Below are 72089 nucleotides of genomic sequence, written 5' to 3'. Positions count from 1 at the left end.
ACTCATTGATAATAATACATTAATAGTAGGGGACTTTAACATCCCACTTATAGCAATGGACAAATCATTTAAACAGAAAATCAACAGGGAAACAATGGTTTTGAATGACACACTGGACCAGCGGGACTTAACAGATATATTCAGAACATTTCATGCTAAAGCAGCAGAATACACATTCTTTTTTGAGTGCACATGGAACAGTCTCCAGAACAGACCACATACTACATCACAAACCAGGCCTCAACAAGTACAAAAAGATTGAGATCATACCATGCATATTTTCTGACCACACCACTATGAAACTTGAAGTCAATTACAAGAAAGAAGTTTGGAAAGACCACAAATACATGGAGGTTAAAAAACATCCTATTAAAGAATTAATGGGTTAACAAGGAAATTAAAGAAAAAATTAAAAAATACATGAAAGCAAATGAAAATGAAAACAGGACAATCCAAAACCTTTGGGATTCAACAAAAGCAGTCATAAGAAGGAAGTATAAGCAATACAGGTCTACCTCAAGAAGCAAAAAAGTCTCAAATATACAACATAATACCTACCACACATAAGGAGCTAGAAAAAGAACAGTAGATAAAGCCTAAAGCCAGTTGAAGGAGGGAAATGCAGATTCGAGCAGAAATAAATGAGAGAAACAAACAAAAACACAATAAAACAGATCAATTAAATTAGGAGTTGGTTTTTTGAAAAAATTCATAAAATTGATTAACCACTAGTCAGATTTATCAAAGACAAAAGAGAAAGGACCCAAATAAATAAAATCTCAAATGAAAGAGGAGAGATAACAAGCAATAACATAGATATATTATGAAAAATTATATGTAACAAATTGGGCAATCTGGAAGAAATGGATAACTTCTAGACACATACAAAGTACCAAAACTGAAACAGAGGAAAAAAAATAGAAAATTTGAACAGACCCATAAGCAGCAAATAAATAGAATCAGTAATTTAAAATCTCCCAACAAACAAGAGTACAGGGCCAGATGCCTTTCCAAGGGAATTCTACAAAATATTCAAAGAAGAGTTAATACCTATTATTTTGAAGCTGTTCCAAGAAATGGAAATGGAAGGAAAACTTCCAAACTCATTCTATTAAGCCAGCATTACTTTGATTCCCAAACCAGACAAAGACTCTACTAAAAAGAATTCCAAATTTCCCTGATGAACATAGTTGCAAAAATTCTCAACAATATACTAGTAAATTGAATCCAACAGTACATTAAAAGAATTATTCACCATGATCAAGTGGTTTCATTCTTGACCTTGGGGCTGGTTCAATATCCTGCAAATCAATCAACATGATACATCATATTAATCATACAAAGGATAAGAAACCATAAAATCCTGTCATTAGATGCAGAAAAAGCATGTGACAAAATACAGCATCATTTATTGAAAAAAACCTTTAAGGAAGTAGGGATAGAAGGAACAAACCTCAACATCATAAAGGCCATATATGAAAGACCCATGGCTAATATCCTCAACGGAGAAAAACTGGGAGCTTGCCCTTAAAGGGCAGGAACACAACAGGGATATCTCCTGTCTCCACTGTTGTTCTACATAGTATTGGAAGTTCTAGCCTCAGCAGACAACAAAAAGAAATAAAGGCATCAAATTAAGCAAGGAGGAAGTCAAACTTTCACTCTTTGTGAATGACATAATACTCTACATGGAAAATCCAAAAGTCTCCATCAAAAAACTACTAGAGCTGATCCACAAATTCAGCAAAGTCACAGGATATGAAATCAACATACAGAAATCAGTTGCATTTCTCTGCACCAATAATGAAGCAACAGAAAGAGAAATCAAGGAATTGATCCCATTTAAAATTGCACCAAAACCAAAAAAATACCTAGGATTACTGGAGGTGGAGTGGGTGGGAGGATCAGCTAAATAGGTGATGGGCATTAAGGAGTGAACTTGTGGATGAGCACTGGGTATTATATGCAAGTGAGGAGTTACTAAATTATACTCCTAATGACAATACATTACATGTTAACTAAGTTGAACTTAAATTAAAAAAAGAAAATAATTATAAATGACAAAGACTCAAAAATGGACATTGTTAAAGATCTGATATTAGAGTTCATTGTAATGCAATTGACTGGGAATTTTGGTTACTTCTGTGACACAGAACACTTTAATAATCAGAATACCAAGTGGTGACCTTATAGCAGAAGGTAGAATACCAAATAAACAAGCCAGTCAAATAGACTTCACTGAAGATTTAAATCTTAGCAAAATTTGTTAAAAATCTTAGAAAATTGGGGTGCCTGAGTGGCTCAGTCGGTTGAGCATATTGACTTCAGCTCAGGTCATTATCTCATGGTTCGTAGTTCAAGCCCTGTGTCAGTCTCTGTGCTGACAGCTCAGAGCCTGGAGCCTGCTTCAGATTCTGTGTTTCCCTCTCTCTGGCCCTCCCCTACTCATGCTCTGTCTCTCTGTCTCTCAAAAATGAAGAAATGACAAAAACGATAAAAAATTAAAAATCTTAGAAAAATTTAAAACACATGCTTAAATAGGATTACAGCTCATCCAAGACCTGATAAATGTAAAACATAGAAATATAATTTATATATTTATAATATAAATGCTTTTTTCTGGCCAAAGAAAAAACAACTTTGTTTACATTTTCTTATCAAGAGCAGACCAACAATTCAAGAACACTTTGCCTTTTTAACAGAGAGAAGGTAGAATTCCAGTCTTATACCAGTGTACTTTAAAATTCCATTCATTATACTAAGTCCATCTTGACCACACATAAAATTCATTTTCCAAAGGTTTTCCTTCACAATCCTTCTAAAAATTTCCTTTGCGTTTAGGTTTTGTCCCAAGACCTTTCTCTCCAAATAACCAGTCTAATTTAGGACAAAATTATCTTCTTTTTCCTTCAATAAAAATGTATTTCCATTACTTATATTTTTCTTACACATCCCCTACTCTTCATAATGTAATTTTTCAAAGTTTATTTATTTTGAGAAAGGGAAACACACAGTGAGTGTGGAGAGGGGCAGACAGAGGGAGAGAGAGAATTCCAATCAGGCTCTTCACTATCAGTGCAGATCCTGATGTGGGGCTCAAACTCACAAACCGTGAGATCATGACCTGAGCTGAAATCAAGAGTCTGGCACTTAACTGAGCCACCCAGGTGCCCCTCTCCTACTCTTCTACATATAGAGTTGGTTCCCTTATTTTCATCAGAAATTTTGCATTCTTAGAAACTTTAGTCTGCAGTGAAACTAAGTAGTAACCAATTATAAATTGTTACACCAGAGAACTCTTCAGATGGAAAATTTATGGATACAGTTAAGCACAAAGCATGTTTTTCAACAGATTCAAATATCTTTAGTTTCTCTACAATGAAAAGTCAAAAGCACAAATGTACATTCAGTAATAAATGATTTAGCATTACATCCTATTTGGAAAAGACCTAGATGTCCAATCAATTCAATCCCAATTTATCTTCCAAGAAAACTTTAAAGTTTCAGGTTACCAAAGGCTTTGAGAGCTACCTTAAAGGGGTGCCTGGGTTGCTCAGTCAGTTAAGCATCTGACTCTGGCTCAGGTCATGATCTCGCGGTTCGTGGGTTCAAGCTCTGCATTGGGATCTCTGACGTCAGCACAGAGCCCACTTTGGATTCTCTGTCCCCCTCCCCCCGCCTCTCCCCACTGGCTCTTCTCTCTCTCAAAAATAATAAATAAACTTAAAAAATTTACCCATGAAACCTTTGAGTGAAAATTAATCATTTTAAGGCATATTTTTGCTGACAAATAACATGAGTTCATCTGACCTTAATAAAATAAGAGTTTCATATTTAATGCTGAAAACTCTAAAGGCATGTTTATTTTAATTAAACCAATAAGCTTAAATTAGTTTAAATATAAAATTATGTTCCACCTGGGTCCACTTAAAATTGAACCAATTTATTCCCCATTGTCAATTTTTACCTGGGGCACCGGTGGGAAATCTGAAGTTGGGAGTCCAAGGTTGGGTGGTCTTGGCTCCTTGACAGCAAGGGTAGAAGGATAAGCCAATAGTGCCTGAGGCAGGAGGATGGTATAGAAACCAGTTATATGGTCCACACCCATGGTGGTGCAGAAAAATGAGCAGGGGGACGGGGAGGCAAAAGAGGCAAGATGCTACCAGAAAGCAGAGAAAGAGGGTTCCTGGTTCTAAACCTGTCAGCTCAGACAGATGAGTAGATGCCATGATTCCACTAAATTGGAAATATGCAGTCCATGTGTGGGAGAAGACAGGGAAATTCCCCCAAAACAAATGGAGTTTCGGCAGCTGCTTGAATGTTATTTAAAGTCCCTGTCCCAATGTAGACTAATCACAGTTTGCTTCAATTATAGCCATTAACCCAGGAAGTGAAGGAGGGAGAAGCCCTCACATCTACTAGGAGGATGAACAGTGAGAGAGAGGGTCAGCATCCCCTTCATTAGGGATGCCCTGTGTTTCCTCCACAACCTGAAGTCTAATTGGAGGAAGCCTATTTGGATAATTACCATCCAATATATCAGGAGGGAGCTTACTGGTCTAGTTACTGACCAAACACATTCTGCAACAGGCTTTTAGTCCAGATCCTAATTTAGACCACTGAAGTCCTGGACATAGGGTACCTCCATCCTGGACCTATGTTACCTGAATCAATTTGCCCTGTTTCCTGCAGAAGAGATCTAACTGATATATCCTATAGAGGCCATGAAGTGTTACAAGAGATCAGTCCTTTCTTAAATTTTGCAATCTGAATTGTTTTCAGTGGATTAAAAGGCATTCCAAGGATTAGTCCTTGGGAACTGAAGATCAGGTCCATTACAAAAAATCCTCCCCACCGACTTCGGGGTGGCATCCCTCACAGCATATGTCAGAGGTTTCGTGTGTCAAAAGTGACTGGAGGCATCTCTCCAGCAAAGTTTTGCTATTGATTATCGAATGAAAATTGCTATTGATCACCATCTGACTGAAAAGACCGCAGAGAAAGGATGCTAGCGACCCTCTCCTTCCCCACTGCATCCTGATGCATGCCTGGTTAATGGACCAAAATACCATGCCTACCGTGTCCAAGCCTTCCCGTGAAGGCCACCCTGTAACTTTGCTGTGAAGGTTATGCTGGGGTTTGTTTGTTTTGTTTTGTTTTCTAACCCATGGAAAACACTGGGAAAGTTTTACAAGGGGAAATTACCCAATTCTGTAGTTTAAGTAGTTAGTAGGGAAAACAGTGAAGATAGATATCCTTAATTATCTAAGTAACATTCCAATGCTTTTAGTTTTTATGGCCAACTTCCTAGGAAAAGGATCCCCATTCAGGTTTTAATTCAATCGGGTACTGGTTTTGACTGGCTCTGAGTGAAGGTCTCACAGCCAGAAGTGGCTAGACCAAGGATATGGAGAGGATCACATTAGACCAATGAGGAGGAAACTTCACACGGAGTGCTAAGACTGGCAGTCATCCTGGTAACTTAGGTGGCTGTCCCATGCCCAAGACAAACAACTTTGTACAAGGACAGAAACGAAGAGAGAGCAAGTTTCTGGGTCTTATTACCATTCCATTCAAGGTACTAACTTCCAGCCAAAAAGCAGTAGAGCAGCCACAGGCCAGAGGATTTCAGCCTGAGCAATCGACAAGGAAGTGGTCCAATAAGATCATACTTGCTGAAAAGCCACTGAAATGAAAGTAAAGCAAGAGCAGAGGAAGTACTACCATATTTGTAATGAAGCTCCGAATCCAGATCAGAAGGTTCAATCCCATGTTAGGATGCCAAATGACATAGCTCGATGTGTTGTTTGGAGCCAATGGCCAAGAAAGAATTCTTGAGCTGTCTTCAGTGTAAAATGGTGATTTAATTAAAGCACAGGGACAGGACCCTGAAAGAGATGCACTGGTGTTGTGATGGGTGACTGATTACCTTCAAACTGGGAGTGGGTTAGGGATAGATTAAGTCTCTAAGGTATTCTTGAAAAAGACTTCTAGGATCTTGAGGGACTGGCTGCTGTTAGGGACAGGCCATTTATTACTGTTTAGTAAAAACTCCAGGGGCGCCTGGGTGGCTCCGTCAGTTGAGCGTCCGACTTCGGCTCAGGTCACGATCTCACGGTCCGTGAGTTCGAGCCCCGCGTCGGGCTCTGGGCTGATGGCTCAGAGCCTGGAGCCTGCTTCCCATTCTGTGTCTCCCTCTCTCTCTGACCCTCCCCGTTCATGCTCTGTCTCTGTCTCAAAAATAAATAAACGTTAAAAAAAATTAAAAAAAAAAAAAACTCCATCATGAGACCCTTTAGATGTGTATCAGAGGGCCATAATCTTGAAGGATGTTTACCAAAATATATCTTGGGGATTAGAGATAAAGGAAATTTTCCAAAGGAATTTTTAATTTTAAAGTAGATTTCTAGGATCCTGGGAGGTCGGGATATTAAGCTAAGATTACCTTTTGCCCTCAGCACAGTGTCATTATGGAGACAGCTGGGCTCCCAGAGGAATGTCACTTTGCCTATATTTCAAGGACTTGTCAATGGTTTTAGGATGTAAAGAAATTTATTTTTTTCTTCTGCCTTTGTTTCCCACCACTTGACCCGGCCTGCTGACGTCAGGGGGACTTCATGAAATTCTATAAAGAATGACATTATGCAGTTCTTCTTTGGTCAACGACTTTGAGTTCTGGGGGTGCCAGTAACTAACCTATTTCCAGACCCCGTTGGCCTTCAGACTGTGGCCTTGTACCATGAGGAACACCTTTTCTCTCACCCCTGCTCTGATTCTCTTGGCAGAAATGATTTGCTAAGGAGACTGCCTTTTTTCCAATGGATAATCTTTCCTGCTTTGTCAAAGATTAGTTGGCCATACATTTGTGGGTCGTGTTCTGGGTTCTCTGTTCTATTCCACTGGTGTATGTGTCTATTTTTGTGCCAATACCATAGTGTCTTGATGATTAAAAATTTGCAGTAGCAGCTAAAGTCCAGGATTGTGATGCCTCCTGCTTAGATTTCCTTTTTCAACATTACTTTGGTTATTTGGGGTATTTTGTGGTTCCATACAAATTTTAGGATTGTTTGTTCTAGCTCTGAGACAAATTTTAATTAGGATTGCATTGAATGTGTAGATTGTTTTGGGTGGTATTGGCATTTTAACAATATGTGTTCGTCCAATTGATGAGCATAAAATGTTTTGCAATTTCTTTGTGTCTTCTTCAATTTTTTTTATGTTTTCTATAGATTTCAGCATACAAATGTTTTACATCTTTGGTTAGGCTTATTCCTAGGTATTTTATGGTTCCTGGTGCAGTTGTATATGGGATCGATTTCTTGATTTCGCATTCTGTTGCTTCATTATTGGTGTGTAGAAATGTAACCAATTTCTGTACACTGATTTTTGTATCCTGCGTCTTGGCTGAATTCATGTATGAATTCTAGCAGGTTTTGGTGAAGCATTTCAGGTTTCCCATGTAGAGTAATCATGTCATCTGTGAAAAGAGAAAGTTTGACTTCTTTGCCAATTTGGATGCATTTCATTTGATTTTGTTGTCTGATTGCTGATGCTAAAGACTTCCAACACTATGTTAAACAACAGTGGTGAAAGTGGACATCCTGCTGTGTTCCTGATCTCAGGGGGAAAACTTTTCCCCATTGAGGATGTTATTTGCTGTGGGATTTTCATATATGGCTTTTATGATGTTTAGGTGTGTTCCTTCTATCCCGACTTTTTTGAGGGTTTTTTTTATTAAGAATTGATGCTGTATTTTGTCAAATGCTTTTTCTGCATCCATTGACAGGATCATATGGTTCTTATCCTTTCTTTTATTAATGTGACATATCACATTGATTGATTTGTGAATATTGAACCAGCTCTGCAGCCCAGGATGAATCCCACTTTATAATGGTGAATAATTCTTTTTATATGCTGTTGAATTCGATTTGCTAGTATCTTGTTGAGAATTTTTGCATCCATATTCATCAGGGATATTGGCCTGTAATTTTCCTTTATAGTGGGGTCTCTGTCTGGTTTGGGAATCATGGTAATGCTGGCTTCATAGAATGAGTCCAGAAGTTTTCCGTTTCTATTTTTTGAAACAGCTTGAGAAAGATAGGTATTAACTCTGCTTTAAATGTCCTTTAGAAGTCCCCAGGAAAACTATTTGGCCCAGTATTCTTATTTGTTGGGAGAGTTTTGATAAATGATTCAATTCCTTTGCTGGTTACAATTCTGATCAAATTTTCTATTTCTTCCCGTTTGAATTTTGGTACTGTGAGGGTGTCTAGGAATTTCTCCATTTCTTGTAGATTGTCCAGGTTGTTGGCATATAATTTTTCATAGTATTCTCTAATAATTGTATTTCTGTGGTGTTGGTTGTGATGTCTCCTTTTTCATTCATGATTTTGTCTACTTGGTTTCTCTCTTCTATTTCAGAAGTCTGGCTCAGGGATTATCAATTTTATTTATTTTTTCAAAAAACAAGCTCTTATGTTCATTGATCTAGTCTACCATTTTTTTATTCTATATTTATTTCTGCTCTAATCTTTATTATGTCTCTTTTTCCTCTAGTTTTGGGGTTTCTTTGCTATTTTGCTTCTAGTTCCTTTAAGTGTGCATTTAGGTTTTGTATTTGGGAGTTTTGTTTCTTGAGATAAGCCTGGATTGCAATGTATTTTCCTTTTGTGACTGCCTGTGCTGCATCCCAAAGGGTTTGGACTGTCATATTTTCACTTTCATTTGCTTCCATATATGTTTTAATATCTTCTTCAATTGCCTGATGGACCCATTCTTTAGTAGGATGTTCTTTAACCTCCATACATTTGGAGGCTTTCTAAATTTTTTTTGAATGGTTGATTTCAAGTTGCATAGCATTGTGATCTGAAAATGTGCATGGTATGATCTCAGTCTTTTTATATTTATTGAGGGCTCTTTGTGACCAAGTATGTGATCTGTCTTGGAGAATGTTCCATGTGCACTTGAGAAGAATGTGTATTCTGCTGCTTTATGATGAAAAGTTCTGATTATATGTGTCAAGTCCATCTGCTCCAGTGTATCATTCAAGGCCATTGTTTATTGATTTTCTGCCTAGATGATCTGCCCATTGCTGTAAGGAGAGTACTAAAGTCCCCTGCAATTACTGTATTATTATCAGTAAGATTGCTTATGTTTGTGGTTAATTGATTTATTTATATGGGTGTCCAAGATGGGGCCATACACATTTCAATTGTTAACTTTCTTGATGGATAGATCCTGTATTATGATATATTGCCCTTCTTCATGTCTTGTTACAGACTTTTGTTTAAAATCTCATTTGTCTGATATAAGAATGGCTACTCCAGCTTTCTTTTGACATCCAGTGGCATGATAGATGTTTCTTCCTCCCCTCACTTTCAATCTGCAGGTGTCCTCAGGTCTAAAATGAGTTTCTGGTAGACAGCATATAGATGGATCTTGTTTTTTTTTATTATTTTTTTTTAACATTTATTTATTTTTGAGACAGAGAGAGACAGAACATGAACGGGGGAGGGTCGTGGAGAGTGGGAGACACAGAATCTGAAACAGGATCCACGCTGTCAGCACAGAGCCCAACGCGGGGCTTGAACTCATGGACCATGAAATCATGACCTGAGCCAAAGTTGGATGCTTAACTGACTGAGCCACCCAGGTGCTGCACAGATCTTGTTTTTTCATCCATTCTGGTACACTATGTCTTTTGACTGGATCATTTAGTCCATTTGCATTGAGAGTTATTAAAATATAAGGATTTAGTGTTTTTGCATTATCTGTAGATTTCATGCTTGTGGTTATGTCTCTGGTCCTTTGTAGTCTTTGAAGCATTCCACTCAGAGTCCTCCTTAAGATCTATTGTAGGGCTGGTTTAGTGGTTATGAACTCCTTTAGTTTTTGTTTGTCTGGGAAAGCCATTTTTCTCTCCTTGTATTCTGAATGACAGCCTTTCTGGGTAAAAGGTGTCCAGCATATCCAAAATATGCATATTGGCTGCATATTTTTCCTATTCAGCACATTGGAGGAGTCCTTGCCAGGAATGAAGGAACCAAGTCCTTGCTGCAGATTACTCATCAAGAGTCCTCAGAACCGCATAGCTACAGCTCAATCACTGCTGCCTCCCTCAACTGATGGGAAACGTGGCAGGGATAGGCCAAACCAGAAATCCCTGGATCCTTAAGAAAAAAGTCAGGCTTCCTGCTGACAGGTCCCCTTTGGCTTAATCCCACAGGCATTTCTTAGGCTGCATTGGGTACTTCATTCTCAACTTTCTCCAAATCTCATGTGTGGTGAAGAACTCTGGGAATAGTGTCCATGCAAACCCTCTTTCATCAGAAAAGTTCAGGAGAGGCAATGGAGACACACACTGCCAGACAGTGTTCCAGAGGAACATCCTCTTGTTTCAGCTTGGGGGTTTGATGGTGTGCCTGTGATGGTGATAGAGATTTTGCATTGGGCCATTCTCAATTTAGTTTCAGAATGATATCGCCCTCCCCATACCCAGGTTGTGTGAAGGTGCCCGGGGAGAATGGTCATGGGTAGGATAAGCCTGAAGTTGGGGGTGGATCCTGCCTCTTGTGTGGGTCAAAGGGGAGGGAAAGTCAGGATCTCTTTCCTCGGTTTCCCCGTGCCCATTTGAATGCGCATCTTTGACTCACCCCGGAGTCATTCCTCTCCAATTGCTGCTTTCCTAACTTGTTCTCAGTTCACACATGGAGACCCTGTGTCTGTTCCTTACAGCAACCAAGATACCTGACTTGGGGGTGACTTGCCAAGCTTTTCCAGACCTGATTAATGGCTCTCACAGTCTGATGTCCCATAGGACATTTCTTCCTCCTGTCCCTGAGCCTTTGGCGGTTCGTGGGTTATACTATCATAGGAATGGGTAGCCACCTGGACCCCCATTCCCAAAGGATGTAACCACCCTCAATCAAAAGAACAGTCTTGCAATTGCAGCATGCTCCACGACCTGATCAGCACACAAAAGGCCTTTGAATAAATAGTGCACCAAGACCTCATTCCCACCTCTTTATCATAGCATGGAAGCACATTCTTCATATCTCAGAGCCATGGTGACCCTCTCGATGGATATGATAGGCAGAAACGTACTAGAAGCCAATGTTTCCCTTCATTTCTTAAAGTAGAATGTGGGCCTCCTGCTCACAGAGCTCCGAGTATACTTTGCAGAATTTCTGGAGCCAAAGCCCCCAAAAGATGCTTGTGATTCCTGAGCAAGCCAGTTTGAGAATACGTTGTGCCAGAGTCCTCCTAAGCATGAAGAACTCTGGCCCTCATTGTTTCCAGTTTCATGACATTGCTTTATCATCCGTCAAAGTTCGTCTTGGGGTCCATGCAAATTTAGTCTTTAGAAGTACTATCTCCAGATTGTAAATGTCCCCTGGGGACCAGCCCTTGTGACTGTGGGACTGGTGGAGCTAATATGGCCTTGGCCTTTTGGTTTCAGGTCTACATGGACATCCAAAGACCTAGAGCATCGGAAGGGGTCTAGCCAAGAGCTGTGTCGGGAGGCTGGGCCAGATGTATTAGCGGGGAGCTGTCCCCCTTGCTAGGGCCTAGTGGAAATGAAGATAAACATCTTCATTCCACACTGATCGCATTCCCACTGGATGGAAATATTGAATGCCTTTTGGTCATGGCTGTAGCCATATCCTCTCCCTTCCTGTGTTTCTGACTGCCTTTTCATTCACCCTTAGGTGCAGGCACCCTTGGATGAGCGTCGCGTTCCCACTCGGTTCCGTGCTCAGTGATAGCCATCAGCATCTGATAGATATCCCAAAGGAGAATGGGCCTTCATACCTTGACCTTGGTGTTTGGCTGTTTGCAGCAAGGGGTGGGGGAGTGGAGCCAGCTCGCCTCTCTGATTGATGTGCCTTCCTTCTGAAAAGCAGACAGTTCACACAGGAGCCCAGGGCTCTGGAAGGTGGTCCGCCCAGAAAGAGCCTCTTAAAGTAAGAGGGCCCCATTGCCCGTCTCCACACTTTGAAGCCACAGCTGGGTGAACCTCCCAGCTCTACCACTGTCACTGCTCACTCCACTCAATGTTACAGAAAGCAACAAAGCCAACCAAAACCCATGGTGCCCTAAGTCCTTCTCAAGGAAGAAGGCAGGCCTGGTGCTGACACGGCTCCCAGATGGAAACACTAGATGGAGCTGTTGCATAAGCTCTCTGGTGTTTCTTCTTTAGCCAAGTTGACAGGAGCTGGTGCAGGGCACTGCCTTCTCCATAGAATTCCCTTTCAAAGTTCTGAAGCGCTCTGGCCTTCCTCATCCACCTTGACGCATCATTCCTGTCTTGTAGAGACAAGGTTTTTCCTGCAATAAGTTGAGAATCAGCTTCTCAAGGGTCCTATCTTCTGCCTTCCACCTGACAGTCCAGGCCACTCCCTGTGACTGTGGAAGAGCTTTTGTCACAGGGCCAATTCTTCATTAAATCACTGGGTTTCAGAAATATGCGTCCATTTCGAGACCCAGGGCATTTGAAGGGAGCCAGCAGAGGAAGTTTGGTATATATGCTGGCCGGAGTCTTGGACAAGGAGCTGGCCTCCTTCTGGGCTGAGGGCAAATGAAGCTAAAAATCTTCTTTCTAGGTGGATCCCTGTTCTCACTTGAAATGGTGAGTTTGGCCCACCTGGAGCGAACTTTTCTTCCCCTTGCTAAGTTTTTGAGAATGTATTTTTTTTCCTCTGTTAGGTACCATGGAGCCATCACTCCCTCAGGTGGCAAACCTGGCTAGGCTGCAATCTCCCACTCTGTTCCTGTGCTCAGTGAGAGCTATCAGACTCTGCCCTAGAAAAGGAAATAAGGCCTTGAGTCCCTTTGTGCCTGGTGCTTGGCTTGATGTGCCATGGATGGTGAAGGGGAGCCAGCTTGCCTCACTGATCTGCATGACTGAGGTGGCTTCATTCTGGGAAGCAGTTTGCATATGGACAGTATGAGTGAGGAGGGGGTCAGCATTGGAGGAGCCCTTGCCGGGAAGGAGGGAACCAAGTCCTTGTTGCAGATTCCTGAGCAACAGCCCTCAGAACCCCATAGCTACAGCTCAAACGTTGCTGCCTCCCTTGACTAATGGGAAAAGTGGCAGGGATAGACCAAGTCAGAAATCACTGGCTCCTTAAGAAAGAAGGAAGGCTTCCTGGTGACAGGGCACCCAGGTGTAATCCTCCAGAGTCCTCCCTTAGCCTAAGCCCACCTGCCTTTCTTGTTCTGGATACTACCTGGTTGATAGGAGACTGTGCTGGATACTTCATTCTCTAGTTTCTCTGAATCATGTGTGATGAATTCTGGCAGTGTGTGTCTCCATTGTTGCCCCTGAGCCCTTTTGGTGAAAGTTTGAATGGAAACTATTCTGAGACAATGTCTCAGAGCTTCAGCTTGGGGGTTTGGTGGCGTTTTAGTGATGGTGATAGAGGTGTTGCATTGGGCAGTTCTCAATATCTTTCCAGAATGATGTGGCCCTCTCCAAACCCAGGACATATGCAGATGCCCAGGGAGAATGCCTCGTGGGTAGGCTAATAAGGCAGAGGTTGGAGGTGGATCCTGCCTCCTGTGTGGGACAAGGGGAAGGCAAGGTCGTGGTGCATTTCCTTGGTTTCCCCTATGCCTATTTGAATGCACAGTTTGACTCACCTTATTGTCATTCCTCTGCCATTGCATCTTTCCTAAGTTAGTCTCAGTCCACACACAGAGACGCTGTGTCTGTCCCCTACACCAACCAAGGTGCCTGGAGTGGAGGTGAGTTTCCAAGCCTTTCCTGAGGCAATGTGGGACCCTCAGGGTCTGATATCTCAGAGGACACCAAGCCCCCCTGTCCCTGAGTCCTCGCTGCTGAACAGGCCACAGTATCGAGGGAATGGGTAGTCACATGGCCCCTGCCCCTAATGGATGGAGCTACCCTCATTTGCATGAACAGTCTGTGCATGTGCCACATGATCCATGACCTGAACAGCACATAAAAGGCCTTTTGAATATACACTGCACCAAGCCCTCACTTCCACCTCTTGATCATCACATGGAAGAAATTTCTTCATATCTCAGAATCTCTACTGCCCCTCTCAATGGATACGATGTGCAAAATCACACCTGAAGACAAATTTTTTGTCTATTTCTTAAGGAAGAATGTGAGCCTCTTCCTCACAGGGCTCCAACAAGCATCCTTTGGAGCACTCCTGTAGCCAAAGCCCACGAAAGGTCCCAGTGAATCTTGAGCAAGTCTGCTTATGAATACACTGTGCTAGGTTCTTCTAAACATGAAGAACTCTGGCTCTCATATCCAGTTTCATGACATTGCTTTATCGTCCATTATAGTTCATCTTGTCCATACGAATTCAGTCTTTGAGAGTACTATCTCCAGCCTGCAGATGCCCAAAGGGGAAGGCCCTCATAAGTGTGGGATAGGTGGAGACAAAGGAGCCCAGACTTTTTGGTTTCAGAACTGCATGGCTATCCAGAGCCCTAGGGCATCATAAGGGGTCCAGCTGAAAGCTGTTTTGGGGGAGTCTGGGCCAGATGTATTAGCCGGGAGCTGGCTTCCTTGCTGGGCCTAGTGGAAATGAAGATAAACATCTCCATTCCACACTGATTGCATCCCCATGGGTTGGAATTATTGAATACCCTTTGGTCCTGGCTGAAGCCATTCCCCTGTTTCTGACTGCCTCTTCATTCACCCTTAGGAGCCATGGAGCTGGCACTCAGCAGGCATCCAGTGATGGGCGTCGGTTTCCAACTGGGTCCCCTGATCAGTAACAGCCATGAGCATCAGATATTCCGAAGGAGAATCGGCCTCCTGTTCCTGATCTTTGTGCTTGGCTGTTGGAAGCAAGGGGTGGGGAAAGGAGACAGCTTGCCTAGTTGTTCTACCTGATTGAGGTGTTTTCCTTCTTACAATAGAAAGTTCACAGTGGAGCAGTAAGCTCCAGAAAGCTGGTCAGTACAGAACAGCCCTAGACACGAAGAGGGCACCAATGCCCCTCTACATACTTTAGAGCCATAGCTGGGAAATCTACCAACTAGAGCACTGTCACTGCCTACTCCATTTCATGATGGGAAAAGCAAGAAAAGCAGACCAAGTCCCAGGGCTCTCTAGGCCTTTGTGAAGGAAGAAGGCAGGCCTGTAGTTGACAGGGCTCCCAGATTGAGACACTAGAGGGTGCTTTTGCCTAATCCTTCTGGTGTTTCTTCTTCTGAGGGTCAGATTGCCAGGAGCTGGTGCTGGGCACTCCCTTCTCCATAGATTTTTCCCATCCAAGTTCTTCAGGGCTCCGAACCTCCTTATCCACATTGACACATCTGTGTTCTCCTGTAGAAACAATTTTCTTCCCACAATCCATCACAGTCAACGTCTCAAGAGTCCAATCCTTTGCCTTCCACCTGGAAGTCTGGTTCAGTCCTTGTGATGGGGAAGAGGTTTTGACACAGGGCTCCAACTTCGATAATTCACTGGGTTTCAAAATTATGGTCATTCAGATGCCCAGAGCATTTGAAGTGGACGTGAAGAGAATGTTTGGTGTGTAGGCTGGGCCAGAGATTTGGGCAGGGAGCTGCCTTCCTTCTGGGCCAAGGTCAAGTGAAGCAAGACATCTTCTTTCCAAGGGGATCCCCATTCCCAGTGGAATTGTAGAGCTTTGGCCTACATGGCGCCCATTTCCTTCCCCTTGCTGTATTTCTGGAAATTTATTGTTTTCTCTCTTAGGAGCCACGGAGCCATCAATCACTCAAATGGCATCCCTGGGTACCTGCAAACTCTCACTCAGCTCCTGTGCTCAGTGAGAGCTATCAGACTCTGCTGCACCAAAGGAAAGAAGGCCTTGAGCCCCTGGCTGCTTGGTGCTTGGACTTCTGTGCTATGGAGGGTGAAGGGGAGCCAGCTTGCTTCTCTGACCTGGGTGATTGAGTTGCCTTCATTATGAGAAGCAGATAGTTTGTAGATGGGCAGTATGAATTGACAGGGGGTCAGCAGTGGAAGAGCCCTTGCAAGAATTAGAGACCACATCTTTCTTGCAGATTCCTGAGAAAAAGCCCTCAGAAGATGATAGCTACAGCTCAAGCACTGCTGCCTCCCTCAACTGATGGGAAAAGTGGGTGGGAGAAAGCCAGAAACGCTTGGCTCCTGAAGAAAGAATGCTGACATTTGCTGACAGGGCTCCATGGTGTGGTTCCTCAAAGGGCTCCTTTGGCCCAAGCCCATAGGACTTTCTTATTCTGTATACAACTTGGTTGATCAGAGACTGTGCTGGGTACTTCATTCTCAACTTTCTCCAAGTCTCATGTGTGATGAAGAACTCTGGCAATGTGTGTCTCCATTACCAACCCCTAGCCCTTTTGATATAAGATGGTTTTGTATGGAAACTATTCTGATACAGTGTCTCAAAGTCATCTTTCAGCTCGGGGGTTTGGTGGTGTTTTTATGATGCTGCTAGAGATGTTGCACTGGGCCCTTCCCAAGTTGTTTTCAGAATGATGTGGCCCACCCCAAACCCAAGATGTGTGCAGGTGCCCAGGGTGAATGCTTGTGGGGAGGCTAAGGCAGAGGTTGGAGGTGGATCTTACCTCCTGTGTGGATAAGGGGAAGGGAAGTGCCGAGTCTCCTTCCCTGGTTTCCCCCATGCCCATTTGTGTCTGTCCTGTACACCACACAAGTTCCCCAGTGCGGAGGTGAGTTCCAAGCCTTGTCTGAACCAAAAAAGAGCTCGCAGTGTCTGACATGCCAGAGGAAAGCTAGGCCCCTGTCCCTGAGCTCTTGGTTCTGGACAGGCTACAGTATCGTGGGAATGGGTAGCATCCAACCCTAATGGATGGAGCTACTCTCATGCGGAAGAACAGTCTGTGAATGTGCAGCACACTCCAACACCTGATCAGTGCACAAAATGCCTTTTGAATAAATAGTGCACTGAGGTCTCATTCCCACCTCTTGATCATCACATGGAGCAAATTCGTCATATCTCAGAGCCACTGCCACCCCTCTCGATACGATGGGCAGAAGCACACCAGAAGCCAACAAACCCCTATTTCTTGAGGGAGAATGTGGGACTTGTTCACAGGGCTCCAACGGGCATCCTTTTGAGCACTGCTGTAGCGAGAGTCCCCAAAAGGTTCTTGTGATTCCTGAGAAAGCCTGCTTGCAAATACATTGTGCTAATCAGGTTTCCTAGACATGAAGAACTCTGGCCCTCTGCGTGTCCAGTTTCATGACACTGCTTTATTATCCATCAAGTTTCATCTTGGGGTCCATACAAAATCAATTTTTCAGAGTACATCTCTGAGTTGTAGATGATCAATGGGGAGCAGCCCTTGTGACTGTGGGATAGGTGGACCCAATGGGGCTCTGGCATTTCATTTCAGAACTTCATGGACATCCAGAGTCCTAGGGCGTTGGAAGGAGTCCAGATGAGAGATGAGTGTGTGAAGGAGTGGTCAGACATTTTAGTGATGAGCTGGCCTCCTTGCTGGCCTAGGGGAAATGAAGTAAGCATCTCTATTCCACATTGATCAAATCCCATGGGATGGAAATATTGAACGCCTTTTGGTCCTGACTCTAGCCACTCCCCTATTTCTGACTGTCTCTTCTTTCACCCTTAGGAGCCATGGATCTGGCACTCAGTCATCTGGCACCCAAGTATGGACTTCTGTTTCCCACTGGGTCCGGTGCTCAGTAACAGACATGAGCATTGGATATCCCATAGAGACTAGCCCTCCTATTCCTGTCCTTGATGCTTGGCTGTTTGTAGCCAGGGGTGCAGGAGAGTGGAGCCAGATCGCCTCCTTGGTCTGCCTTATTGAGGTGTTTCCTTCTGAAAAGCAGACAGTTCACACAGGAGCAGTAGGCTCCAGAAGCTCATCAGCACAGAAAGAGCCCTTTACAAACAAAGGCACCAATGCCACACTCCACACTTTGGGGGCACTGATGGGGGAACCTGCTGGCTATGGCACTGTCACTGCCTACTCCATTGTATGATGGGAAAAGCAAGAAAAGCAGAACAAGTCCCAGGGAACTCTAGGTCCTTCTGTAGAGGAAGGCAGGACAGTAGCTGACAGGGCTCTCAGACATTGACACTAGAGGGCGCCTTTACCTAAGCCCTCTGGTGTTTCTTTTTCTCTGGGCCAGATTGCCAGGAGCTGGTCCTGGGCACTCCCTTCTCCATAGAATTCCCAAAGTCTGGAGGACTCCGGCCATCCTTATCCACCTTAACACATCTTTGCTCTCTTGTAGAAACAAAGTTCTTTCCTTGATCCAGAGTCAGTGTCTCAAGAGTACTATCCTCTGCCTTCCCCTTGGGAGGCTAGTCCAGTCCTGTGACTGTGGGAAAGACATTGCCACAGGGCTCCACCTTCATTAATTCACTGGGTTTCAGAAATAAGCAGCCATTCAGATGCCCAGGGCATTTGAGACAGACCAGCAGAGGATGTTTTGTGCAGATATTTGGCCAGAGAGTTGGGCAGGTAGCTGGCCTCCTTCTGGGCCAAGGGCAAATGAAGCAAGACATCTTCTTTCCATGTGCATCCCCATTCAAACTGGAAATGTCGAGCTTTGGCCCAAATGGTGCCCACTTCCTTACCCTTGCTGTATTTCTGATATTTTTTTCTCTCTTAGGAGCCTTAGAACCATCACACAGCTGGCATCCCTGCATAGGTCGCAAACTCCCACTTTGCTCCAGTGCTCAGTGAGGGCGATCATGCGGCTCTGTTATACAAAAGGAAAGGAGGCTTTTAGTCCCTGTGTGCTTGGTGCTTGGCCTGCTGTGCTATGGAGGGTGAAGGGGAGACAGCTGGCCTCACTGACCTGGATGATTGAGTTGCTTTCATTCTGAGAAGCAGATGCTTTGCACATGGCAATATGAATGAGCAGGGGGGCCAGCATTGACAGAGCCCTTGCCAGGAATTAGGGAACCAAGCCCTTGTTGCAGATTCCTGAGCAAGAGCATTCAGAGCCCAATAGCTACAACTCAAGCACTGCTGCCTCCATCAACTGATGGCAAGAGTGGCAGCCATAGACCAAGCCAGAAATTCCTGACTCCTTAAGAAAGAAGGCAGGCTTCTTGCTGACAGGGCTCCCAGGTGTAATCCTTCAGAGGGCTCTCTTGGCCCAAGCACACAGGACTTTCTTATTCTGGATATAACCTGGGTGATAGGAGGCTGCACTGGGTACTTCATTCTCAGCTTTCTAGAAATCCTGTGTGATGAAGAACTCTGGTAGTTTGGGTCTCCATTGCCACACCTTAGTCATTTTGATGAGAGATGATTTTCATGGAAACTATTCTGAGACAGGGTCTCAGAGTAATGTCTTCTTTCAGCTTGGGGGCTTGATGATGCATTTTTGCTGGTGATAGAAGAGTGGCTTTGGTCCCTTCTGAATTTGGCTGCAGAATGATGTGGCCCTCCCCAAACCTAGGGTTTGTGCGAGTACACAGGGAGAATGCTTGTGGGTAAGCTAAGCCAGAGGTTGGAGGTGGATACCGCCTCCTGTGTGGGACATGGGGAAGCGAAGTTGGTGGTCTCCTTCTTCAGTGTCCCCCATCCAGTTTGAATACACAGCTTTGACTCACCTTGTTGCCATTCCTCTCCCATTTCTGCTTTCCCAACTTAATCTCAGTTCACACATGGAGACCCTGTGTCTGTCCCCTTTGACAACCGAGGTCCCTGGTGTGTGAGTTTCCACAGCTTTCTTGATGCAATGCAGTGCTCCCAGGGTTTTTATCCCAGAGGACAGCTAGCCCACTGCCCCTGAGCCCTTGATGCTGGGCCGGCTACAGTAGCCACATGGACCCTCCACCCCAATGGATCGAGCTACTCTCATTTGGTGAAAGAGTCTTTGCATGTCAGCATGCTCCACGACCTGATCAGTGCACACAAAGCATTTGAATATACACTGCACCAAGGCCTCATTCCTGCCTCTTGATTGTCACATGGAAGAACCTTCTTATAACTCAAAAACTCTGTTGCCCCTTTTGATGGATACGATGGGCAGAAGCACACGAGAAGCCAAAGACCTCCCCTGTTTCTTAAGGGAGAAGGTGGACCTTTGGTTCACAGGGGTCCAGGGAGCATCCTTTGGAACACTCCTGTAGCGAAAGCCCACAAAATGTTCTTGTGAGTCCTGAGCAACCCAGCTTCTGAATAACTGTGTCAGTCAGGTTCTTCTAAACACGAAGAACTCTGGCCTTCATGGTTTCCAGTTTCATGACATTGCTTTATCATCCATCGGGGTTCATCTTGGGGCCCATACAAATTCAGTCTTTCAGAGTACTCTCTTCGGCTTGCAGATGTCCATATGATCGTGGGACAGGTGGAGCCAAAGGAGCCCAGGCATTTTGGTTTTAGGACTACATGAACGTCCAGAGCCCTTGGCATCAGAAAGGGACCGGCCGAGATCTGTTTGTGGGGAGGATGTGTCAGATGTATTAGCAGGAGCTGGCCTCACTGCTGGGCCTGGGGGAAATGAAGATAAGCATCTCCATTCAACACTGCACTTCCATTGGATGGAATTATTGAATGCCCTTTTGTCCTGGCTGAAGTCATCCTTGTGTTTCTGACTGCCTCTTCTTTAAACCTTAGGAGCCATGTAGCTGACAGCAGGCACCCAGGGGTAGACGGTGGCTTCCCACTGGGTCCTTTGGTCGGTAACAACTATGAGCTTAGGATATCCCAAAGCAGAATAGCTCACCTACTCCTGAGCTTGGTGTTTGGCTGTTTGTTGCAAAGGCTGGGGGTAGTGGAGCCAGATCGCCTCCTTGGTCTGCCTGATTGAGGTGTTTTCCTTCTGAAAATCAGACCATTCACATAGGAGCTGTAGGATCCAGAAGATGGGAAGCACATAAAGCGCCCTCACAGGAAGAGGGCACCAATGGCCCTCTTCACACTTTGGGGCCACAGATGGGGGAACCTCCTGGCTACAGCACTTTCACTGCATATTCCATTCAATGATGGGAAAAGCAAGAAAAACAGACCAAGTCCCAGGGCTCTCTAGGTCCTTCTGAAGGAAGAAGGCAGGCCTGTAGCTGACAGAGTTCCCCGATGGAGACACTAGAGGGCGCCGTTGCCTAAGCCCTCTGGTGTTTCTTCTTCTCTGGGCCAGATTGCCAGGAGCTGGTGGTGGGCACTCCCTTCTCCATAGGATTCCCCACGTAAGGTCTGCAGTACATGGCCTTCCTTATCCATCTTGACACATCTTTGCTCTCTTGTAGAAACAAGGTTCTTCTCAGGATCAATTCAGAGTCAGGGTCTCAAGAGTCTTATCCTCTGCCTTCCACCTGGGATTATGGTCCAGTCCTTGTGACTGGGGGAGAGGTTTTGCCACTGGGCCCATCTTCATTAATTCACTGGGTTTCAAAAGTATGTGGTCATTCAGAGGCCCAGGGCATTTGAAGTGGACCTGCAGAGAATGTTTGGTGTGTAGGCTGGACCAGAGATTTGGGCAGGGAGCTGGCTTCCTTTTGGGCCAAAGGCAAATGAAGCAAAACATCTTCTGAAATGTCAATATTTGGCCTACCTGGCACCCAGCTCCTTTTCCTTGCCGTACTTATGACAATTTATTGCTTTTTCTCTTGTTCTGGCCATGGAGCCTAAATTACTCAGCTGGAACCCCTGAGTTGGCTGAAAACTCTCTGCTCCTGTGCTCAGTGAGAGCTACCAGGCTCTGTTCTATCAAAGAAAGAAGGTCTTTCATCCCTAGGTGCTTGACACTTGGCTTGCTGTGCTATGATGGGTTAAGGGGTGCCACGTTGCCCCACTGATCTGATGATTGACTTGCCTTCATTCTGAGAAGCAATTTGCACATGGGCAGTATGAATGAGGAGGGAGTCTGCATTGGAAGAGCCCTTGCCAGGAATTATGTAACCAAGTCTTTGTTGCAGATTCCTGAGCAAGAGCCCTCTGAACCCAGTAGATACAGCTCAAGCACTGCTACCTCCCTCAAGTGATGGAAAATGTGGCAGAAATAGAACAGTCCAGAAATTACTGGCTCCCAAAGAAAGAATGCAGTCTTCTTGATGACAGGGCTCTCAGGTGTAGTTCCTGGAGCTCCCGTGGCTAAACCCACAGGTGTTTCTTATTCTGGATTCAACCCAGTTGATAGGCCACTGCGCTGGGTACTTCCTTCTCAACATTCTCTAAATCTCACGTGTGATGAACAACTCTGGCAGTGTGTGTCTCCACTGCCACTCCTTAGCCCTTTTGTTGAAAGAGGTTTTGTGTGGGGACTATTCCAAACAGAGTCTTGGAGTAATGTCCTCTTTTTCCAGTTTGCAGGTTTCGTGGTTGCCCTGTGATGGTAACAGAGATATTACATTCTGTCCTTCTCAATTTGGTTTCTGAATGTGGTCTTCCCCAATCCTAAGGTGTGTGAAGATGCCCACGAAGAATCCTTGTGGGTAGGCTAAGCCAGAGGTTAGTGGTGGATACTGACTCCTTTGTGGGACAAAAGGAAGGAAAAATAGAGGTCTCCTTCCTCGATTTCCCTCGTGCCCACTTGAATGGATAGCTTTGACTCACCTTGTAGCCATCCCTCTCCCATTGCTGATTTTCTAATTTGGTCTCACTTCATACAGTGGGACCATGTGACTCTCCTGTACACAGCTGAAGTACAAGCATTGTAAGGGCGTTTCCAGTCAGTTCCTGAGCCAGTGGAGGGTTCTGAGTCTCTTATGTCCAGGAAGACAATTTATTCTCATGTCCCTGACTCTTATTGCTTAGTAGGCTTTTATAGCGATAGTAAAAAAATTTCCTCTCTTTGGAAACAAGAGTGTCCCTGGAATTGTTTCAGAGCCCTTATCTCATAATCATATACTTTCCTTTAAAGCTGGGAGTCTGGTGCAATCCTGGCGAGTGTGCAATAGGTTTGGCCACAGGCATCCTGCATTTGCGTTTCAGATTTTGTGGCTATCACCAGGTCTAGAGCATCTGTAGGTGCCCGGTGGAGAATGCTTGTGTGTATCTAACAAGAGGTTTTAGGAATGGAGCTGGCCTTCTGTCTGGCTCGAGAGTTGATTAAGAAGGATATCTTTAGTGTTGATGGATGCCAGCGCTTTGGAGGTGCAGAACTTGGCACTGCTTGTACAGCTGCTTTCCTAGCTAGGTCTCTGCTCAAGTTCCAGGAGCCATGGCTGTATGAATGGTGCCACTTTCCCAGTCAGCTCCTGAGGAAATTGAAGGTCTATGGGTCTACCATCCCAGATGAAACCTGGCCCTTCTCTCCCTGAGCACATGGTGTTGCTTAGCTGGCTAGTGTAGGCCTGAGCATGGGTATCCATGTGGCCTCCCTCCCTTCACTAATAGAGATCCCTTCATTTTGAAGAACATCAGGTTTTCATGTGGGCGGGTTGGTCCAGGATCTGCTCAGCACAGAAAGTACCTTTGGACGGAATCCTGCAAGCAGACCCTCTTCCAAACACTTCCATCATTGGGCAGCACAGCCCTCCTACAGCTGTATCACTGCTACCACTGTGTACTGATGGCAAGTCAGGACACATTCCTGGAGCCAGCCAGGCCTTTGCCTCTGATTCTGAAGGAAGAATCCGGGCAGGCTTCTTGCTGATGAGGCCTACAGGTGGAACTTATGGATGCCACCATTTGCCAAAGCCCACAGATATTTCTCCTTCCTGAGTCAGTGAGGAAGACTGTGCCAGTCATGTCACTTCATTATCCCTGATACAGAACTCTGGCTTTCCTTCTATCCATGTTCACCCTTTTGCTCTATTTTAACTCTTACAGACATACCCTGGGCCCTGACCTGGGATTCTGGTCTAGTCATTGTGACTGTGGCAAGATGTTTGGCTTAAGGGCCCCTGGCTCTTCAGCAACATCATTTTCCCTGTGTGATGGTTCATCTCTGCAGGAGTCTCACAGACCAAGTAGGCCTGTGGTTTTTTTTTTTTTTTTTGCCACAGAAGACCCTCAGAGCCTCTTGGGTTTCAAGCATCTTGAAAAGACAAGAATAAGTATAAACTGGGAATTTTTTTACAGTATTTGAATGATGCTCAAGGCAAGAAGTATTTATTTCAAACCCATGCAACCCTAATGATATATGAATAGACAAGGCAAACTTGCTCTAGTACCACCCTCTGCATTTCTTCCAGGCATATTGCACACTGGCCAGCATCTTGACTCAGATCGTCCTCAATACAGGTTATCCCTGGCTTTCTTCACCACATCATATCATGCCTATCCATTTCACATGAGGGCACACACGCGAGAGCGCTTTAACCTTCCCATCGTTGGCTGGGGTAAGTGGTTTACCAGTTGGTAAGGAGGCAAACACCAGAAGCTGCTTTAATGGGTTCCACCCTATGTGGTAATCCCTTCCTTCTGTCGTGGTCCTTGGGGCTGTTGTGGGCCTAATCCTGCTAGCCAGAACTGCTACTGTTGCTACTGTTGAGTATGCTGACGGAGGACAGCACTGCACAGGCCGATGCCATGGCTGCCACATGACCACAGGTGGTTTTCCTGGGCCACTGAGGCTGCTGAGGCATTGCCTGATGCACAGGGCTGTTCATGCCTTTGCACCTGACCCAGAAATCTCACTGGGTGGTGACCTGCACCCAATGATACCTGTGTTCCCCTGGACCAGCTGTGCCCCAGATGGAAGGTAAATCCAACACTAAGTGCAGTGCTGTCATTAGTAGTGGTTGGGCTGCCTTTATTGGGACCCACCTCCAACATGCACGGGCTGGTGTGACAATCCATCCCTGGGCGTGGGTTGACTGAGTGACAGCTCTATGGCACCTAAGTCTAAACAGGGAAATAGTTAAAGAGCCATGGGAAAGGAGTGTCCACAAGGAGAGCCAAAGTTCCAAATATCCAATGGGAATGGAAATGGGAACAATTTGGAAAGGGGCTGTGTAAATTCATGTTCCTTCAGCCAAGAAAGGTGTCTATCTCCCTTCCCAGTCCTCTGCCCAGCCTATTTGCAAATGATCTAGCCTGGGCCCTTCCAATGCCCTAGACCTCCATAACCATGCCTGCATGGTTATTACATCAACTTGCCAGGGTCCTGTGGCCAAACCTATTACACAGTCACAAGGTTGAGACGAGGGTGTCCAGCTGAACACCAACGATATTCCTCTGAGAGACTACATGGAATGCATCTCAGAGAGGACCGAGTGTGAAAATAGAGCAATAGGGTGAAAATGGATCCACAGAGGGCCAGAGTTCCTCACTAGGAATGAGAATGGGATCATGTGGGGAATGAAGTGACCAATGTCGTCTCCTCGCAAGCTGGCTCTCTCAGGAATAGCGGGACATGTGGACTTTGGTGAAGAGAGTACTTTACAGGCTACACCCAGGAGTCCTATCGGCAAAAGGTCGGCATTATTCCTTCAGAAAAAGAGGAAAAGCCTTGGATTTGGGTCTGTTTCTTGCCCTTTACCATCAGAGGAAATGGGCAGCAGTGATAAAGCAGTGGCTGTTTGGAGCTCCTGGCTGACGGTCAAGGGGTTAGAACCCGGCCTGGATCTGATACTCACTTCAAAGTCCCTATGGGCACTAATCACGGCCTGAATCAGACTGAACATGCATGAACCATGCACTCTGCAGGATGAAGGCACCTCTGTCAGCCAGGTGAGGGAGGCCAGCTGGCTTCACATCCCTGAAAGTACTCTAGCTAAGCATCAAGCACCCAGGGACAGAGGGGCCTGCTTTCCTCTGGGATACCAGACACTGAGAGCTGTCAATTTGGCTCAGGAACTGACTGGGAACTCACCACTAATGTTTGAACCTGGGCTGTATAACCCGACACAAACCCTTGGATCCTGGAAGGTTCAAGTGTAAACAGGGTACATTCTTCTGAGTCTCTTTCTCTGAATGGCTCCCAGGTAGAACCTGGTTTGAAAAAAAGAGCCACACAATGCAAATAGGCAACCTGAAGACCAAAGGTCTCCATTACGGAAGAAAATGGGCTAAAGTTAGAATTAAGTGCCCACTTCTATCTTCTGTCAGGCTGGCCGGCTGGGGAGTAAGAAAGACCTGAGGGCTAGTGTAAAAGGAAAACTCCATTGGCTACACCAAAGAGTAAAATTCTGCAGATCTGCATTGTTCATTAACAAACAGGAAAAGCTGGATTTGGTGGTTTTTCCTGTCCTTCCCATCAGGAAAGAGAAGCACCATTGATTTTGAGGTAAGGAGTTTCTCCATCTAGCTGGTGATAAAGTGTTTGGAGCCTGGACCTGATGCAGTGTTCTTGAAAGGGCCCTTTTGGTTCTGACTAGGTCCTGAGGCATAGTGTGCATATATAAATCATGTTTGACACAGAACGAAGGCATGTCTATCCTTCACTGCACTTACAGAGCTTACCAAGAACCAAGCACTCAGGGACAAGAAGGCCATCCTTCCTTTGATTTGAAGTTACTGTTTGCTCTCACATAGCAAAGGACAAGCGTGGGAGTTTAGCACCAGTCTTTGGTCTCTGCTTGTGCAAAGTGAGTGGAAACCCAGTTTTCCCTGAATGTGACCAAGGATTTATAAAATAGCAAATTGGTGGGAATGGCTACAAAGGAAACCAGGACATACATTACATATGGGAATGGGGTAATGCTGGGCATGTATATCTACCGTCATTTCTCTTTCCTGCATGTGTAAGACCCGTTCCCCCCCCCCAACCTCTGGGATCTTCTACACACATCCACCCATACCCAACTTGGCACCTTCGTATGCCCTAGGCCTCTCATTGTGAACAGAGTTCTCATGGGAATTTACAAGAGGTCTTGTTGCCAATCTATGCCAGAATCACCAGGACACAGCCAGAGTCCCCAGTTTAAAGTAAAGGATATTGCTCAGAGACACTGATTCTGAATGGACTCCAGCAAGATCCTCGTTTGAAAAAAAGAGCAAAAGGAGGGAAATAAATCGACAGAGGGCCAAAGTACTTCATTACAAAAGAGAGCAGAATGAAGCTGACAAGGATGTGCACAACACAATCTCTGGAGAAGCTGTTGTCTATAGTAAGAAGCGCCTGTGGGTAGGGGCAAAGGGAAACACCCATTGCATGCTCTTGAGTGCCCATGTGGCAAAAGGCTTGCACCTTTCTTTCAGAAAGAGAAGGAAGGCTCCTGACCTTGGCTCCTTTGTATTCCCTAAACCTCAGGGAGGTGATTCATTGGTAACAGTTAGTGCTTCTGAGGGTGCTGTACGTTTTTTTAAACCAATTCATGGTGCCGTATTCCTTGTGAGGGCTTTTTTAAGCTACATTTTCCTGCAGTCTACTATGCATGCCGCATCCATCAGCCTGAGAGAATGAAGACAATTCAATAAGCCAGGGGACGGAGGCAAGCTGGCTACCCATCACAGAGATTACCTGGGCCAGTCAAGCAACAGGCGCTCATGGACAGGAGGGTCATTCTTTGGGATAAAGGAACTGATTGCTGTGACATACCGCAGGACCAGAGTGGTATTGCATCACAAATCCTGGATGTTGGTTACGTGGCTGAAAGACCAATTCCACCTGGTTGTGACCCATGACCTATCTGTGAAAAAAGAAAATTGCTGGGAAGGGCTATAAGGAAGGCCAAGCTTCTACATTACAGAGGAGGTTAGGATAAGGCTGGGAATGAAAGGTCTAGCATGGTTTCTCCTTCAAGCAGAAGTAAGGCCAGCTCCCTCCTAAATCCTGGCATTGCCTACACAGGGACACTCTGCTGGGCACCTTCAAGGACCCTATGCCTTCCGTTGTCCACACGCTTCTGAAAGGCACACAGTGAGGGGTCATGCATGCCAAGTATGCTAGAGACATCAGGACTTGGCCAGATTCCACAACTAAAAGGAAAGGCTACTTCTCTGAGACACTGGCTCTGAATGACACCAAGAGAGAAACGACTTTGCAAACAGAAAACAAAGTATGCATTGAAATGAAAATATGGAAGGTCAAGGTGCTTCATTATTGATGAGAATGGGACACAGAGTGCAATGAAGTGTCTAGGATGACAATTTCTTGTCAGTGTCCTCTGTCTAAGGAGTAAGAAACACCTGTGGCCAGAGACAAACTAAACCTCTAAAGGGAAACCTCCCGAACGCCCAGTCTGCAAGAGGTCTGCATATTTCCTTCTGAAAGGGAGGGAAAACTTCTGGCCTTGGCTGTGTTTCCTGTCCTTCCCTACAGAGGATAGAAGCAGCAGAGATTCAGGGGTAGTGGGTCCATATGTCAGGCTGTTGCTCAAGTGTTTGGAACCATTCCTGTGGTGCATTATGTTTTGAAGGGCCACTGTCTGCAACTGACTAGGCCCTGGAACATAACTTGTATGCATGGATTATGTGCTCTTCAGAATTTGAGGCCAGGCACCAAATGCTCTCTGACCATAGGGCAATCTTTCCTGGTGGGTTTCCAGAAACTAATTACTCTTGGTTAGCACAGAAGCAGTGTGAGAACTCACCACCAATCACTGTGTGCTTGACAGCCTCACTGACCCACCCAGCCTGCAAACCAAGTCCTAATTAGCAAATAGCAATGGGATAGGAATGGCTTTCTGAATGGCCAAAGTTTCATTTTCGGTGAGAATGAAAGCTGAGAGGGCAATGTCTCCCTCAATTTGCCCTTGCCCCAGAAGTGAGGTGAGTTGCCTTCCAACACCTTGGGCTACACACAAATATTCTGTGCTGAGTGCTGTCCACTGACTTACATGGAATGTTGTCAATTCCCAACCTATTCTGCTGTCTCAAAAACTCATGCAAATCCCCAATTAAAACCAGAGGGATTTTCTCTGAAGCATGGGCTCTAATTTGTCCATGGCAGATTCTAGTCTCAAAAAGAGTAAAAGGGAGCGCCTAGGTGACTCAGTTGCTTAATCCTCTGGCTCTTGGTTTTGGCTCAGGTCATGATCTTGCAGTTCATCGTTAGAGTCCCATGTCGGGTTTTGTGCTGACAGCTCACAGACTGGCGGCTGCTTAAGATTCTCTCTCTCAGCCCTTCCCCCTGGTCGTTATCTCTCTCTCTCAAAATTAAATATTTAAAAAAATTAAAAGAGGAAAAGTATGGGTCTTTTGAGTGTCTCAGTTGGTTAACCATGGGATTATCACTAAGGTCATGATCTCATGGTTTGCAAGCTTGACCCCCACATCAGGTTTTCTCCTGTCTGCACGTAGCCTGCTTGGGGTCATCTATCCCTCCCTCTCTACCCCTCACCACATGCACACACTCTTTCATCCTCCCTCTCTCTCAAGAATAAAACTAAACACACAAAAAGGAGGAAAAGGGTCAGTATTCCTATGAGAGATGATAATGGGCTAAGTCTGCGGATGAAATGACTAGTACAATCTCCTGGCAAGCTGACCGTCTCAGCAATAAGAAACACATATGCGCTAAGGTAAAGGGAAGCTTCCACTGTTTACAGTGGGAGCCCTCATGGCAAGAGGCCTGTATCCTTACTTGAGAAAGAGAAGGAAAGCTTTGGGATTTGACTATTTCCCTTCCTATCCTATCAGTGGATAGAGGCAGCAGTGATTCAAGGGGAGTGGGTTTGTGCTTAAGTGTTTAAAACTGGGCTGTGGTTCTTGAATGGTGTCTCTCAGAGCTAAGAACGTCCTTGAGAATACTGTGCATGGGTGAACCAACTGCGCTTCAGAAAGAAAGCATCTTTTACAGCCACGGACTGGGACTAGTTGGATAACCATCATTTCTTTGATCAAGCATCCAAACAGCAAGTACTCCCAGGAAAGCAATCTTTCCTTTGGGGTATCAGAAACTGATTGCTCTTGGTTAGCACAGACCAGAGTCAGAGCTCATTGGGAATGGCTGGGCACTATGTGGCGGACAGCCTCATTAGCCTTGCCTGGGGACCAAGACTTATTTATCAATACAGCCAGGGAGTTGGGATGGCTACACACAGGGCCAAAGGTTTTCATTTCAGCTAACAATGGAAACAGCTGGGAATGAATGGTCTAGCTCCATGTTCCTCTTGTTCCAGAAGTGAGGCTAGCTCCTTCCTGATATCTCTCACCTTGACTATATGCAAACATTCCTGGTGGACACCTGGGCTTATCTTTGTCAACAGGGTACTGAGACTGGGACTTTGAGGGACCCTGTGGTACAGCCTATCCCAGAGTGACAAGAACTTGGCCAGACTCCCTAGTTCAAAGAAGAGGAAAGGGCTCTGAGACACTGTGCCTGAATGGACAACAGGGAGAACTGAGCTTGAAAAAGAGCAACAGGGTGGAGGAGAATACACGGAAGGCCGACTTTATTAACAGAAGAGAATTGGATATAGCAAAAAAGTGAAGAGACTAGCACAATCTCCTTGAGAAGATGGTTGTCTTGGGAGTAATGATACTGTGTGGGCTAGGACAAAGGGAAACCCCCTGCATTGTTCCTTTAGAAGGAGAGGGAAAGTATCTGCCATTGGATTTTTTTTCTCTGAGGCAGTCATGCTACACAGTTAGCAGTTTCTGGCTTGGGGCTAACCACCAAGTATGTGCAAAGTGGCTCTGTTGCACTGGTCCTTGATTGGGCTGTTTCTGCACATTCTGCATGTCCTGAAGAATACTGCAAATGGGTGAACTGTCTGATCTTCAGATGAAGGCACCTGTAGCAGCCAGTGTTTGGAGTGCTGCTGCCAACTCCTGGCTTTCAAGCACCAAGTCATCAGAGACCGGGGTCACTGGATCCTTTTGTGTATCAGAAACTGAATGCTTTCAGTTATCAGGGGATAAGCGAGGGTACTTTCCACCAATCTGTGGTTTTTCACTGGGTTATTGACAGGCTCACTATGTCTAGTGGGAAGCAAGATAGACAAAGCACAAGGTATGAGGCTCCTGGGTGGCCCAGTTGGTTAGGTGACTGACTCTTGAATTCAGTTCAGGTCATGATCTCATGGTTGTTAGGTCAAGACCTGCATCAGGCTTTGTGCTTACAGCATGGAGACTGCATCAGATCCTGATATCCCACTTTCTGCCCCTATTCCACTCATGCTCTCTCTTTTTGTGTGTGTGTTACTCAAATATGAGAAATGGTTAAAAGCGAGTTTTCAAAAAAGAAAGAAAACCAATGGCATAATGGGAATGGACCCATGGATGGCCAAAGTGCTTCCTTTCCTCTGAGAAAGGGATCAGGCAGAGAATAGAGTGACTGGTATAATCCATTTGAAGCTGCTTTCTTTACAAAAGAAACTACCTCTGCACTGGGGAAAGGGAAAAACACCACTGGTTTTACCTGGAAGCTAGTCCAGAGGAAAACTTGATCTGGAATTCAAATAAAAATGGAATACAACTGAAAATGTACTGTATGGCTCCTCCGGGCCTGTCTACAGGAAAACATTCCAATGCTGGGCACCTCAAATATGCTAAGTTTCCTGATGTATGCCTGGTTCACATGTGGTGCGAGGCCTCATAGCCCAAGGTATCCCAGAGTCCAGAGAACTTGACCCAAGCCCTCAGTTAAAGGGAGCCTCAATTGGTTTTAAAATCCAAGGCCCCAAATGCCTACAAGAGAAAACCTAGTCTGGAAACTAGACCAAAATGGACATGGATACACAGAGGTCCAAAGTTCTTTCTTACAGAGAAGAATAGGATAATGCACAGGAAGAAAGTGACTAGCATAATCTCAAGTGTAAGACACACCAATGGTTTGAGCACAGGGAAATGTCTATTGACTGCACCTGACGCCCCTACTGTGAAATTGTTCATCCAGAAGGTTGGTTAAGCCAAGAACTCTTCTGGCCATTGCCTTTTTTCCTGCCCTTTCCATCAAGTATAGATACCATAATCCTTCAGTGATTCAAGGTCAGTCTCCCTGGGGACCTTCCAGTGTTTGGAACCAGGCTTTGGTGCAGGAGACTTTGCCTGGGCTCTTTCTGTACTGACCCATGTCTGGCAGCAAACTGGCCATCTGTGAGCCTTCTGCTTTTCAGAATGCAGGCAGCTCAATGAGCCCGGTGAGGGACCCCGTCAGGGAAAACATCGCCGTGCCACCTGCAGCCTGTCAAGCACCACACTTTCAGTTAATGGAGAGCAATTTTCTCTTTGGGATGTCAGAAACTGCTGATTGCTTTTGGTTAGCATTGGCAGTGACGGGGAGCTCTCCATTAATCTCTGAGTGCTTTTTATGTGACCGATGACCCCACTTTTTCTGAGTGTGACCCAAATCCTCCTTAGCAAATCCTCAAGGGTATGGGAACCTATGGAGGGCCAGTCTGTGTGATCTCCTCAGTCTCTGTGATTTTTTTTCTTCTTACTGTGGCCCTGAAGCCCACATCTCCATCAATCAGCTTTTACCACAAGAGTGAGGCCAACTGTCTCCAAATATCACCTGCCCCTACCCACAAGCAATCCTCCTGTGCTGAACACATTCAAGTCCCCAATACGTTTTGTTCCCCAGGTAGATCTGGCAGACACCCCAGAGGCACCTGTTCCTAAAGCTGTGGGAACTTGGCACGCCCCCACAATTCAAATGGGGGAAAACTGCCGCCAGACTCTGGCACTGAACCCTCGGTTACACTGAGGGCTAAAGTTCTTCATCTCAGATGAGAACACAACGAAGCTGTAGATAATGTTACAAGCACAATCCCCTGGGCAAAGTTTGCTGTCCAAGGAGTAAGAAAGACCTGTGGCCTGAAGAGAAGTGGAACATACACTAACCATACCAGGGAGAGGTGGAGGCAAAAGGCCTACAGCCCAACTTCAATAAGGTCTGCGATGTTTCAAGCCATCACCAGCTTTCAATCGCTGCCTGTCTGTAGAAAGACACTCTTGTGACTCACAAGATAAGATCTTGCTCCTAGCAAGTCTGCAGATTTGGGTTCTGGTACTTCAGTCTTTGAGTATTTTTGTGCCCTGAGCTGCTCGGTGAATGGACTTGACATGCATGAACCCTGAGTGTCTCAGGAGGTAGGTAGCTCAGGATTTCCTGAAAGGGGTGGACAGAGAGAAGGGCAATGGTCTCGTGTCAACAAAATCCTGCCAAACACAGAGTTCTTCCTGGCAGGAGGTCAAACTCTCCTTTCCGATATCAGAAATTAACTGCGATGTGATTACACACGATGTGAGTGCAGACTCCCTGGGAATTGCTGGGCGCCGTCTGAGGGACAGCCCTGTAAGTCCTGAATTTGACACTTGGCCCTTGCTCCAGAAATGATATTGGATCCTTCCCAACATCACCCACCCTTGTGCACATGCAAACCTCTTTTGCTGAACAGTTTGGCCAGTCTGTCTTGCAGAAGAGTTCCATGGACTCCTGTTGCACAGCGTATTCCAGATTACTGGGGACTGGTTAAAGCTCCATGATTAAAATCAGAAAATGCTCTCAGATTATTTCTGTGAATGTCCCCTAATGAAATCGTCACTTGTAAGGGTTAAATCGTAGTGTAGGGCTAACCTGTAGCTTAAGAAATAACTGCTTTGTTTTGCTTCTGTAAATTACGCTTCATCAATCAAGGGAACAACAGTTCCAAGTGGCACCAGAGGCAGGGTCAAGGAGGGCAAATGGTTGCGGCTTCACGGCAGAATGTCTGAAACGATCACCCCCATCCGGGAACTGTTTCCACCCCCATGTGGGAACTGTTTGTTCTTTTCCCAGGTGATGATAAAACGATGTGGTTGGCTATAAAACCTCTGTACCCCAACTGTTTGGGGCCGCACTCTGGTCAAGAGTGTCAGTCCCGATTGGTCGGCCTTGCTTCTCATTGCAATTAAACTTTGCTGTAACTATCACTGGTGCCCGTAGCATTCTATTTCAGGAGTCGAGTGGATGCAACACATTAGTGAAAGAGCAAGGGAATCTGAAAGGGATGCACCGACAGCCAAATGTCCTCACCTCAGAGGAAAGTGGTAGAAAGCTTCACATGAGGTCACTAGCACTCTTCCCGAGGCACGGTTGGTGTCATCAGCAACATAAGTGGGTCAGGTCTAAGGGGAACATCCTTGAGCTACACTTAGGAGCCCTGTGTGCAAAAGGGCTGTCACCCTTTCCCATTCCTTTCCTTCAGTGCTAGAAGAGTGGTGGTTTGGGGCTCTTGTCTGCCTCCTGGCTCACACTTACATCTCTGGAAATGGGCTGTGGTCTTTTAGTTATTGAGTTTACTTTTTTTATCCTCACCACTCCAAGGTATTGACTTTTCACGGACAAACCGTTAGTATCTCAGAATGAAGTAAGTTCCGGCATTCTAGGAGGTTGGTAGAGAACAGGGAGTGACCATCTGGGGTAACACAATCCTGCCATGCTCTGAGTTCTCAGGGACTCAGGGACCTTTCTTCCCCACTATCAAAAACTGCTGTTTGGCCGCACACCACCCTAGTGGGAGCCTGCCTAGAGTTTCTTGTCACGGTCTGAGGACAAACCAGTCACTCCTGACTCTGACCCCTGATCTCAGTCTCTTCTTGCCCGTGAAGTGAGGTGGGCTCTTTCCAGTACCACCTGTATTGCATGCGTTTGGGTTTTATATTCTCTATTTCACATCTATGCTGATGGTTTTGCAGTGTAATACCTTTCTTTGGATTGCATTAAACACACAAGGACACATCATTCTTTGTTTTATGTCTTCGGATATATATCCTATAATATAACATATAGGACTAAAGTGGGAAGCCTTCCAGATGTTGAGCTTTGAGTAATTCTGTATGATCTCCAAACAGGAAACTGATAATGTGACACAAGTTTAGATATATTTGTTTATATGAAACGCAGACTGCCATTTTTGGCTGCTGAATTTTGTCAAATTCATACTCTCACCTGGGAATGGTGAGTTTGAATAATTTGAAAGACTTCTGATTAGAAAGTGTCATAAAGAAACACTGAAGCTTCATGATATCACACATTCTGCTCTCATTTTTTAAAAATATTCGAGTGGCAGTTGATTATATTACTGATGAACTATAAGCATAAAGACAAAATAAAAACAAGCGTACTTAGAATCATGAGTTGGTCCTAAGAAATATTAAGCTTTGTTTTTCATTTTTTTTTTTATTTTTAGTGCTCTTTGGGATATGTTCCAAAATGAAGCTTCCAGCTTTTCTTTTCTTTTTCAGGATTGTTTTGGCTATTTGGACTCTTTTGTGGTTCCACACAAATTTTACGATTGTACCTGTGTGAAAGATGTGGGTGGTATTTTGATAGGGATTGCATTAATTCTGTAGATGGCTTTGGGTAGTATAGACATTTTAACAATGTTTGTACTTCCAAACCATGATCATGGAATGTTTTCTCATTTTGTATCCTATTCCATTTTCTTCATAAGTTTTCAGTGGGCCCATCTTATACATCTCTAGTCAGGATGATTTCTAAGTATCTTATAAAGTATCTTTGGTGCAACTCTCAATGGGATTGACTCATTGATTTCTTTTTCTGGGGGGTGGGGGATGGGACAGATTGATGATGAATATTAATGTGGGCACTTGTGATGAGCACTGAGTGTTGTTTCTAAGTGACGAATCACTGGATTCTAATCCTGAAACCAATATTGATTGCATTGCATGTTAACTGACAAGAATTAAAACTTTGGCATAAAACTGGGGAAAATGAACAGATGATTTGATCTTGCTATTTTTACACCCCTTTTTTGACCCTGCTATCCTGACTCATTTTATTTTGGAGAATTTAGCTCCCGCACACAAACAATTTTGTTTTGGTGCTGTGCTTAATAAACATTGAACTCAGACATATATGAACATGGGTGTCTTGGGATAAAGAGTTTCCAGGGAAAAATAATAAAACACTTCACTTCCTTGATCAGCTTAAAAAGTATAGCTCAAAATACCAGTTCTAGTTTATCTGGATTTATGAATGATTTTATTTTTTTTAGGACCAATTGAGTGTTAGGTAAATGCCTGGGTGTTCTAGCCACACCATAATGCATTAAGTATAGATTCTGCTCTTTTAAATTTTAAAAAAGGAATTCCTATTCTGACATGTTAGAGCAGGGAGATCAGTGATATTTGGTCTCCCATGGTGGGCCAGCCATAATGATTTATAGACTAGTCACATCCGGGGTTCATTTATTTGAAGAAGAATCTCATATGTATTCTCTTTGTGCCACTGTTACTTTGACATCTACAGCAGGTGCCCAAGTCTCACCCTTAAGCAAAGCAAGAACTTTACCATTGGGGCACTGGGTCACTTTGGAAAGGATCTATGTCCTTCTGAAGGACAGATCTCTTGTATGCCTAGCGGCAGAGGCAGGTGTGGAAGTAGACTCTATGATTCTGAGATACAGTGCTTCTGTCTGGTCGATATCTAAGCCTTCTCTTCTGGGAACAGTGGGTGGTAGTAGGGTGGGGTGGTTGCTCAAGACCCACTTCTTGAGCAGAGCCTTTGCTGCATGACCATGCCTCTTAAGGCAGGGAGCACACTCATACACTCTTGGATTAGTGATGTCCTGTGTACCTGGTGGTGGACACAGACCTGATTTTTCCTCATTGGCTACAAACATTTGCTTGTTTTATGCAGGGTTTTAGGCAAACGGGTACATTTAGTGTACAGGTGTGGTTGAACACTCCCCACCTGACACCCTACGCAGTGGTCTCATCCTCTGGAGAACTGGCTTTTGTAGTTCTGTAGCCAAGCTCTCATTGTACCATAGGGTGACTGATCTAATAAAGAGACTAGGACTGGCCCTAATCACAGGAGGTGGGTAGAGTCCAGAGGATAAGGCTGGGATCGCTGCTTTTTTAGGCCATGGCTCAAATCCTTCTCTTCATGTTGGCTTTATTTTTTTATTTTTAATGTTTATTCATTTTTGAGACACAGAGACAGAGTGTGATAAGGGAAGGGGCAGAGAGAGAGAGAGGGAGACACAGAAGCTGAAGCAAGCTCCAGGCTCTGAGCTGTCAGCCCAGAGACCAATGGGGTGCTTGAACTCACGGACTGCAAGATCATGACCCGAGCCAAAGTCGTATGCTTAACCGAATCACCCACCCAGGCACCCCCATGATTGTTTCAGAAATGAGAGAATTTAATATTCTGGGAGGAATCATGTCCACTTACTCTCCACGTGCGGTCATTTTAGTATCCAGTCCCCACATGTGCACTGGCACACATACTGATGGTGTGTTCAAGAAAAAACAGACCCTGGGGAAGTGACTAGAGAGGAAGAAGAAAAAGCTTAGAGAGAGCTCTTCCATGGGGCAGCAGCATCCATTTTCTTAGCTGCGTGCTCAATGTCCCATACATGGGGAAGGAATTCCTGAAATTGGTAGGTTTCTGCTGGAATCAGGGCCTTTCTTGGCCCGCCTTCAGAGGAAGGACTAGCACACTGCAGTGCCACTCTGTTGGCATCTGGAAGTGTGATGAGCTAACTCCCCACAGGTTATGCAATAACTACAGAAGAAAAGGCTTCAGTGTTCCCCCTGTAGAGTGTTGTGTTACCAGTGGGTTTCCCCAAGGTTCCATATAATCATAATGGGTTAATTGGCTTTGGCTCTCCACCAGTGGATCACTGTGTTCCAATTTACTGGAGAAATGCTTTATACTTGCTGGAAGTCTTTCAGAGCCAAGAGAGGCTTAGAGCCTTGGGTTGGTGAAGACTTGAGATAGGGAAGGGAATGTCAGAGCATTTTACACTGAGTCTACAGTTGAAGCACAATAGCAGTCCTTGTTGGACCCCCAGGGTCTTCATTTAGAAATATGGAGCTCATTTTCCTGGTGGCATGAGGATCCTTCATGAGTAAAGAGTATGCACTGGGGATGGACAAAGAAAGGGGAATGGCAGAATCCTGACATCTTTGCACAGCCCTGGAATGTGTAGATCCTGGGCTTTGCCCTTAGCCTTAAAAGGTCACTTCCTTCAAGTCAGCCACATAAAGATGCTGATTTTTTTGGGCATCTTCATGCCTGTGGCTCCAGTGCTAGTGATGGACGTCAGAGAACAGGCAGAATCCTGTGTCAGTGGTGCCCACTGAGTTTTGCTGGAGGAACAGGACCAGGGAAGGTCATGCCATGGACGTTCCGGATTTCCCCTGCTTCAGATACATCAGGTATTTCCCATTACTAGTTATCTCCAGAGAGAAAGCTGGTAAACATTTAGATGGGGTGCTCCACAGTCCTATTATTTATTCTGTAACTTCTCCAAGCACTCACTTCGTGCTTGGGGATCTGGTAGGTCTAAGGGCAAAGCTTCCAATGACAAAGTGGACCCTGTCTGACAGGTTTTCAGAGGCTGGAGGTTGTTCATCAACAAGACATGTCAAAAAAAAGGGCAAGAACTATAATAGTGAAAAGAATGAGTGTGCTGTTAGGACACAGCACTGTTGGGGAGTCACTGAAGGGTATTACAGGCCTCACTGGGGTGACTTTTTCTTGGTCCAGAATGACAAGAGGGAACCACACTGCCCATGCCTGCAGTGTGTCAGGGAGAAGATAGGCTGGTGTAGAAAATAGGACACAGAATTGAGTTTGTCCATTAGAAACACTAGAAAGGTGGAAAATGGGGCGGTGGGTTCCTGGGAGGGGAGAGGAAGGAAGGAGGCAAAGCATAGACCGGAGCTGAGACCTAGTAGACTGTCAGTTATGCAATTCTCGCTGACAGCATTATCCAAATACCTTGAATCTTAAAACTACAAATATTTAATAGCTCCCAATTTTTGTGGGAGAGGAATCCAGGCACAGCATAGCTACATGAAACTGACTCAAAGTCTCAATGAAGCCAGGGCTGTGGCCCTAGTGGAGACTCAAAAAGATGATAATTTTGCCCAAGCTCAGTCACACGAGCAATGTCAGAACTCACTTTGAACTGAAAGCCTGTTTCAATCTTTTAACTGGGGAACTTCTTTCTCTCCTATATAGGGGTCTCCTGCAGTAGTCCTGAACTTAAGTGCTTGATCCCCCACTTCCAAGTGGTAGAAGAGAGACAGAGAAAGCAATTGAAGGAAAGCAATAGAGAGCAGGGGGAGCGGGAGGGAGAGAGACGGCGAGAGGATAGAGGGAGAGAAAGAGGAGCAGAGGGAAAGAGAGAGAGGGATGGACCAAACACAGGACTAAGCAAGAAGAAAGTGGCAGAATTTGTGTCATGAAATCTTCACACTGACCTCCCATCACTCGAACTGTGTTCTGTTGGTTAGAAGGCAGTCACTAACAGCTGAGTGGTTTCACAAGGAGTGAAGTGTTCTGACTGGGCAGGGATCACTATCTTTGTTCCCTGGGGAAGTGTAGGAGAGTGTGTTCAGCAAGCTCATCCCTGAACTGAGAACACTGGATACATTTTGGAAATGGCTGTAAGTGATGAACAACGAGCCTCACTCATCATTAAAAAGTGAACATGGGAAAATGGATTTGGTGTAATTTCTCACCTATCAAACCAGCAAAAGAATTTCACCAAACTCCTGAAACTAGACCACTTTTTGGACATTAGAGATAATGGCACTTATGTTTCAGTAGTGAGTGGCCTCAACTGTGTTATTGGAGGGTAATTTTTGTCATGATTTCAGCTGCCATCACCTTCGATTCCAGGTGTCTGCTTCTAGTAACGAATGACGGTGGTTGGAGATTTGCACAAGTAATTCATGTAGGCATGAGTCATCTCTACTTTGACACTAAGAGCCCTGAATGGAACACTTACTCATACAGAGAGGATCCATTTCTTCTGGCAGCAGGACTATGATACAGCCATTTAAAATGATGGTGCCAAACCTTTTAATGGACCATGCGCAAGTGCTAGTATGATTTTCTTTTCTTTTTTTGATTTAAATGTTAGTGAACATGTTGGTTTCAGAAGAATTCAGTGATTCATCACTTACATATAACACTCAGCGCTCATCACAAGTACTTTCCTTAATATTCGTCACTCATCTAACCAGTCTCTCACCCACCTCCCTCCATCAACTCACAGTTCTCTATCGTTAAACGTCTCCCTTTCTTCCCTTTCTCACCTTCATATTTGTTAAATTCCACATATGAGTGATATCGCAACTCATATGTGCGATATGAGTTTATAGTTTACCCAACCAAACCAAATTCACATTGTGATTCCATTCTGTGAAAAAAATGTTCAAATGTAGAAAAGTAGTACAGGCTGTGATTGTCTTTGAATGCCACGATTTCTAGTGTCTTCATTTTCCTTATTTTGTCTTTCCAAATAATATGGAAACCTGCTGGCAACTGTAACCTGGTTTGTTTAAGCTGTTTCATAAACAAAGAAGGGGAAGTCTATAAAGAAGATGACACAGTGGAGTTTTCCGGAGTGATTTGATTGTCCCAGAATTAGAGAAGCTGATGGAAAAATTGAAGAAGCCTAGAAGATTTCTGGCAACATGCTATAATTTGGTGAGACAAACTGTCAGATACCTGGTCCACTCCAGTTTAATTTTTTGTTCTAGGAATAAGTACACAGGTGACACTATCACAGACCTTTGTTCAATATAAAAATATACTTTTCCAAAAGCTCAAACTCGTTCCTATTATAAGACTTATGTGCTACGTTTTCCTTTTGGAAGAAGCTTCCTTTGAAGTGCAGGTCTCTGTTTTAAATGACTCATTGCTGTTGTCCACCAACATGCTAATCCCATGGACCCTCTTTTACTTCTGTCTTCCTCATTGGAAGTCATCTCCACATGGCACAGGCCACGTTTTGTCATGGTCAATAATAAAGATATAGTGCTGGGAACAGAGCAAGCATGGGTGTTGGCTAAAGGAATTCATACAAAATTAACAGGTATTGGAGGTGGGTCGAGGGTCACAAGTACAGGCCCAGGATGGCATGCAACAGAGGGCTTACCACTGACCTTCCTTTGCAAAGCCTCCTTTATCTATCTGTAAAATACTGTCATCCTGATTTTTTCTTAAATGCCTGCACAATTACTGCTAAATATTTCTTCATGCAAGGAAGCAGGAGGAGGCCACATGAGGGGGAGTCTCTGTGCTACGTCCCTTAAAAGACTGTAATTTCCTCCAAATGCAGGAATGGCAAGAGTGCCATAACTCAGTTCTCATGTAATTCACCTAGTAAATGACTGGATATGTCCTCATTTAACTTTCTTTTTCACAGTGTCTTTTCTTTTTTGTTTCTTTAATTCCAGTTAGTGAATATGAAGAGTTATAGTACTTTCAGGTCTACAATTCCATATGCCACCCTGTGCGCATGATGACAAGTACACCCCTTAAACCGATTTCACCACCCCCACTGCCATCCAACACCCTCTGGTGAGAACAACTATCAGATTGCTCTCTAATCTTAAGAGTCTGTTTCTTGATTGCTCTCTCTCTCTATCTTTTCCATTTGCTAGTTTGTTACTTCAATTCCACAGATGACTAAAATTATTGCATGGTATTTGTCTTTTTCTGATTGACTTATTTAACTTAACATCATACTCTCTGCCTCCATCCATGGCCTATATATGGATAAATGGGTATATATATATATGGATATATATGGATATATGTATATATGGATATATATATTTAGATGGATATACACATATATACATGGATATATATACATGGATATGTATATGGACATGTATATGGGTACTGTATGGATATATATACATATGGATATATCTATATGGATATATGGCATATATATGGATATGTAAATACATGGATATATATGCCCATATATAAATGGATATATATGAATATATATTTGGATATTTATGTAGATATATATGAATACATATATGGGTATATATGATAGATATAGATAGATATAGATATACAGATATATAAGTGTATATATAATATATCCTTATACATATATATGTATGTGTGTATATATATGTATGTGTGTATATATATGTGTGCGTATGTATATATCATTCGCCAAAAGAAGGAATGAAATCTTTCGCTTTACACGGACATGGTGGGAACTAGATAGTATGATGCTAAGTGAAATAAGGCAGTCAGAAAAAAAAATACCATTCAACAATTTCACTCGTATGTGGAATTGAAGAAACAAGCAAAGGGAAAAAGGTAAGGGATAAAGCAAAACTTTATTAGGATTCGCTGCCACAGAACTTGTGAGAAATTCGTTGTGGGAGACTATCCCCAAAACAGGAACAATACATTCATATTTTACAGTCATTGGAAAAGGTGGCCGACACTATCCTCAATCAGAAATTACTCCTTAAATTATTAGTGATTACCAGCAACACTGCCTTTGGTTCCCAAAACAAGGAACTGGTGGTCTTGATATTTGAGAACAATTAGGGAAAACATTTAAAACTGGGCAGTCCGAGGGAGATAATGTTCCCCCTGGGGTAATTCCCACTTGGTCCATTGTCCATACTGCCCTCTCTCCTTGAGTTCAGATGATGTATATAAAGATATAAAATTATCCAAAATAGAGGCAAACCCTGAGCTTTTTAGTCAGCCGGGGCCATTGGTGGCTTTTCAGCCAAAAATACTCTCCCTCCCCCAAACGAGTGGGGGGAAATGGAGCTCTAAAAACCTCACCGACCAGTTCTGATAAAGTCCTCACCCCAATGCACATTAAGTACATTAAGGAAGCCCATAAATCTGGTAAAGTCCAGCCTTTTCCTGTTGTCAGGCAAAATGGGCAATAGGTCCATGAAGGTCTGCTTTTTCCAACAGTAAACAGTAAAAGAATTGCAAAAATCAGTTCAGCTCTATGTCCATCACAGCCCTTTTACAATGGGGCACTTTAAAAAATACTTGTGGTACTTTTTCCATGTGTACCTGGGACTGGGGCTCTCTGACGAACATCCTTTTGACCCCAGCCCAATATGCTGTCTGTGCCCAAGAGTTTCATGCTGCTTGCGTGTTTTCTGCTATGCAGAACTTTGATGCTGCTATTGCAGCATCTTTTGAACCACTGTCCACTACAGGGCCGTATTCCCAACCAAGGCAGCAAGCCCAGCTTCCAATCATTGTGAGTAAAACAATGCACTGAAATAGTGTGGTGTATTTTACACAGGCCATCCCTAATATAGGGGACTCTAACTCTCACTGTTCCTCCCTATACACTCCAGTTAGTCTATATGTGGTGGCTTCTCCTTTTTTCATTTCCTGGATTAAGAACTGTGATGATTAGAGCCAATTCTCTCTAGCTAGCCTACCTCGGAATGGAGATTTTAAGGAATATTCCCAAGAAGCTGCTGAAACTTCTTTTGTTTCAGGGAACTTCCCTGTCTTCTTTGGCCTGACATGGACTGCCTAATTCCACTAGTGGAAAACCAAACCAAACCAACTAGTACAAAGCAAAGCAAAACAAAACAAAACAAAAAGCGGTCTCTGCTCATCTAGCTGAGCTGACAGGCTTTAGGACCACATGAACTCTTTTCTCTGCCCTCTGTGCCTCTGTCTGCCTTCAGGCCCTTTGGCCCCACCTCACTTTTTCTGCCTTTTCTTCCCCCTCCTCTTGTTTCTGTACCTCCTGGGTTTTGGCTTGCCTCTCTCTGGCTCTTCAATTCCTCAGGTACTATCAGCTACTCCTCCCCACATTGTCCAAAACAAAAATACCCACTTAAACTTCAGATTTCCTCACTGGTTCCCTGGGGGAAAATTGCCAAGGGTAAACTTTTAGGGGGACACAGATAAAGTATTAAGATAGTCATGCCTTTTAATTATAAAACTTTATTCGAGTAAGGTTTACTAAAGGTCAAATAAGCTCGTGTTATCTCAGTTCCAATTTGTAAGCAAAAGGATGAATTAAAGTAATGGTGAACTTTGTCTCATAGTTTTCATGGGGAATTGTTAAAATAACTTTCAGGGTCTTTGGCAACCTGAAACTTGAACATTTTGATTAAATGCTTAATTGAATTAAGTTCATCGGACATTTAGGCCACTTCCAAATCAAATGGAATGCTGAAACATTGCTTACTAAATATAGGTTGATGCTTCTGACTCCTTACGGCAACAAAACAAAACAAAACAAAAACACTAAAACAATTTCAATCCATTAAAAACATGCTTTATGATTAATGGATTCATAAGTCTACCACCTAAAAAATATTCTGGTGTAACAGGTCACAATTGGTTACTACTTAGTTTTCACTGGAGACTAAGGTTTCTAAGAGTTAAAATTCTGCTAAATGCAATTAAGGCTAATGGAAAGAAGTAACTTCATATATTAAAAATTAAGAGATATGTAAAAAAGATATAAAAAGGAAAAATGCATTTTTGGTAAAGGTAATGAATAAACAACTAAGTAAATTAATGAATAGATAACTATTTATAAATGTTTTATACATAAATAAAATTTTGACAAAAGGGTAAAACAGGACAGCATGTCTTTTTCAGTTGTTTACAATCCACAAGACCAAGCAATTGTAAACTGAGACCATAATAAGCTCAAAAACATGTAAAAAAAAAGGGGGGGGGGAGGAGATACGCCTGGCTATCTGCATTACAACCTCAGCTCCTTCTTGATCGTGCTTGGATTACTCTTAACTTTTTAAATCTTAATCCTCAAGGACTAACTGCAGCTGAGTTATTCAAAAGAAGATAAACCCTCTCACCCTAGGGTGCTATGCAAAACACCTGGAAGGGGTCCACAACGGACTGAGCCCACTCAACTTCTCACCTGGGGTCGAGGATATGCTTGTGTTCTTTCAGATTCCCAACCTCTGTGGATTCCCTCTCAGTTGGTGAAGCCTTACCATGGCATGGTGGAGACCCCATGATATTTTCCAATGAACCAAGACTTCCAGAGAATGACTCTGAGTGATCAGGCCACTGCCCCCCCCCTTTTCAAGATGAAAGAAGCCTCTTCATGGACCCTTCATCCTGAAGACACTCTACAAATGCAAGCCCTTGTCCCCTGATAGAACATGGGGAAGCCTTAAATGCCTGTCTAACCGGGCAGGCATCCTCTTACAACACAATGATGTTGCATATACCCCTAACTCACATCTGATGGCCATGATTTCTGTCATGAGCAAAAATTCCATATGTGGAGCCCTGATTCTTCTTGCCCTCATTTGTCCAGACCAGGCTCAGTATTCATATTGGGCTCATTTCCTTAATCAACCTCTATTTGATAGCTTAACACTCTTAGATGGGGACATTCTTATTAACAGTAATGACAGACTTCATGGAAGGAGCCAATCTTAACCCACCCTTCTGAATGGAACAAGAGCATTGGCTTTATATGCCAAGACCTCAATGGTGGCTTCCTCCAGCACCTCCTGTGTGTGTTACTAAACTTAGCCACTTATCTCTTTGTCTCCAACTAAAACTCAACTGGTTTTGCACGTACAGCCCCAAACCTCTACAAGGCCAGACAATCTTACCTTTTTTTCAGCCACAGGTTTTTATATACCTCAAAAAACAAACATATCTCATGCTCCTAATGTTATAGCTTTCTCTAATCTCAAATATTCAGACCACCCCTGGAATAATATTCCTGGACAACCTGTTACGGAGAGACTGAGCATCATCTTCACTGGGGTAACTGGACTATTATTGACAGGGGTCCTAGAGGACATTGTGAAACAAAATATTCAAATAAGACCAGTCAAGTAGGAAGAATATTTTCTGGAAAGATGAAGGCTTGTCTGTCCCTCTAACTTCTGCACATAAAGGGAAATGAAAAGGGCATTGGCTTGTTAATCTTTGGAAGCTAGGCCTTCCCTTTTTCACTCTTACTGTTGGCCACACTGAAATGTATGCAAATTGACATATCAACATCACTTGGGCCTCCCTCCACAAGGATCAACGTGCATAGACCACTACTGGTGCTCCTTCTCCCTATGTTTTTTTGCCACCTCCACCTTACCGATCAAACCACTAGAAAATAATTATAGTATCTCCACCTCCCAGTGCTGGTTTATGTCCTGCGTAAGTAATAATAACATCACCCAATTAAATAATTCCTCTTTATTAATGCTTAGCCAGTGCGGGTTCCTGTTAATGGCTCTGAGCCCTATAGGCATACTTCAGGACAGGGTGCACTTTCCAAGCTTATTCACCTCAGTGAGGTCTCTCATACCCTCCAGTGACTCCCCAGCCTGTGCTCACAGCACAGTTCCTTTCACTGTTACAGTTCTTGCTCCCCCCTTTTATTTTCACATGTCTTGTCTTTCATATCTTTGTTCATCTCCCCACCAGACTGTGGAGTCAGGGCAGGGCAGTCAGGGACCACTTTGTCATTGTAATCCTTGCACTTAGTCCCACCAGATCCCCTAGCACAAGGTGAGTGCTTGGAGAAGTTACTGAATGAAGAAGAAATAGAAGGACCCTGGACCCCTCCATCTGGATTTTGTTTGGCTTCCTCTGTGGAGATATATGCTAGTAATCGGAGATTCCTGTTGTATCTGAGGCAGGGGAAATCCAGAATGACCTCTGCATGACCTTTCCCTTGTTCCATTCCTCCAGAAAATCTCAGTGGGTGCCACTGACACAGGAGGCTGCCTGTCAAGTTCTTTACATAGAAATTAATTGGTGCTGAAAAACATTTCATTATTAATTATAAAATAAATTCAGATGAACTATAATCTGTACACTGAGCTACAGTGTTTTAAATTGACTGAGTAATTGAAATGTTTTATTTTTCCCTGAAAAGCACTTTATCCACAAGCATCCTATGTTGGTATATTTCTTTGATGTTTATGAAGCACCTCACAAAATGTTTTGTGTGTGAGCAAAGTCCTCCAAGATAAAATGTCTGAGTCGTGGTAGCAGGTTCAAAATAGAGGTGTAAAATTATCAAGACCAAATCATCTGCTCATGTTTTTCCCATTTTTTTCCCAAACATGTATTTAAATTCTCATTAGTTAACATACAGTGCAACACTGGTGTCAGGATTAGAATTCAGTGATTCCTCACTTACAGACAACACCCAGTGCTCATGATAACAAGTGCCTTCTTCAATGCCCATCTCCCATAGCCCATCTTCCACCCACCCAGAAAAAGAAATCAATGAATCGATCCCTTTGACAGTTGCACCAAAGATACTTTTTAAGATACTTAGAAATCACTTTAACCAAAGAGGTATAAGATGTGGAGTCTGAAATCTTATGAAGGAAATGGAAGAGGACAAAAAGAAATGGGAAAACTTTCCAGGCCCATGGTTTGGAAGTACAAACATGGTTGAAGTGTCTATCCTACCCTACGCAATCTACAAATTAATGCAATCCCTATCAAAATACCACCAGCATCTCTGCATCTCTCACAGAATGGATTCTAAAATTTGTTTGCAATGAAAAAAGTCCTCAGATAACCAAAGCAATCCTGAAAAAGCAAAGCAAAGCTGGAGGCATCATTTTGAACATATTGCTAAGAGCAGTTAAAAGAAAAAAAAAAGGAAAAAGAAAAAAAAAAGCCTAATGATTTATTGTGACTGATTCACTTATTCCAAGAATGCTTGCATTTATTTTGTCTTTATGCTTATACTTCAGCAGTAATCAAATAAAATCAAATGTTTGCCACTGATATTTAGAATGAATGATGAAAAACATGAAATCATTATGCATTATCCTGAAGATTCAATGTTTATTTATGACATTTTCTAATCAGAAGTGTTTCAAAATATTCAAACTCCTCATTTCTATGTGATAGTAGAATTTGAAAAAAATGCAGGAACCACAAATGACAGACTGTCTTTCAAGTGAATTTAGATATTTCTATATTTGTGTCAGATATCAGTTATCTGGAGAACACACAGAGTTACTCAAAGCTCAAACTCCGGGAGACTTCCCACTTCAGTCAATTATGTTACTATAATGTCCATGTAGCCAAAGGCATAAAAACAAAGACTGATGTGTCCCTGTGTGTTTAATACAATCCGAAGACAGGTATCATGCTGCAAAGCAATCAGGTTAGATGTTAGAATAGAGACAATAAAACGCAAATGCACTTCAATGCAAGTGGTGCAGGAAAAAGCCCACTTCAGGGGCAAGAAGAGACTGAGATCAGGGGTCAGAGTCAGGAATCACTGGTCTGTTCCCAGACAGTGACAAAAAGCTTTAGGTGAGCGCCCGCTGGGGTGGTGTGCCACCACACAGCAATTCGTTTTTGATGGGAAAGAACATCTGATTCTCTATTACTGAGAATTCAGTGCTTGGCAGGATTGTATTGGCACAGATGGTCACTTCTTGCTCTCTACCAACCTTCTGGAATGACTGAGCTTCCTACCCTCTGAGATTAGTATCTCAGAGTTGGTTTGTCCATGCATAGTCCATACCTTGAAGAGGTGAGGTTAGAAAAAATAAACTCCATGACTCCAAAGACCAGAACCCATTTCCATGGACTTGGGTGTCAGCCAAAAGCCAGACAAGAGCCCCCAAATCACCACTGCTTTATCACTGAAGGAAAGGAATGGAAAATAGTGATACCCCTTTTGCACACAGGGCTTATAAGTGTAGCTAATGGATGTTCCCCTTAGACCTGGCCCACAGATGTTGCTGATGACACCAACCTTGCCAGGGAAAAGTGCTAGTGACTTCATTTGAAGTTTTATTCCATTTTCTTCAGTGATGAAGAAATTTGGCCCTCCGTACATCCCTTCAGAGTCCCTTGCTCTTTCATTAATGAGGATTTCATGAGGGGACCTACACAGACATGATCTGGGAGCATTTTCTGATGTTAACAGAAAATGGAGTTGTGACCAGTTCCCAGTAATCTGGGATGGCGTGAGCAACATGAGTCACGGAACTCCTCTGCAAGACCTACCTTGGCAAAAGGTGTCATAGGGCATCAGAAGCTGTTCAGCACAAGAGATTTGCTTGTGCACAGGAACAGATGATGTTCAGAAGGATCTGATCTCCTTTCTGGAGCAAGGGCCTAGGGCTAAATTCAGGAGCTATAGGGCTGTCATTCAGACAGTGCCCAGCCCTTCCCAGGGAGCCTGCACTCACACCATGTGTCATCACATAGCAATTTTCTGATATCGAAAAGGAAAGGTTGACCTCCTGCCAGGAAGAACTCTGTGTTTGACGGGTTTCTGTTACCATGGGACCATTGTCCTGCTCTATGTCCACCCCTTTCAAGAAAGCCTGAGGTACCTAGCTCCTGAGACACTGACGGTTCCTGTGTGTAAAGTCCATTCACCGAGCAGGGTGGGGCATAAAAATACTCAAAGACTAAAATACCAGAGACTGAATCTGCAAATTTGCCAGGAGCAAGAGCGAGCCTTATGAGTCACAAGTACCTCTGTCCTCAGATGGGAAGGGCTTGAAAGCTTGTGATAGCTTGACACTTTACTGACCTTATTGACATTGGGGTGTAGAACATTGCCCGCAGGACTCCTTTGTATAGCTAGTGGGTGTTCTATTTCTCTTCAGGCCGCAGGTCTTTTCTACTCCTTGGACACCGAACTTGCACAGGGAATTGTGATAGTAACATTATCTACAGCTTCATTCTGTTCTCATCTGAGATGAAGAACTTTAGCCCTCAGTATACCTTTTTCAATTTCCTTACACTTATCCTAACTCTGTGTTCACTGGGAGACATTCCGTGCTGGAGTCTGGCAGCCTCTTTTTCCAATTTTATTTGTGGAGACTTGCCAAGTTTCCATCTATTTGGAATCGTTTGAGGAACAGGTGCCCCTGGGGTGTCTGCCAGATCTACCTTGAGAACAGGAGGTACTGGGGACTTGAGTGTGCTAAGCAGAAGAGGATTGCTTGTGGGTAGGGGCGGGTGATATTTGTGACAAAAGTTGATGGAGATGTGGTCACAGTCAGAAGTAAAAAAAAAAAAGTCACAAAGATAGGGCTGATTATTATTTTTTAACATAATTTATTCTTAAATTGGCTTATATACAACACCCAATGCTCATCCCAAGTGCCCTCTTCAATGTCTATCACCCATTTTCCCTCTCCCCCACTCCTCCATCTACCCTCAGTTTGTTCTCTGTATTTAAGAGGTTCTTATATTTTGCCCCCTCTCTCTCTGTAACTAGGTTTTCCCCTTCCCTTCCTCCACGGTCTTATGTTAAGTTTCTCAAGAATTACATGTGAGTGAAAACATATGATATCTGCCCTTCTCTGACTGACTTATGTCGTTCAGCATAATACCTTCCAGTTCTATCCACGTTGTTGCAAATGGCAAGATTTCATTCTTTCTCATTGCAGATAGGGCCGATTAACTCCAAGTGAACATACATGAAAGTTGCTTTCTACCCGCACAACTAATTTCTGGTATCAGTGAAAACATGTTGCCCTCCTCAATCCTTGGGGCATTGAAGTCTTATGTTTGTGCAGTTGCTATTACTATACTCTCGCCCCTGTGGTAGACTGCCAGAAAATCCTGCTTTCTGAGACTCTAAGGGATCCTGCATGCCCAGTCGTTTTTCCAGCAGGTGATGGTAGAATAAAATGACTCAAAAAAATTAAACAAAATCAGAACCCAGTCCCACAGACTTGGGCATCAGCCCGTATTCAAACACCGCCCTCCAAATCACGACTGCTTTGACCCACTGACAGTAAAAGCTGCAAATCTGGCAGGAGCCCCAAACCCTCCTACATTGTTTGAGGTCAAATGTAGGGTTTCTTATGCTACATTAGGGCTCCCAGGTGTAGCTAAAATATGTTCCAGTTTTCTATAGCCCACAGGTTTTCCAAAGTCGTAGGACACCAAACTTCCCTGGGGAATCGTGCCAGTCACTTCATTCACAGCTCTATTCTATTATCTTCTGAGATAATTTGTCTTATTAAATATAATTTACTGTCAAATTGGTTTTCATACAACACCCAGTGCTCATCCCAACAGGTGCCCTCCTCAATGCCCATCACCCACTTTCCCCTCTCCCCACCCCCAATCAACCCTCATTTTTTTCTTAGTATTTAAGAGTCTTTTATGGTTTTCTTCCCTCCCTCTCTGTAACTTTTTTCCCCCTGTCCCTACACCACGGTCTCTGTTAAGTTTCTCAGGCTCTATATAAGAGTGAAAAAGATATGGTATCTGTCTTTGCTTGACTTATTTCACCTAGCGTAATACCCTCAAGTTCCATCCACATTGCTTACAAATGGCCAGATTTCATTCTCATTGCCAAATAGTATTCCATTGTATATACAAACCACATCTTCTTCATCCATTGGTCAGTTGATGGACACTTAGGCTCTTTCCATAATTTGGCTATTGTTGAAAGTGCTGCTGTAAACATTGGGGTACAAGAGCTCCTATGCATCAGCATTCTTGTATCCCTTGGGTAAATTCTTACCAGTGCTACTACTGGGTCATAGGGTAGTTCTATTTTTAATTTGTTGAGGAACCTCCACACTGTTTTGCAGAGTGGCTGCACCAGCTTGCATTCCCACCAACATTACAAGAGGGTTCCCATCTCTCCGCATCCTCTCCAGCATCTACAGTCTCCTGATTTGTTCATTTTAGTCACTATGACTGGTGTGAGGTGGTATCTCAGCATGGTTTTGATTTGTATTTCACTGATGAGGAGTGATATTGAGCACCTTTTCATGCAAGACAAAGAATTTGGACAGCTTGATCTCTTTCTAACCGGGTTTTCCTGTGAGGGATTGAGAGTCTGAGCCTGGAAGTATTTTTTTCTGATTTTAATTGTGGAGTCCTGCTAAGTTCCCTTATATCCAGGAGAACATGGGCAATGGGTTCGTCGTGGGCTCACCTGTGAGACTTATCTTGACAACAGAAAGCAAAAGGCCCTGGGAAGGGGCAAGTGTTACTGGGAAGGAGACATCCTCACTTCTGCACAAGGGGAGATGGAGATCAGAGGTCAGAGTCAGGAACCACGTGGATGTTACTCAGAGAGTATCCACCGTTCACAACCAGCTAACACATGGTGTATCCTAAGGACACATTCCCTCCTTTACTGAGACCTATGTGTTTGGCAGGTTTCTGTTGGCCTGAGGGAGGTTGGTTGTGTTGGAGAAGTGGATAAGGTACACCAAAGATGCCTGACTGGACTAAAACAAACGCTGGTCTCTAGCTTAGAGACCCCCTCCTCCGGTTTCTTCTTCGTTTGCTGTGCGCGTGAAAACCCCCACAGATATGGAGGCTGTCGGCTCTAAAATACTCTCCCCACTGGCATTCTGGGCTCAGACCTTTGGAGAAACAGTCTCCTCTGAGCCCGCCGGTGTTAAAATAAATCTCCAATCCACCAAGATCTCCGAGGGCCACTTGGTTTTTCCACCAGTGTTCTAGCCCGGCTCCATAACATACTTGGTTCCCTGACCGGGGAAACCCAACTGCGCTGGCCCATTATTGCCACCTGTTTGGGAGAACAGTGAGGCGGTGACAGAATGAGGGATCACAAGGGAGAGTGCGCGCCCTGCCTAAATGTTGGCAGTCTCCTTCTCTGTCCCCTTCAGGCCGGCCCTGCTCTGCCGTTCCCACCGGACTCGAGGAGACTTGGCAGGTGAGGACCTGGACCCGACGTCAGAACCAGTAAGGCTGGGGCCCAATCTAGTCAGACCCACTCACAAGAGTGGAAGGGGGACCTGATCACTCCCCGAGACTTCAGAAACCTCACAGATAGGGATTCTATGGTAAGGAATTATAATAACCTCTGGTGTGCATGTGAATGGGAATATGCGACTTGGTCTAACTTGCCTGCTGAGTTTGATTCTGTGACACCACAAGCAGGTGCCCTTGAGGTGTTCAAGGGGCCACGGAGTCTGAGTGGGCCCATCTGCGATTTCATGATGGATGGCACTCAGTCTGTGGCAAAATCAGAATGTTTCTGATCGTGGGTCACAGGGCCGGAAACTGTGGGGCTGAGTGTGGCCTGGGTTGCTTCCGGATAGAGCCAGGTGGGCATCTGGCTGGTCTGTTCATTGGAGGGGGCGCCCCTGTCCCTCTGTCTTTGTGACTCTGTCTCACAGGAGCATTGTGAGATCGGGACAGAGCCACGAGAGCCAGGCAAAGGTTTTAGCTGCTTTATCCGGAGACTCACCCAGGGAGCCAAAGAAGCGATACACTGTTCCCCTAGTGTTCCCCTCTTCATGACTCTTTTGGCTCCCTCCCTTCGCCCCTGAGCTTGAAACTCCTCCCCTGGCGTACTGGTTCCTGCCACTGCCACTGCCAGCGACAGCCGCCCGCTTCTCCTCCCCTTACAGACCAGAAAACCCTCCCCCACAAGGCCCGGCAGGCAGAATGCCCCCTCGGCCAGGCGCAGGTGCTCTCCAGATGATGGTCCACATCCACTGATATCAAGAGGCCCTCAGGGGGATCAGAGCAGGGGGCTGAGAAGGCCATAAATATGCCCAGCCGCAAGGGGAAAGGACAATGAAAAGAATAAATGTCCCAACGAGGGAGGGTCTCAAAAATCCAGAGCAAATTAGGAGGAACCTCAAGAAGGGGACCTTATTGGTCTAGCCGAGATAGAACCAGACTAAACGGGGGGCACTCTCTCTGGCCCTGTTCCTCTGCTTAATAGATGTGAAGGATTCTCCCTCATTTCCCAGGTTAATGGCTATAATTGGAGCCATATGAGGTTAGTCTACCTCGGGACAGGGACTTTAAGGAATATTCCCAAGCAGTTGCTGCTTCTGCCTTCCCTTCCCCCTCATGTTTCTGCACCAACTTGGGTGTGTCCTATGCCATCCTCAGTGTCTCGTGCACCACTGGTTACTTCTCCCACCCTGCAAGTCAAGGAGCAAAGTGCTCCCCCGCCTTGGACAACCCATTTCAGATATCTCCACTGGTGCCCCAAATGAAAATTGACAATGGGGGAAAATTGACTTTTAGGTGGATGCGGTTGAAACATTCGATGTTTAAACTAATTTAAGTTTATGGGACCTGTCTTTAAAGTTATCGGCAAAGGTCAAATAAGCTCAGGTTATCTCGGTTGCAATTTGTTAATGAGAGTTAATTTTGTCTGTCTCAGTGTTTTCATAGGTAATTGTTAAGATAACTTTCAACGTCCTTGGTAACTTGAAACTTTCCAAATGGGATGGAATGCTAAAACTTTCCATTATTGCTTTACCATTTTATGACGGAGCTAAGCTTTCCATTATTGAACATAGGTTTATGTTTTTCACTTCTTATTGCTGAGAAATTAAGGACCTATTGGAAAACATGTTTTGTACTTAATTGGTTCATGAATTTACCATCTAAAGAAATTCTGATGTAAACACTTCTCAATTGGTTACTAAGTCCTCAATTGGAGAATAAGATTTCCTAAGAGTTAAAATTCTGCTAAATATACTTAAGACTGATGAAAATAAAGAGAGCAACTCTGTATGTAGGAAAATAGGAGGTACATAAGAAAGACATAAGGAAGTTGAAGGTAGAAGAAAGTAATTTTGTCCTAAATGAGACTGGTTATTTGGAAAGAAATGGCTTTGGGACAAAATTTAGAAGCAAAAGTTATAGAAGGTGTAGATGAATGGAATCTTAAAAATACACTAGTATAAGGTTGAAATCTTGCTTTTCCTCTGCTCAAATGACAAAGTTTTCTTGAACTGTTGATCTGCTCTTGGTAAGACAAGGCAAACAAAGGTTTATACTCTGGGAGAATCAAAGTTTTAGGTCTCATCTCTATCAGGTCTTTGATTACTTAGTTAAAACTTCTGAATGTTAAAGGAGCTAGGTTTTGATAACAGCTGTATAATACTGTACGTTCACCTTTGGGATCTTTTATTACCACTTTGGTTGAATATATAAAATTGTAAGATTTGTAATGATCTGTAATCCTATTTAGGATGCACTTATGACCTCTGGGGTTTTAACAAACTTCTCAGGATTTAAATGGTAAATAAAGTCTTCCTGACCAATTAGACCTTTATATTTGGGTTGTTAAGTTACTTGGAAAAGCCCTGTCAAACAATGGTAAACCTTAGAGTGTATTTCCCAGGTAAATGTAACTACCCGAATGTATGCAATTCCTAAAATTTTAATGTTTTGATAAAAGGTCATCACTTAATATTCTGATGACTTGAGATGTTATGTGTCACAGAAATAACCGAATTTCTTTGTCCACTGCATCATAAAGAATCAGATCTTTAACAATGTGTATTTCTGAGATTTTTGCCATTTATAATTGTTCTTATTCTCTCACAAAATGTGTTTCTCCTTCAAGGAGATTTATAAAAAGGACTTTGGGGATAAATACAGGTATTCTACATCTTTAAGATTAATACTAAAATGGGTAAAAATTTCCAGAACTAAAAAGGTGCATTCAAATTGAACAAGAATTAAGAACATGGGATTAAATGAACTGGGGAAGATTATAGTTTTGTGATTCTTGAAAATATTGCTGGTTCCCTAATGTCTCCTCTTCCAGATTAAGGAAACTTTCTCTTAAGGTATCTATGATATACAAGAATGTCATACAGTATGCAATTGTAAACTGAAGCATTTATCTTTCCTCTCTACATATTTCCCCTGAAATTCAGAACTCTCAATGAGTATTCTTTCTTTCATGGCAGTTACAATTGTTTGCATAAGTTCAATAAGAATCTGTTCATCTTATAACAGGTCGCCACTTGGAAATACTGTTTATTTTATCAAGGCTTTGGCTGGAATGTCATATTTGTGCATGACATTTATAGACTCAGATATGATCAGAAAGCTTTAAGGAATTAGGGTTGGCTTTATAAAACATGGATCCATAAATTCCCTTGGAATTGCTGGCTTGGTGCCTTGCTTACAGAGTTCCCAGCATCTTCACCAGGTAAGTAAAGAAGGTCACTTCCTGGCAGGTGCAGGAACCTCAAGCTATCTTGGGGACCTCATGAAGAAGAATTCACCCAATTCTACAGGTATTGCAGGCCTGTCTGATGGCAAGTATTTGGCTTGGCTTTTGGCCTGGAGAGGCTACTAAAAGTTCAACCTGGAGATTCCTTATAAAAGGTTCCAACAAAGCAAACTCTAAAAGATCCTCATGATCAATCGTTATTCTTGCTGAGCTTATGTAAATAATTAGGCCAGATTTGTGAAGACTGGATTTGTTCTACAAATGCATTGGTCTCAACTTGGCAATCTCTGGAAAGGGGGCATTTTAGAAAGAACAACTATGTTTCAACAATGCACGGTTATGGATGTTAAATTTTAGTTACGATTGCCTTTAAGTGTTTGTTGTTTGCCTAAGCTAGACAACTTGAGATAAACTTCAGAAAATTGTCACAGTATTTCATATATAGGCAATCTTCTGTGCTTGTTACACTATGGGGATAATAATAAGGCCCCATGCACGTATGATTATTTAAGCAACTGAAAAACAGGATGAATCTCTTTGCAAACCATATGTTCCCTCAACCTGATCTGACAGTTGCCAGAAAGCTGCCCCCTTCGAAGACTTGGAGGTGGACTTTACAGACATACAACCAAATAAAGGATTCAGTTCCAGGTAACACCCCATGGGTCCATCACTCCAGAGCTAAGAAGGCCAACTCAGAGGAACCCTCAATCTGGCAAAGTGATCCAGATCCAGTCAACCCGCTTAAACTGACCCTCAAAAAGATACTTGGCCCACTGAGATCTCCAGCCCTGCTCCAGCCACATCCCGGAAGCTGGCTAGCCTGTGCATGGCAGAAGCTTGAGGAATCAACACGTGGACTGAGCTCAGGGGTTTGGATGCAACTCTGCCAGCCCTTGCCCCTCACTGGTGTCATAGCCCTCACCTTACTTCTTACTGTTGGGCTTCTATCAACCCAAACAAGCTGGACATGGGACAAAAGATGCATACTTACATACTTCCTCTGGATGGGAGGATTATTAAGTATTGCCTGTATATTATGATAACCTCTCTCACCCTCATAACTGCCGCTTACCCACTTTGCCCCCAGGATTGTTATATAACAATAAGGGGGTCAAAGGGCGTTCAGTGCCTTCAGTTCCCTCCACAAAGATTGCTACAAGGGAAAAACACCCACACTCTTGTCAGTCACCCAGTGCCCCAAGGACTATTAGACCGTAGCGGTGACCCAAAATATCAGGAACCCATGTCACAACAAAGGCTTCCAGAGAGGGAAGTAAGCTTGCTCCACTTACCTTCTTCAATGGGGGAATCTCCGACGGGGAAGGGATGCAAGACAGGGCTCTTCAAAAGGTTATAAAGGATACCCAGGAAAGGGTAATAGAAGCCATAAAGGTGACCACTCCCCCAGCAGCCTACTCCCCCAGCAGTTTGAAACTTTCAGCCCTCAATCAGATGCTTACCAGTTCCCCACGCCAGGGTTTGGCCAACACTACTTTACAAGTCCTCCATAAAATAGATAATCACACCCAAACCTGCTGCATGTGCTCGCCCCTCAGTCGGGGGGGCTTACTTAGCCCCTCCCATCCTTTTGACCTGGGAAGCTCCCGAAAATCTCAAAACCAACACCTCTGTTTTAATTGGACCTCTGGCCACTGGGATCCATCTCACGAATGCCAACAATCTAATCTGTACAGTCCCTGAAGATATGAACGGTACCTCTCTGTATGGAAGAAATATAACCTTAAAGAGTAATACAACCTTATGTTCAACCCTTGGGGTGTTCTATCTAGTTCTAATTTGGCCTACCAATGCTTAGAGGCCAACTGGATGCAGATGTGTTCACACTGAAGATCTGCTCCTAACAGCCTTAAGCCCCAAGTCCTGGGCTAAATGGGCAGTCCTGCTACCCATTCTTATAGGAGCAGGAATTGCGACAGGAATAGGAACCGGAATAGGGGCCATAGGTTCATCCATAGGACTATACCATAGACTATCTCAAGAGACAAATGAAGACATGGAACAGGTGGCAGATTCCTTGGTAACCTTACAACGCCAAATAAACTCTCTGGCGGCAGTGACCCTCCAAAATAGGCGAGCTCTCGACCTCCTCACTTCAGAAAAAGGAGGGTCTTGCATCTTTCTCGGGGGGGGGAGGGGAATGTTGCTATTTCGTAAACCTGTCCGAAATAGTTACAACTAAGGTTAAGGAACTCGAGGGAAGAATTCAACAGAGAAAACAGGAAAATAACAATCAGTGGAGAAGATGGGATCTCACAGATTGGGCATCCTGGCTTCCTACCCTGGTGGGGCCCCTTCTCTCCATAATTTTACTTGTATCCATCGGCCCCTGTATACTGAATGCCGTGGTACGTTTTATTGAAAATGCTGTTGCTTGCCAAGCTACTGCACATATCTTAGCCTTCTGAGAGTACCAACCTATAAAACTGAAAGGAGATGCTTACTATAAGCTTTTTTTTTTTAAGGAATCAAAGGGGGGAATGTTGGAGAAGTGGATAAAAGTACACCAATGATGGTTGATTGGACTAAAACAAACTCTGGTCTCTAGCTTTAGAGACCCCTCCTCCGGTTTTTTTTTCTTGCTTTGTTTGCTGTGCACGCGAAAACCCCCACAGATATGGAGGCTATCGGCTATAAATTACCCTTTCCACTGGCATCCCGGGCTCAGACCTTTGGAGAAACAGTCTCCTCTGAGCCCACCGGTGTTAAATAAATCTCCAATCGACCAAGATCTCCTAGTGCCGCTTGGTTTTTCCACCAGCATTCCAGCCTCGTTCTGCTTTCACAGAGCACAGGACCAGAATGGAAGTTTAGCACCAATCTTTGGGATCTTCTTGTGAGAGTGAAACCCCAACCATCCCTGATGTGACCCAAGACTTAGAAAATAGCAAATTTGGGGAATGACTACAAGGGAGGCCGATTCTACATTTCACGTGGGAATTGGAGTATGTTGTTGGGCATGTCTATCTACCATCTTTTCTCCCAGCTGTATGTGTAAGGCCAGTCCCTCCCTAAACTTCTGGGACCACCTACACGCATCCATACATACACAGTTTTGCACCTTCTCATGTCCTAGGCCTCTCACTGTGCACGGAGTTCTAATGGGAAATTATAAGAGGTCTTGTTGCCAGTCTATTCAGAATCCCCAGGACTCAGCCAGAGCCCCCAATTTAAAATGGAGGATATTGCTCTGAGACATTGACTCTGAATGGACTCCAGCGAGATCCTAATTTGAAAAAATAAGAGCAAGAGGATGGAGATGAATACACAGATGACCAAAATATTTCATTACAAATGAGAGCAGGATGAAACTGAGGAGGTGCCTAGCACAATTTCCTGACAAGCTAACTGTTGCCTGTAGTGAGAAACAACTGTGGGTTGGGGCAAAGGGAACCATCCATTGCCTACACCTAGGTGACCAGTTGGCACGAGGCCTGTACTTTTCTTTCAGAAAAAGAAAGTAGGATTTTGACCTGGGCTCCTTTGTATGCCCTACACCTGTTTATAAAGAGCTGTGATGCAGTGGTAGCATGTTAGTGTTCCCTTTAGTGTTCTAGGTTTTGTAACCAAGTCATGGTGCAATATTCCCTGTGAGGGCTTTTTTGGGCTTAATAGTCCTGCAGTCTCCTGTGCATGCCTGATCCATCTGCCTTAGAGAATGAGACAATTCCTTCAGCCAGGAGAGTGAGGCAAGGTGGCTACCCATCACAGAGATTACCAGGGCCAGTCAAGCAACAAGCATTCATGGACAAGAGCGCCTTTGTTCTCTGCGATAAAGTAAATGCTCTCACATAGCCCAGGACCAGAGTGGTAGTTCATCACAAACCCTGGATGTTGGCTGTGTGGCTGACAGACCATTCCTCCTGGTTGTGACCCATGACCTCGTTATGAAAACAGAAAATTGATGGGAAGGGCTGTAGGGAAGGCAAAGGATCCTTATGACAGAGTCAATTAGAAGCAGGGAATGAAATGGCTAACATAGTTTCTCCTTCAACCAGAAGTATGGCCAGCTCCCTCCCAAACCCTGGTATTGCCTACATACACATGGACACTCAGCTGGGCACCCTCAAGTGCCCTATACATCCCATTGTCAACATAGTTCTCAAAGGTAAATAATGAGGGGCCTTGTGTCCAAAACTTTGTCAGAGATATAAGGACTTGGCCAGATCCCCCAACTTAAAGGAAAGTCTAGTTCACTGAGACACTGGCACGCATGGAGAAACTACTTTGCCAAAAGAAAAAAAGGTTTTAAGATGGAATTGTGGAAGGCCAAAGTGCTTCCTTATAGATGAGAATGGGACGAGGATTAGAATGAAGTGGCAGCACAATTTCCTGGCAAGATACTGTCTAAGGAGAGAGAAACAACTGTGGCCAGAGACAAATGCAATCTCTAAAGGGAAACTTCCTGAGAGTCCAGTCTGCAAGAGGTCTGCATATTTCCTTCCAAAGGAGAGGGAAAGCTGCTGGCTTTGGCTCTTTTTCCTGCCCTTTCCATCAGGGGATAGACACAGCAGGGATTAAGGGGTAATGGTAGTCCATGCTCCAGGCTGTTGCTCAAGTGTTTGGAACCTTGGCTCTGTGGCCCATTTGTCTCTGAATGGTCACTTTCTGCACTGTCTAGGTCCTGAAACATACCTCGTATGTGTGGATGTGCTCTCCAGCATCTTAGGCCAAGCACTAAGTGCTGACAGCAGGGTAATCTTTCCTTTGGGTTGTCAGAAAAAATTTACTCTTGGTTAGCACATAAGCAGAGCGAGAACTCACCACCAGTCTCTGGGAGCTCACTGTGTGACTGATAGCCTCTCTATCCAACACAGCCTGCAAACCAAGTCTTATTGAGCAAAGAGCGAAGGGATGAGGATGACTATGGACAGCTTTCATTTTTGATGAGAATGGAATAAAGCTGAGAATGAAATGTCTCCCTCTATTTGCCCTTGCCCCTAAAGTGAGGGCAGTTCCTTTCCAACACCTTTGGCCCTACCAACACACAAATATTCTGTGCTGGGTACCTTCCACTGACCTACAGCTAATGTTATCAATATAAATCTGGAAGGCAAGTTCCCGTCTCCTATTGCCCATCCTGTTCTGTTTTCACAAGAACTCATCCAGAATCCCCAATTGAAATCAGAGGGAATTTCTCCCAGGACCCAGATAGGCCCATGGGAGAATCTATTTTTCAAAAGAGGAAAAAGATGAGGCGACTCTGTGGCTGTTGGTTATGCATCTGATTTTGGCTCAGGTCATGATCTTGTGGTTCGCAAATTCGAGCCCCACATGGGGTTCTCTACTGTCAGTGCAGAGCCTGTTTGGATTCTCTGACACTCTCTCTCTTCCCCACCCCCGCTTTTGTGCTCCCTCCCCCTTCTCTCTTTCTCTCAAAAAGAAAATCATTCAAAAAAAGAGTAAAAAATGGGACCTATGAGAGATGAGAATGGATTTAATCTGATGAAATGACTAGTACAATCCCCTGGCAAGCGGACAGTCTCAGGAATAAACAAATAAATAAGAGATACATATGGACTAGGGCAAAGAGAAATGGCTTGCAACAAAATCTGAAGGCAAAGGAAAGTTGTAGAAGGTCCGCAAAGGGAAATCTTTGGAAAGGAATTTTCTGGGTGGTAAGGATGGACTAAGGTTGCCATGGATGGATTCTAAAGCTCTAATGATATAAGATTAAATTTCTCTTTTGGAAAGACCATGATTTCTTGGATTGTTGACATCTTGATAAGAAAATGTAAAGTTTTGGTTTCTTTTGCTTTGCTTTCTTTTTTGTCTGCCAGGAAAACCAAAGCTTTAGGTTTTGTCTTTATCAAGTCTTTGATTACTTAAAGTTAAAATTTCTCAATTGTAAAGGAGCTAGGTTTTGATAACAACTGTGTAATGTTACATATTTGCCTTTGGAGTCTCTTATTGCCATCTCGGTTAAATAAATAACTTAAAGTTTAAGATTTGTAATGATCTCTAATCCTCTTTAGAATGTGCTCTACAGATTGAAGGGAAGATGGCAGCATAGGAAGATGCTGTGCTCACCTCGTCCTTCTGATCACTTAGATTCACTTATCGGCCTAAATAACCAAGAAAACCACCGGAAGACCAGTAGAATGGACTCTCCAGAGCCAAGTGTAGACAAGAGGCCCACGGAAGAGGGTAGGAAAGACAGAGAGCCGGTGTGTGCTACACGGACTGGTGGAGGGGCAGCCCCCAAGGCAAGGAAGAGCCCCCAAAGTCTGACTTGCAAAGGCAGAAGGGCCGGACTGCATGAGTTCTGACACCCAGCAGGACTTAACATCTGGAATTTTAAAAGCCAACAGCTCTGCTCTCAGAGAGTGGGGAGGGCAAGAGGACGCCAGGAAGGAGAGTTGTTGAGCCCCGGAAGGACAGAGCTCAGTGGGTGAACAAAGGCGCTGGTAAGAGCCATTTCTCCCTCCCATCCCCCAAACAAAATTACAAAGGGAACCTGTTCCCATCAACAAACTTGCTTGCACAGTGCAAACGCCCAACACTCTCTTCTGTTGATCCATCCCTCCGATGGGTCTGCCTCCCTCCTGGTGCTGCAGGGCCCCTCCAGCAGGGGAGCACTGATGGCAAAACTAGCTAAGCCTGCCCCTCCTGCCCCTGTGCACCTTGCGGATCCACCCCATCTATTACACCATTGGCCAGATCCCATTGAAACATCACAACAAGCATGGCAGTGTGCAAACAGCCCACACAGGGGCCACACCATTCCACAGTGAGTGCTGCCTCTGGGAGAAGGGAAGATAAGGTACACACACACCAGTCTGGCTGTGGCCTTGGCAGTAGGCTGGGGGCAGACATCGGGTCTGACTGGGGCCCCACCCACCAACACAAGTGTCTCCGGACAGCACAGGAGAAATGTCCGGCAGTTTGGAGCTACGGCAGGAACTACTAGCCGAAATAATGAAACGGAAGAATTCTCCTCAAAAGAAACTCCAGGAAGTAGCGACAGCTAAAAAAATTGATCAAAACTGGTTTAAGCAATATAAAGGAAGAAGAATTTAGAGTAATAGTCATAAAATTAATCGTTGGCCTTGAAAAAAGCATAGAGAACAACAGAGAATCTATTGATACAGAGATTAAGGACTAAAAGATAGTGATGAGGAATTAAAAAATGCTGTAAATGAGGTGCAAAATAACATGGAGGTGGCCATAGCACGGATTGAAGAAGCAGAGGAGAGATTAGGTTAATTAAAAGATAGAATTATGGAAAAAGAGGAAGCTGAGAAAAAGAGATAAAAATATGAGGGGAGAATTAGAGAACAAAGTGATGAAATCAAACTGAACAATATCCGTATCATAGGAATTCCAGAAGAAGAAGAGGAAGAAGAAAGAAGAGGAAGAAGAGGAAGAAGGAGAAAGGGGTTGAAAGTGTAATTAAACAAATCATAGCTGAGAACTTCCCTGATCTGGGGAAAGAAAAAGGCATTCAAATCCAACACGCACAGAGAACTCCCTTCAGACATAACTTGAATCAATCTTTTGCATGACATATCATAGTGAAGCTGGCAAAATACAAGGATAAAGAGAAAATTCTGAAAGGAGCTAGGGATAAACAGGCCTTAACATACAAAGTTAGCCATATAAGGGTAGTAGCAAACATATCCACTGAAACTTGGCAGGCCAGAAAGGAATGACAGGAAATTTTCAATGTGATGAACAGAAAAAATATGCAGCCAAGAATCATTTATCCAGCAATTCTGACATTCGGAATAGGAGAGAGAAAGGTTTTCCCACACACAAAAAAATTGGAATTCATCACAGCCTTACAAAAGATTCTAAGAGGGACTCTGTGAGTGAAATGTTGCAAGGAGCACAAAGCACGAGAGACACCTCAACAAGCAGGAAACCTACAGACATCACAATGACTTTAAAACCATATCCTTCAATAATAACACTGAATGGACTAAATTCTCCAACCAAAAGACATAGGGTATCAGAATGGATAAAAAAACAAGACTCATCTATTTGCTGTCTACAAGAAACTCATTGTAGACCTGAGAACAGCCTTCAGACTGAAAGTGAAGGGATGGAGAACTATCATGCTACTGTAAGTCAAATCGTATCAAACTGGGATTTAAATTAAAGGCTGTAACAAGAAATGAAGAAGGGTATTACATAATAATTACAGGGTCTATCCATCAGGAAGAGCTAACAATTATAAATTATGCACTAAATATGGAAGCCCCCGATTATATAAAAGAATCACAAAATAGGCAACATTATTGATAAGAATGTGGTAATTGCAGGGGACTTTAATACTCTTCTTACAACAATGGATAGACCATCTAGAAACAGAACCAATTAAAGACACAAAGGCCATGAATGTTACACTGGATCCGATGGACTTGACATATGTTTAAAACTCTGCATCCCAAAGCAACAGAATATACTTTTTCTCGAGTGCACATGGAACATTCTCCAAGATAGGTCACATAACTGCGTCAAAAAACAGCCCTTAATAAGTATAAAAGAGGTGAAATCATAGCATGCACACTTTCAGGCCACAATGCTATGAAACTTGAAATAAACCACAGGAAAAAGTCTGGAAAACCTCCAGAAGCATGGAGGTTAAGAACTCCCTACTAAATAATGAACGGGTCAACCAGGCATTTAGAGAAGAAATTTAAAAATATATGGAAACAAATGAAGTTGAAATTACAACAATCCAAATGCATTGGGATACAGCGAAGGCAATCCTGAGAGTAAAATACATTGCAATCCAAGCCTAGCTCAAGAAACAAGAAAAATCCCAAATAGAAAACCTAAATGCAAACCTAAAAGAAATAGAAGCAGAACAGCAAAGAGACCCAAAACCAGTAACAGAAGAGAAATAGTAAAGATCAGAGCACAAATAAACGAAACAAAAAATCCAAAAAAAAAAAAAATCAGTAGAACAGATCAATGAATAGAAGAGTTTGGGTTTTTTTTTTGAAAAAATAAACAACTGATAAACCTCTAGCCTGGCTTCTCAAAAATAAAAGGGAGAAGACCCAAGTAGATAAAATCAAGAATGAAAATGGATTTATTAAAAATAATCCCTCAGAAATATAAGCAATCATCAGAAATTGCTATGAAAAATTAAACTGGACAACCTGGAAGAAATGTGTAAATTCCCAGACACCCACACAATACCAAAACTCAAATGGGAAGAAATAGAAAAATTTGCACAGACCCATAACTAGTGAAGAAATTGAATCATTTATCAAAAATCTCTGAACAAATAAGAGTCCTGGCTTTTCTGGGGAATTCTACCAGATATTTAAAGCAGAGTTAATAACTATCCTCTCAAGCTGTTCTAAAAAAAATAGAAAGAGAAGGAAAACTTCCAGACGCCTTCTATGAAACCAGCATTACTTTGATTACCAAACCAGACAGAGACCCAGCAAATAAAGAGAACTACAGGCCAATATATCTGATGAATATGGATGTAAAAATTCTAAACAAGATACTAGCAAATCGAATTCAACAGCATATAAAAAGTATTCACTTTTGGGATGAGAACTGTGTGTTGTATGGAAACAAATATGACAATAAACTTCATATTTTCAAAGAAAAAAGTATTCATCGTGATCAAGTAGGATTCGTCCGGGGCTGCAAGGCTTGTTCAATATTTGCAAATCAATCAATGTGATACATCACATTACTAAAAGAATACATAAGAACCATAATATCTTGTCAATAGTTGCAGAAAAAGCATTTCACAAAATACAGTATCGGTTCTTAATAAAAACCATTGAGAAATTCGGGATAGAAGGAACACATTTAAACATCAAAAAGCCATTTATGAAAAGCCCACAGCTAATATCCTCAGTGGGGAAAAACAGAGCTTTCCCCCTGAGATTAGGAACACGACAGGGATGTCCACTCTCACCACTGTTGTTTAACATAGTGTTGGACGTCCTAGCATCAGCAACCAGATAACAAAATTAAAGGCATCAAAATAGGTGAAGATGAAGAAAAACTTTTCTCACTTTTTACAGACGACATGATACTGTACATGGGCAACCTGAAAGACTCCACCAAAAGTCTGCTATAAATGATACATGAATTCACCAAAGTCACAGGGTACATCAATGTGCAGAAATCGGTTGCATTTTTAAACATCGATAATGAAGCATTAGAAAGAGAAATAAACTGATGCCATTCATAGTTGCACCAAGAACCATAAAATCCCTAGGAATAAACCTAACCAAAGATGTAAAAGATCTCTATTCTGAAAACTATAGAAAGAAATTGAAGAAACACAAAGAAATGGAAAAACATTCCGTTCTCGTGAATTGGAAGAATAAATATTGTTAAATGTTAATACTACCCAAAGCACCCTACACATTCAGTGCAATCCCAATAAAAATTGCTCCAGTATCCTACTTAGAACAGTCCTAAAATTAGTACAGAACTACAAAAGACCCGAAATAACCAAAGAAATATTGAAGAAGACCAAAGCAGGACGCATCACATACCCAGATTTTAGCCTCTACTACAAATCTGTAATCATCAAGACATGGTATTGGCCCCAAAACAGACACATAGACCAATGGCATAGAATAGAAAATCCAGAATTGGACCCACAAATTTATGGCCAACCAATCTTAGAATTTGTGGATAGGGCAGCCCCGTGGTCTTGGTGCGTGGCTGCGACCAAGTGAAAAAAGCAGCATTGGGATAGGAAGTTGAGTCCAAGCTCTGCATTCCAACAGGCATGGGTCAAGTCAAAGAAGGAGCTATCTCCCGATCATCCCTTCATCTTCTCTTACACAGGAGGCAGGACACTCCCCTAACCTCTGGCTTCAACTACCCTCAAGCATTCTCTCTAGGTATTACACACCCTAGGTGTGGTGTTGCCCACAAATCCTAAAACTATCTTGAGGAGGACCCAAAGTAAAACCTGTATCACCATCCAAAGGACACCGCCAAACTCTCAAGCTGAAAGAAAGGGATATTACTCTAAGTCACTTGCTCTGGATAACCTCCATGCAGAAACTCTTTGGACAAAAAAAAAGCTAAGTGGTGGAAATGGAGACACAGACTCTGAGAGTTCTTCATCACACTTGAGATTTGGAGAATGTTGAGAATAAAGTACCGAGCACAGTTTCCTATTAAGCTGCTTGTATCCGGATATAGAAACGCTCATGGGCTTAGGCAAAGGGAGCCTTCCGAAAAGGTACACTTGAAAGCCCTGTCAACAAGAAAATTCCATTCAATCTTTCGGAGACAGAGATATCTGGTTATGTCTGTCCCTCCAAATTTTTGTAGCAGTTGACCGAGGAGGCGGTATTTGAGGTGTCGCTATTGGGTTCTGCTGGCTCTTGCTCGAGTCTGGAATGAGGACTTCATACCCTATTCCTGGAAAAGGTTCTTCCTGTACTGACCATTGCCTGGTCCATACTGCCCATGTGCAGACTGGGTGCTTCCTGGAATGAAGGCAACTCAGTCATCCAGCTCAGGGAGGAAACCTGGCTCCCCTTCACCTCCCATACCACAGCAAGCACTCGGGGACTAAGGGCCATTTTTTCTTATTTAAATCAGAGCCTGAAAGCTCTTCCTGAGCACAGGAGCAGAGTGGGAGTTTGATGCCTACCCAGAGGTGCCAGGTGAGTGATGTCACCATGGCTCCTAAGGGGAGGACAAGTCAGAAAGCAAGGGGAAGGAAATTGGTCCAAGGGTGGGCCAAAGTTCGACATTTCCCGTGGGAACTGGGACCCACTTAGAAAGAAGATGCTTTCCTTCTTTGGGCCTTGGCCAAAAGGAGGCCAATTCCCTGCCCAAGTCTCTGGCCCAATCTTCACCCAAACATCCATTTTTGGGCAACTACAAATCCCTGGGCAAATTGAGAGCCACATACCTGTGAAACACAATGAATTAACGAAGAAGGAGCCCTGTGGGGAAATCTGTCCCACAGTCAAAAGGTCTGGGTCAGACTCCCAGGTGAAAGGCAGAGGATATGACTGTGAGACACTGACTCTGTACAGATTGTGGGGAGAACTCTGTTTCTAAAAATGAGCGAAGATTGTGATGGGGATAGGGCCAGAGCTCTTCAGAGATAGGAAGGGATTTTATACGGAGAAAGAAGTGCCCAGCACCTGTTCTGGCAAACTGGCTATGGGAAGAAGAAAGGCCTGAGGACTTATGCAAAAGAGGCCTCTAGAGTCTGCATCTGGGAGCAGTGTGAGCAACAGGCCTACCTTCTTCTTTCAGAAGGATCTAGAGAGCCCTAGGACTTTGTCTTCCTTTCTTGTTTTCCCAGCACTGAATGGAGTGAGCAGTGACATTGCTGTAGCCACGAGGTGTCTCCAGATGTCCCAAAGTGTGGAAAGGGATCCTGGGACACTCTTCCAATAAAAGGCTCTTTCTGGGATGGCCTCCTGCACGTATGAACAGCTTGCTTTTCAGAGGGAAGGCCCTTCCATCAGGCAGGGCAATGAGGCAAGCTGGCTCCCGTCTCCCCACTCCTTGTTACAAACAGCCAATCACCAAGCTGAGGGATTGGAGGGCTAGTCTCTCTTCGGATATCCCAGGCTCAGGGCTATCACTGAGTGAGGGATTGAGTGGGCACCCAAAGCCCCTCTGCATGAATGCCAGCTCCATGGCTCAAAAGGGTGAACAAAGACTGAGTCAGAAAGACAGTAAGTGAAACGGACTGGCTGAAGCCAGGACCAAGGGAGTTCGATATGTCCATCCAATGGGAATGTGATGAATGTAAAAAGGGCATGTTATACTTCATTTCTCCTAGGACCAGAAAGGAGGCCAACTCCCCTCTAATACATTTGGCCTAGCCTCCAAACAGTTTTCGGCTGGACCCGTTCAAATGGCCTAGGACTCTGCATGCCCATGGAGTCCTGAAACAAAAATGACAGGGCCCTTTTGGCTCAAACTGTCCCACAGACACAAGATTTGGTTCACAGTGGACATTTGCAAACCTGAGCTATTCTGGTGGAGAGAATTGAATGGAGAGCAAGATAAACGTTGATGGACAATAAAGTACTCTCATGAAACTGGATAACTCCTAGGGTCAGAGAACTTTATTTGGGGATAAGAATTGCGTGCTGTTTAGAAAACACTGACCAGTACAATAGAGGAGAAAGTAGGCTTGGTCAGGTGTCAGGAAAATCTTTTGTGGGCTTGAGCTACAGGACTGTTCCCAAAGATGCCCCCTTGGAGACCTGTGAGCAAAAGACCCACGTTCTCCCTTAAGAAGTAGAGGGAAACAGTGGCTTTTTGTGTGCTTCTGCCCATCATATCATAAGACAGGGGCCCTAGTGATAATGAGATGTGAAGAATATTCTTCCATGGGAGGATAAAGAGATGGGAAAAAAGCCTGGTTCTTGATACATTCAGAAGGCTATTTGTGAGCTGGTCAGGTCATGGAGCATGCTGCACATGCACAGTCTGCCTCTTCGTCAGCATGAGGGTAAGTCCCTCAATTAAGGTCAGAGGTCCATGTGGCTAACCATTCCCATGATACAGTAGCCTGCTATGAACTGAGGGCTCAACGACAGAATGTACAGCTCTCATCATCGATATCAGACTCAGAGCACTGCCTTGATCAGGAATTTTCTGAAACCTACATATCCATCCTTGGAACTTGCTTGTTTACAGGCCGGCCCCATGGTCTTAGTGTGTGAAGGGAGGTTAAGTTAGAAAAGCAGAAATGGGATAAGAATGACTAACAAGGGAGACAAAGTTTTGCATTCAAAAGGCCACTGGCCAAATCGAGGAAAGATTTATCTATGTTTCCTCACCCTCTAAGCAAACATGAGGCATGGCCTACCTCTAACTTCTGGATAAGCCTACCCACAAGAATATTGTCTGGGAACATTCACAGATCCTAGGTTTGGAGATGGTCACATAATTCTGAAACCAAATTGACAGTGGCCCATTGTAATACCTATGTCATAACCATAAGGACACCACCAGATTCCAGTGCTGAAAGAAGATATTCTTCAAAGACTGGCTCTGATAAATTTCATGCAGCACTGTTTTTTTTTTTTTTTTTTTTAATTTTTTTTTTTTCAACGTTTATTTATTTTTGGGACAGAGAGAGACAGAGCATGAACGGGGGAGGGGCAGAGAGAGAGGGAGACACAGAATCGGAAACAGGCTCCAGGCTCTGAGCCATCAGCCCAGAGCCTGACGCGGGGCTCGAAATCCCGGACCGCGAGATCGTGACCTGGCTGAAGTCGGACGCTTAACCGACTGCGCCACCCAGGCGCCCCGTGCAGCACTGTTTTTTAAGAAAACGGTAAGTGGTGGACAGTGAGACACAGACTGCCAGAGTTCTTTCTCACACAAGAGAATGAAGAATTTTGAGAACAAGTACCCAGCAAAGCCTCCTATCTACCTGGTTGTATCGAGAATAAGAAATGCCTGTGGGCTTAGGCAAAGGGAGCCCTCTGAAGGAATACACCTGGGAGTCCTGCATTCTGATTTTAAGTGACAGAGATTTTTGGCTGGCTGTCCCTCCGACACATTCTATCAGTTAATGGAAGCCCCAGTTTTGAGCTCTAAGTATTTTGTTCTGCTGGATCTTAGCCATTTCTTTCCAAATAACCAGTCTCATTTAGGACAAAATTACTTTCTTCTACCTTCAACTTCCTTATGTCTTTCTTATGTACCTCCTATTTTCCTACATACAGAGTTGCTCTCTTTATTTTCATCAGTCTTAAGTATATTTAGCAGAATTTTAACTCTTAGGAAATCTTATTCTCCAATTGAGGACTTAGTAACCAATTGAGAAGTGTTTACATCAGAATTTCTTTAGATGGTAAATTCATGAACCAATTAAGTACAAAACATGTTTTCCAATAGGTCCTTAATTTCTCAGCAATAAGAAGTGAAAAACATAAACCTATGTTCAATAATGGAAAGCTTAGCTCCGTCATAAAATGGTAAAGCAATAATGGAAAGTTTTAGCATTCCATCCCATTTGGAAAGTTTCAAGTTACCAAGGACGTTGAAAGTTATCTTAACAATTACCTATGAAAACACTGAGACAGACAAAATTAACTCTCATTAACAAATTGCAACCGAGATAACCTGAGCTTATTTGACCTTTGCCGATAACTTTAAAGACAGGTCCCATAAACTTAAATTAGTTTAAACATCGAATGTTTCAACCGCATCCACCTAAAAGTCAATTTTCCCCCATTGTCAATTTTCATTTGGGGCACCAGTGGAGATATCTGAAATGGGTTGTCCAAGGCGGGGGAGCACTTTGCTCCTTGACTTGCAGGGTGGGAGAAGTAACCAGTGGTGCACGAGACACTGAGGATGGCATAGGACACACCCAAGTTGGTGCAGAAACATGAGGGGGAAGGGAAGGCAGAAGCAGCAACTGCTTGGGAATATTCCTTAAAGTCCCTGTCCCGAGGTAGACTAACCTCATATGGCTCCAATTATAGCCATTAACCTGGGAAATGAGGGAGAATCCTTCACATCTATTAAGCAGAGGAACAGGGCCAGAGAGAGTGCCCCCCGTTTAGTCTGGTTCTATCTCGGCTAGACCAATAAGGTCCCCTTCTTGAGGTTCCTCCTAATTTGCTCTGGATTTTTGAGACCCTCCCTCGTTGGGACATTTATTCTTTTCATTGTCCTTTCCCCTTGCGGCTGGGCATATTTATGGCCTTCTCAGCCCCCTGCTCTGATCCCCCTGAGGGCCTCTTGATATCAGTGGATGTGGACCATCATCTGGAGAGCACCTGCGCCTGGCCGAGGGGGCATTCTGCCTGCCGGGCCTTGTGGGGGAGGGTTTTCTGGTCTGTAAGGGGAGGAGAAGCGGGCGGCTGTCGCTGGCAGTGGCAGTGGCAGGAACCAGTACGCCAGGGGAGGAGTTTCAAGCTCAGGGGCGAAGGGAGGGAGCCAAAAGAGTCATGAAGAGGGGAACACTAGGGGAACAGTGTATCGCTTCTTTGGCTCCCTGGGTGAGTCTCCGGATAAAGCAGCTAAAACCTTTGCCTGGCTCTCGTGGCTCTGTCCCGATCTCACAATGCTCCTGTGAGACAGAGTCACAAAGACAGAGGGACAGGGGCGCCCCCTCCAATGAACAGACCAGCCAGATGCCCACCTGGCTCTATCCGGAAGCAACCCAGGCCACACTCAGCCCCACAGTTTCCGGCCCTGTGACCCACGATCAGAAACATTCTGATTTTGCCACAGACTGAGTGCCATCCATCATGAAATCGCAGATGGGCCCACTCAGACTCCGTGGCCCCTTGAACACCTCAAGGGCACCTGCTTGTGGTGTCACAGAATCAAACTCAGCAGGCAAGTTAGACCAAGTCGCATATTCCCATTCACATGCACACCAGAGGTTATTATAATTCCTTACCATAGAATCCCTATCTGTGAGGTTTCTGAAGTCTCGGGGAGTGATCAGGTCCCCCTTCCACTCTTGTGAGTGGGTCTGACTAGATTGGGCCCCAGCCTTACTGGTTCTGACGTCGGGTCCAGGTCCTCACCTGCCAAGTCTCCTCGAGTCCGGTGGGAACGGCAGAGCAGGGCCGGCCTGAAGGGGACAGAGAAGGAGACTGCCAACATTTAGGCAGGGCGCGCACTCTCCCTTGTGATCCCTCATTCTGTCACCGCCTCACTGTTCTCCCAAACAGGTGGCAATAATGGGCCAGCGCAGTTGGGTTTCCC

Source organism: Felis catus, chromosome C1 (genome assembly GCF_018350175.1).
Source record: "Felis catus isolate Fca126 chromosome C1, F.catus_Fca126_mat1.0, whole genome shotgun sequence".
NCBI lineage: Eukaryota > Metazoa > Chordata > Mammalia > Carnivora > Felidae > Felis > Felis catus.
The sequence above is the reverse complement of the archived record's forward strand: the minus strand, read 5'-3'. Positions refer to the sequence as shown.